Here is a 72,089-nt window from a genome sequence, read left to right as displayed (position 1 = left end):
GATCACGAGCACTTGTTCTAGCAGTTGGGATCACCATCTCTGTTGGGATCACTGCTTCTGCCCCAAATACTAAAGAGAAGGGTGTTTGACCGGTGGCATTCTTGGGAGTTGTCCTATCAGCCCATAGGACATAAGGTAACTCTTCTGCCCATTTCCCTTTCTTGGATCCTAGCTTCTTCTTCAGATTGTTGATGATGATCTTGTTGGATGATTCTGCTTGACCATTGGCTTGTGGGTGAACTGGTGTTGATGTGATCATCTTGATTCCCCAACTGTCACAAAAGTTAGTGGTTCTGCTTCCAATGAATTGGGAGCCATTATCACATACAATTTCAGAGGGAATGCCAAATCTAGTTATAATGTTTCTTTTAATGAAGGATATGACTTCCTTTTCTCTGACTTGAGCGAAGGCTTCAGCTTCTATCCACTTGGAAAAATAGTCAGTCATGGCAAGCATAAATACTTTTCCACCAGGTGCTTTAGGGAGCTTGCCAACTATATCCATTCCCCATCTCATGAATGGCCAAGAGGATGGTATGGGGTGTAGTAATTCAGCTGGTTGGTGAAGGATATTGCTATGTCTTTGGCAAGGATCACATTTCTTAGCATACTCTATAGCATCCCTTTTCATGGTTGGCCAGTAGTATCCTGTTCTAAGGATCCTTGAGAATAATGCCCTGCCCCCAGTGTGGTTTCCACAATCTCCTTCGTGGAAGTCTCTCAACACTTCTTCAATTTCAGGATCTTCAATACATCTTAAATATGGTCCTGCAAGGGATCGTTTATATAGCACATTATTTAAGATTGCAAATTGAGATACCTTAATCCTGAAAGCTCTAGGATTTTCTCCCGTTGGAATCTCCCCATGTTGCAAGTATCTCATGATTGGTGAGATCCATGATCCTGAATAAGATTGGGCTTCTTCACTAGGGATCATTGCAGTATCCTCTTCTATTTCCATGGCCACCTGATTTTCAATAGCAGGAGCCAGGATATGGATGATAGGGATACTTATATCTTCTGGAATCTTCAAGGATGATCCTAGGTTGGCCAATGCATCAGCTTCCGTGTTATCCTCCCTTGGTACCTGTGTTAAGCTAAAAGAAACAAAAGAGAGTGCCAATTCTTTGACTATCTCTAAATATTTTGTTAGTTTTTCACCTTTAACAGCATAGGATCCGTTAAAGTGATTAGTGATCAATAATGAATCTACATATACTTTGAGATACTTTACCCCCATATCCTTAGCAATTTGTAAGCCAGCAATTAAGGCTTCATACTCAGCCTCATTGTTAGTTGTTTGGAACTCACAGGCTATGGAGTGGGGTATTATGTCCCCCTGTGGCGATTTTAGTAGGATCCCTAGCCCTGTGCCTTTGATATTTGAGGATCCGTCAGTGTGTAGTATCCAAGGATCCTTGGTCTCATCCAGCTGTTGAACCTCCAATTCTGCTTCTATTTGTAGATCACTACTGAAATCAGCCACAAAGTCAGCTAGTGCTTGAGATTTAATAGCTGTTCTTGGTTCGTATCTTATATCATGGGCACTAAGCTTTACTGCCCACTTAGCCATTCTCCCTGACATATCTGGTTTCCTGAGGACATTCTTAATTGGAAAATTAGTTTTAACAATAATAGTATGGGTTTCAAAATAATGTCTTAACTTAGTGGATGCCATGATTAATGCAAGGATAAGTTTTTCGAGGTGTGAGTACCTGGATTCGGCATCAAGTAAACTTTTACTTACATAGTAGATAGGATATTGTGTACCTTCATGATCCTTGACAAGGACTGCACTTACAGCGGTTGAGGATACCGCCAGGTACAAGGATAACACATCTCCTTTTTCCGGTTTTGCTAGTGCTGGTGCTGAGGACATATATTCTTTGAGGGCTTGTAGAGCGTTTTCATGTTTCTCAGTCCATTCAAACTTCTTATTCTTCCTTAGGATATCGTAGAATTCTTTACATTTTTCTGAGGATTTCGATATGAACCTGTTCAAAGCTGCTATCCTGCCTGTCAGTCTTTGGACATCCTTGGCATTGGCAGGAGATTTGATATTTATTAATGCTTTGATTTGTTCCGGGCTTGCTTCAATGCCCCTCTGGGTTACCATGTATCCTAAGAACTTTCCTGCCTTAACACCAAAATGGCATTTTGAAGGATTAAGTTTCATGTTGTAACTATCAAGGATATCGAATGCTTCTTCCAAGTCCCTTAGGTGATCCTCAGCTTTCTTCGACTTGACCACCATATCATCTATGTACACCTCCATAGTTTTTCCAATTTGATCTTTGAACATCATATTTACCAGCCTTTGATATGTTGCACCTGCATTTCTTAGTCCAAAAGGCATGGCAATATAACAATATAAACCGGTTGGGGTCATAAAGGCTGTATCCTCTTGGTCAGATGGTTCCATCTGGATTTGTTGGAATCCAGATGATGCATCCATAAAAGTTAACAGTTCATGCCCCGCTGTTGCATCTACCATAGAGTCAATGTGGGGTAATGGGAAAGGATCCTTGGGACATGCCTTATTCAAATCAGTGAAATCGACACATACCCTCCACTTTCCGTTTTTCTTTTGGACAACAACCACATTGGCTAACCATTTTGGATACTTTACCTCTCTGATCATACCTGCTCGAAGTAGTCTCTCTACTTCTTCTTGGATAATGGCATTCCTTTCTGGTGCAAACTTCCTCCTTTTTTGATGGATTGGCTTGATAGACCTGTCAATGCCAAGTTTGTGAGTAATAATATCCTTAGATATACCTGTCATATCTTCATGTTTCCAAGCAAAGGTAGATTTTCTTCTCTTGAGGAAGGATATCATGTCTTCTTTCATCTCGCCAAGGATCCCTGATCCGATATAGATTTTTGATTCAGGATCACTAGGATCCAAGAGGATTTCATCTACATCTTGTTCCCTTGCCTCCAAGACATTCCTTGGAGGATACTGTAATTGCTATTGCTCCCTTGGCTTCGAGGTTGGCTTCATAGATGAGGTATAACAATCCTTAGCCTCCTGCTGGTCACTATCGATCTTGATTATTCCCCATGGGCTAGGGAGCTTCACACATTGATGGTAGGTAGATGGGACTGCTTTCATATCATGTATCCAAGGCCTGCCAAGGATAACGTTGCAACAAGATAAACAGTCAATAACACAAAATTTCTGATAATTATGTAATCCTTCCACGTAGATTGGGAGTTTGATGTCCCCCAGAGTTTTCTTTGTTTCCCCACTGAATCCTACAAGCACGGAGGATCTTGGTGTGATGTCTGATTCTGGGATTCCCATCTTCTTCAAGACATCAAGCTGGATAATGTTCACTGAGCTCCCTCCGTCAATAAGGATCCTGCGGACAAAATGGTTAGAGATAAAGAGAGTGATAACTAAACTATCATGGTGAGGATCCTGAATGTTAATGCGATCGTCCTCATCAAATGTTATCATCTTCCCTTCTGAGACACTTGAGGTTCTAATAGGCCTTTCTCCATTATCCATTTTTGATTCTTTTGCATGTCTTTTGGCCGCTGAAAAGGATGTACCACAAATGTCTGATCCTCCGGATATAAAGTTAATCACTTGTGCGTTTGCTGGAGGTGCCGGAGCTTTTTCAGGGATCCTTTCAGGATCCTGGGTCTTTTGCTTTTTTCTCCCCAACAATTCTTTTAGATGCCCCTTGCTTAGCAGGTATCCAATTTCTTTTCTTAAGGCTATGCAATCTTCAGTTAGATGCCCGAAATCCTCATGGTATGCACACCATTTGGATTTATCCTTAGTCCCGGATGGTTTGTCATTCTTCCTGGGCCATCTAGCTTTTTCACCTAGATTCTGCATTGCAAGGATTAGTTCATGATTATCAACGGAAAAACAATATTCTGAGATTGGAGGATATTCTTCATCATCCTCTTCTTGGTCAACAGCATGCACATTCTTGTTCTCATTTCTATGGTAGGATTTGAACTTGTTGCTTTTGAAGGAGGATCCTTGCTTATCTTGTTTTGAGGATCCTACTTGTCTTTCCTGGATCCTCTTGTCGTCCTCTAACCGGATAAACCTGAGTGCTCGAGTTCTTACTTCATCTAAATTCCTGCATGGTGTCATAACAAGATCATCATAGAATAATGAATCTTTAAGCAGTCCCATCTTGAAGGCTTCAACAGCCGTAGCCATATCCAAGTTGGGAATGTCCAAGGATTCTTTACTAAATTTAGTTATATAATCCCTTAATGATTCGTTATGATTTTGAGTTATCCTGTACAGATCACTAGTTAATTTTTCAAATTTTCTACTACAAGAGAATTGGTTATAGAATAAATTAACTAAATTGGCAAATGAAGTAATAGAGTAAGGGGGAAGACTTAGCAGCCACTTAAGAGCTGATCCAGTAAGAGTGGATCCAAATCCTTTACATAGGCATGCTTCCTTCAATTTTTCTGGGATAGGATTGATCTCCATCCTCTCCCTGTATTGTGCTATATGCTCCTCTGGATCCGTTGTGCCATCATACAGCTTCATGGTAGGGATATGGAACCTTTTGGGTACCTCTGCATCACAAATTGGTGGTGCAAAACGGGATACCTTGTGGCTTCCATCCGCAATCTCTGGGATAGGCTTGACTACCCCTGGAACACTTGAGATCATGTCCTTTAGTTTCTGTAATTCCCTGGCCATAGCATGATTGGTACCTGTATCCTGCATGAATCCAAGGTTAGTAGTAGGATAATTATTTAAAGTGTTACCTCCCATTGGGTTCAAGTTAGGGAATCCATATTGCTGGGATTCTGGAACAACGGAGGGACCAGTGGAAGCAATGGTCTGCATTGGAATGAAGTCCCCTTGATGGACATCTAGACTTCCTGTTTGCAAACTTTTTAGGGATCCTGGCATCTGTAGGGATCCTGGTATCTGGGATGATCCTGGAACGAAGGAGGATCCTTGAACCTGGAATGATCCTGGAACAAAGGAGGATCCTTGAACCTGGGATGATCCTGGAACAAAGGAGGATCCTTGGCCCTGGAATGATCCTGGAATAAAGTAGGATCCTGGAAACTGCTGTGTCTCCGGATAGGCTCCCGGATTCATGAAGGATCCTCTGTATTGAGGATAGGATCCTATTGGCTGAAAATGTGAATCTGATGTCTGAGTCATTGCTGCCGAGTTGAGACGTGATCCTCTTGACTCCCCTATGATTTGCACGTCGGGGATCCCTGATGGCTGGGAAGTGATCATTGGAGTATCGAAGCTCAAGGATTTGGGCATCAGTGGAGAATGATCCTCTGCCGCTTTCTTTTGTCTTTTGAGATCTCCAATTTCCCTGAGGATCCTTTCGTTGGTTTCGTCTTGCCGCTGCATACGATCCTTCATCTGCAAAATTAAAGCAAATACATCACTAGTACTGGGAATAGAAGAATTCATAGCAGAAGAAGATAGAGGTTTAGAGGAAGTGGGAGTTGATCTCTTCTCAGTATTTTTCTGAGATCCTGCCGGTGGAGGAGGCAAGGTGATCTGTGATGAGGTGACTGCAGACATCGCCGTGGACGTGTTCTTCAATGATGAAGCCATGTAACTCTTTGAAATGATTTCGAACAAAAGATTTTCTTATGAATGAAGCACCAATTGCCCCACGGTGGGCGCCAAACTGTTTTGGTCAAAAATCACACAAGGATAATGTAACCAAACTTTATGTAAACGGGGTATGATGCTTGGTTAATTATGAAAATAAAGGATCACTTCTGTGATAAAAGATGCAAAGACACAATGATTTATACGAGGAAAAAGCCCTTGATCAATGAACGATCTCCGGCATAAAAAACCTCGGGTGATGGCAACTACCGATCACCAACTTCAATATAACAAAAATATGATTACAACTTCGGATAGTAATGAGCTGAGTACAAGGATCACTGAGTGTCTAAGTGTTTGAGAGTTGTGTCGTATGTCGCGTGTGTTCTTCCGAATGAGGAAGATGGGTATTTATACATGTGTGGGTGACTTATTTTAGGTAAAATGACTAAATATCAGCTCATTACCCCTTTAGAAATAAAGACAATCTAGCCTAAATTGCTGCCCATAAATCAAGCCTAGTTTCCATATCCTGTGCAACGTCTTTCTTCGATTAAGCTCTTGCCATATTTGTGAAGACGCGTTCCTGGATCATGATGTCTAGAGCATATCCTGCTAGATGTTCCTGCAAAACAATATTGTATTGAGTGGAAGTAGCCGTTAGTATGAGGATCACCATAATGTCCCATGATCCTGATCCTGAAGTTCTGCTGAGGATCACTGTCTGCCAAAGAAACAAGGATCACTGGTTAGGATCATGTGTAAGGATCACCTATAAAAATCCAGCCCTAACACCTGGATACATGATATGAAAGCAGTCCCATCCACCTATCATCAATGTGTGAAACTCCCTAGCCCATGGGGAATAATCAAGATCGACAGTGATCAGCAGGAGGCTAAGGATTGTTATACATCATCCATGAAGCCAACCTCGAAGCCAAGGGAGCAATAGCAATTACAGTATCCTCCGAGGAATGTCTTGGAGGCAAGGGAACAAGATGTGGACGAAATCCTCTTGGATCCTAGTGATCCTGAATCAAAAATCTATATCGGATCAGGGATCCTTGGCAGGATGAAAGAAGACTTAATATCCTTCCTCAAAAGAAGAAAATCTACCTTTGCTTGGAAACATGAAGATATGACAGGTATATCTAAGGATATTATCACTCACAAACTTGGCATTGACAGGTCTATCAAACCAATCCATCAAAAAAGGAGGAAGTTTGCACCAGAAAGGAATGCCATTATCCAAGAAGAAGTAGAGAGGCTACTTCGAGCAGGTATGATCAGAGAGGTAAAGTATCCAAAATGGTTAGCCAATGTGGTCGTTGTCCAAAAGAAAAATGGAAAGTGGAGGGTATGTGTCGATTTCACTGATCTAAATAAGGCATGTCCCAAGGATCCTTTCCCATTACCCCACATTGACTCCATGGTGGATGCAACAGCGGGGCATGAACTGTTGACCTTTATGGATGCATCATCTGGATTCCAACAAATTCAGATGGAACCATCTGACCAAGACGATACAGCCTTTATGACCCCAACAGGTTTGTATTGTTATATTGCCATGCCTTTTGGATTAAGAAATGCAGGTGCAACATATCAAAGGCTGGTGAATATGATGTTCAAAGATCAAATTGGACAAACTATGGAAGTATACATAGATGATATGGTAGTCAAATCAAAGAAAGCTGAGGATCACCTAAGGGATTTGGAAGAAGCATTTGATATCCTTGATAAATATAACATGAAGCTTAATCCTTCAAAGTGCCACTTTGGTGTTAAGGCAGGTAAATTCCTAGGATATATGGTAACTCAGAGAGGCATTGAAGCAAGTCCGGAGCAAATTAAAGCACTAGTAAACATCAAGTCCCCTGCCAATGCTAAGGATGTGCAAAGGCTAACAGGCAGGATAGCAGCTCTGAACAGGTTCATATCAAAATCCTCAGAAAAATGTAAAGAATTTTACGATATCCTAAGGAAGAACAAGAAGTTTGAATGGACTGAGAAACATGAGAATGCTTTACAAGCCCTTAAAGAATATATGTCCTCAGCACCAGCATTATCAAAACCCGAAAAAGGAGATGTGTTATCCTTATATTTGGCGGTATCCTCAACCGCTGTAAGTGCTGTCCTTGTGAAGGATCACGAAGGTACACAATATCCTATCTACTATGTAAGTAAGAGTTTACTTGATGCCGAATCCAGGTACTCACACCTCGAAAAACTTATTCTTGCATTAATCATGGCATCAACTAAGTTAAGGCATTATTTTGAAACCCATACTATTGTTGTTAGAACTAACTTTCCAATTAAGAATGTCCTCAGGAAACCAGAGATGTCAGGAAGAATGGCTAAGTGGGCAGTAAAGCTTAGTGCCCATGATATAAGATATGAGCCAAGAACAGCCATTAAATCCCAAGCACTAGCTGACTTTGTGGCTGATTTCAGTAGTGATCTACAAAAAGAAGCAGAATTGGAAGTCCAACAGCTGGATGAGACCAAGGATCCTTGGATACTACACACTGATGGATCCTCAAATGTCAAGGGCACAGGGCTCGGGATACTACTAAAATCGCCACAGGGGGACATAATACCCCACTCCATAGCCTGTCAGTTCCAAGCAACTAACAACGAGGCTGAATATGAAGCCTTAATTGCTGGCTTGCAAATTGCTAAGGATATGGGGGTAAAATATCTTAAAGTATATGTAGACTCATTATTGATCACCAATCACTTTAATGGATCCTATGCTGTTAAAGGTGAAAAACTAACCAAATATTTAGAGATAGTCAAAGAATTGGCACTCTCTTTTGTTTCTTTCAGCTTAACACAGGTACCAAGGGAGGATAACACGGAAGCTGATGCATTGGCCAACTTAGGATCATCCTTAAAAATTCCAGAAGACATAAGTATCCCTATCATCCATATCCTGGCTCCTGCTATTGAAAATCAAATGGCCATGGAAATAGAAGAGGATACTGCAGTAATCCCTAGTGAAGAAGCTCAATCTTATTCAGGATCATGGGTCTCACCAATCATGAAATACTTGCAAGACGGAGAGATTCCAATGGGAGAAAATCCTAGAGCTTTCAGGATCAAGGTATCTCAATTTACAATCTTAAATAATGTGCTATATAAACGATCCCTTGCAGGACCATATTTAAGATGTATTGAGGATCCTGAAATTGAAGAAGTGTTGAGAGACTTCCATGAAGGAGATTGTGGAAACCACACTGGGGGCAGGGCATTATTCTCAAGGATCCTCAGAACAGGATACTACTGGCCAACCATGAAAAGGGATGCTGTAGAATATGCTAGGAAATGTGATCCTTGTCAAAGACACAGCAATATCCTTCATCAACCAGCTGAATTGCTACACCCCATACCATCCTCTTGGCCATTCATGAGATGGGGGATGGATATAGTTGGCAAGCTCCCTAAAGCACCTGGTGGAAAAGTATTTATGCTTGCCATGACTGACTACTTCTCTAAGTGGATAGAAGATGAAGCTTTTGCTCAAGTCAGAGAAAAAGAAGTTATATCCTTTATCAAAAGAAACATTATAACTAGATTTGGCATTCCCTCTGAAATTGTATGTGATAATGGTTCCCAATTCATTGGAAGCAGAACTACTAACTTTTGTGACAGTTGGGGAATCAAGATGATAACATCAACACCAGTTCATCCACAAGCCAATGGCCAAGCAGAATCATCCAACAAGATCATCATCAACAATCTAAAGAAGAAGCTAGGATCCAAGAAGGGAAAATGGGCAGAGGAGTTACCTTATGTGCTATGGGCTGATAGAACAACTCCCAAGAATGCCACTGGTCAAACACCTTTTTCTTTAGTATTTGGGGCAGAAGCAGTGATCCTAACAGAGATGGTGATCCCAACCGCTAGAACAAGTACTCGTGATCCTGAAGAAAATGCTGCAATCCTGGCTCAAGATTTGGATACTATTGAGGAAATCAGGGATCTGGCTAGGATAAGGATGGCAAGCTACCAACAAAGAATGGCTGGTGCTTACAACAAAAATGTTAGGATAAGGAAGTTCCAAGTCGGAGATATGGTGTTGAGAAAAACATTCCAAAACACTATTAATCCTGCTGACGGGAAGTTAGCACCGAAATGGGAAGGCCCTTACTTAATTGAAGCTGAAGCAGGAAAGGGGGCATACAGGTTGCTAACCATAGAAGGAAATTTGTTACCAAGAGCCTGGAATGCTGTTCACTTGAAGAAATATTTCATGTGAACATGATCCTTCAAGCATGTGATCCTTATATTGAAGTATCCTTGAAGGATCCCGATGATATCAGTGATCCTTACTCTGGTAATGTGCTTATCCTAAAACTATTACATTTCCTTACTTTTTACCAAAGGATAAGGATCCTGCATCCTTCATCCTCTTCTCACGAACCATTTGAGTTATGATAGTTCAGGTATCTACGGCATATCGTCAAGAATCTTCAAAAGCAACGCAGATCCTTGGGCTTGTCCCCAGTTATCCTTGGGATTATCCCCAGTTTCCGCCAGCAGCGCACGATGATCCTGATATAGTTCACGTCTTTGGGACCAGTACCCACTTCCGGGGCTGACAACCTCATCGTACTGGCTATACCCAGGATCCTCCGTATAATGGTAGACGTACCATACATCCGTTCCTAAGGTTTCTAACGTTTTCACGTTAGCTAAGGTTTTGACATTTTCATGTCACTAAGTTTGGATAGTCGCCAGTAAGGGCCATACTCCAGTTTACATACGATCCTTTGGGCTTGTCCCCAGTTATCCTTTGGGCTTGTCCCCAGTGATCCTCCGGGATCATCCTCAGTTATCCTTTGGGCTTGTCCCCAGTGATCCTCCGGGATCATCCTCAGTTATCCTTTGGGCATGTCCCCAGCTACTAATTTATCTTTTACAATGGCTTAGTCCCAAGATATGTTCCATTTTTCAGGTTTTCGAAGATTAAACAATTAAGGATCCTTAATCCTTATTATCCATTAAAGTCTTACTTATGGTTATCCCGATTAAAGGTTAGGATCCTAACTTGGATCCTCAGGTATGATCCTTAACTATTTTTTAATTTCATTATTCATTTGAATAACCTTTAGACCTTGACAACTGAACCTATGATCCTTAAAATAAACTACCTTGAAAATTTTCGATTATAGGATATTTGATCCAGGATCATATCCTAAATTTCCTAAACATAATTTGCTCAACTTTTCTTACTTAAACAAACATGTGTCAAAACAATTGAAAATAAAAAGGATAATAACACAAGATAAGCGACAAAAGTTTAAGATTTTATTTATTAACGAAAGGATTAACCCTTCGAAAGTTGTCAAAATTGCCAACCCACATTTCTACCAGCAAAACGTGGCCCGTCCACATGGGTTGGCAAAGGGTGTCGATTGTCTTTGCGGTCTTAGCAGGTGCAGGAAAGTAAAAGCGGCAGGATCACAAAGGCTTCATCCCCCAAACAGAGGATCCCTCCACCTTTTGCAATCCTACCTATTGTCCAAAGGATCCAGGATCCTTAACCCTAAAAACTATTGTTCGAAAATTACAGACCATCATTGTTTGAAAACACCAACAACCACAAGAACTACTACCAAAATTAAAAAATTGGGCTCCGGCTATGTCTAGAAGTTTCCATCATTGCCCAATCTTGCAGCTCAAACCTTCGCTGCACCATCACCACCAGCTCCACTTGCTTCACCCTGATCCTTACCAGCATTTCCACCTTCAAGCATGGGGATATCCTCAGCATCATCATCATCCTCCAACTCTGCCAGCCTTGCCTTCCAACCTTCCACGTCCCACGTGCCTTTGTCAAAGGAAGGATCCTGAGCCTCTGCAGCCATTTGCAGCTGGATCTTATACATGGTTATCGCAGCAGAGACCTTGGCATCCTGGGTGATATCATGCTTCTCGTAGTCAAACTTGATCAATGCTTTGACAGCTTCATCCCTGGTAGCACGGAGCTCCTTCTCAAGATCGGCTATCTTGAGATCCTTCAGCACACCCATCTGTTGGAGGTCGGCAATTTGGCGATCCTGATCTTCAACGTGGCTAACATAAGTTTCTATTTCAGTAAGTTTCTGCAAAAACAACAAGATACGACGTCAGGCATAGGTGATCCTCAAGAAACCATCAGGATAACCAACAGGGGCAATGATCCTTACCTCATTGACTGAATCAAGAAACTGCTGGCGAATCAGGGGAAATCCTTGGAGACCCTCAGCATCAGAAGTCTTTCTCTTCTTCCCTCCTTTCCCTCTCACAGGTGCCTTGGGGACAGAGGTACTCGGGCTGGCCGGATTCTTCTTCCTCACAGATTTGACGTTAGCAAGATCATCGATACCAAACTTGGAGGCAGACTTAGCAGATTTCCCAGTGCCTACACAACCAAAATAAGATAAGTATTCTGGCTAAATTAAAAATCTTACATAAAACTACTTTTTAAATAAGGATACTTACTTGACATTGTGGCAGATGCAGAGGATACTTCCTGTGAATCTTGGGTGGCAACTTGAAAACTTCTGGTTTCAGGGTCAAGCTTTCTGAAGGCTAGAACTCTCTCTCTTGCAGCAGGGGTCAACTCGAGATGAGCAACGGATATAGCTGCATACAAAAAGCAAAGAAAGTGTTAGTGATCCTCAGTCTAAGGGACAAGTCTGATGGTGATCCTTCAGGATCCTCTATCCTACCATGAGTAGCCCACTTCTTGGGCAGATCCTTCCCATTAGGGATGGTATCCCTCCTAACAAAGAAGAATCGTCGCTTCCAATTCGTGTCATTCTTGGTGACCTTAAGAATAGGGTGATCCTCTCCGGCTTTCCGTTTGAACAGATATCGACAGGATCCAAACGTTGTGAGATCATACATCTCAGCCAGCTCCGTCATTCCTAAATCAATCCCTTCTTGCTCAATGATCCTTTCCAGGGTATACAAAACCCTCCAGATCATCGGCATGGCTTGAATGTAAGATATGCCGGTCAAGGAAAAGAAAGATTGGGTGAAAGCCGGAAAGGGATACGTATAGCCTATGGTGAACGGAGTAACAGGAAAAGCTACCCAGGTGTTAGAGACAAAATCGCTTAAGGCAGTGGGAGTAAAAGATTTGAAGATAGCATCCGCCGGAAAACAATGACGAATTCTATCGATGTGAGCATCGGTGAAACAGCACCTCTCGGTGGAAGAATCTTTAATGATCCCTTGACCTTTCAAGGGGCTGTCCCTCTCGGGATCCTTGTGAGGGGAATTTCGGAGCAACATCCTCACAACAGAATAAAACAGGGGAGCAGAAAAACAGAGCAAGAGAAGGAAAAATGAAAAAGAAAAGAGAATACCTGATCGATCTTCGCTAGAGATTATAAAGGGAAGTTATCTCGAATTTAAATGCAGAATGATCCCAACCCTATCTCCTATTTATAACCATGATTCGCAGGGATGTCACTTCAGTGACGTAATGATCACAACGGCTAGTCCGCTTATAACGGCTAGTTATCCGAGTAGTCCGTTGAAGATAAGATCAGGGCAAAATATAACTCGTTTATTTACAATAAACTCCTTATATTTTGGGGGCAATTGTTAGGGCTGGATTTTTATCATCCGTGATCCTTATACGTGATCCTAACCAGTGATCCTTGTTTCTTTGGCAGACAGTGATCCTCAGCAGGACTTCAGGATCAGGATCATGGACCATTGAAAGGATCCTCATGCTAATAGTTACCTTCGTGTAATACAACATTATTTTGCAGGAACATCTGGCAGGATACGCTCTTAGCATCATAATCAAGGGACGCGTCTTCACAATTATAGCACGAGCTTAATCAAAGATAGACGTTGCAAAGGATATGGAAACTTGGCTTGATTTAAGGGCGGCAATTTAGGCTAGATTGTCTTTTATTTCTAAAGGGGTAATGAGCTGATTATTAGTCTTTTTACCTAAAATAGGTCACCTACACTTGTATAAATACCACTCTTCCTCATTTGGAAGAACACACGACGACACACAACACAACTCCCACACGCTTAGACACTCGAAACTATAGTGATCCTTGTACTCAGCTCATTATCATCCGAAGTTGTAACTATATTTTTCTTATATTGAAGTTGGTGATCGGTAGTTGCCATCACCCGATGTTCTTTATGCCGGAGATCATACATTGATCAAGGGCTTTTTCCTCGTATAAATCATTGTGTCTTTGCATATTTCTAATAGAAGTGATCCTTTACTTTTATAACTGACCAAGCATCATACCCCGTTTACATAAAGTTTGGTTACATTATCCTTGTGTGATTTTTGACCAAAACATGTGGTACATCCTTCTCGGCAGCTAAAAGGCATGCAAAGGAAGCTAAAATGGATAACGGAGAAAGACCTATTCGAACATCAAGTGTCTCGGAAGGAAAAGTTATAACCTTTGATGAGGATGATAGAATTAACATCCAGGATCCTCATCATGATAGTCTAGTCATCACTCTCTTTATCTCTAATCATTTTGTCCGCAGGATCCTTATTGACGGAGGAAGCTCAGTAAATATTATCCAGCTTGATGTTCTGAAGAAGATGGGTATCCCTGAATCAGATATCACACCAAGATCCTCCGTACTTGTGGGATTCAGTGGCGAAACTAAGAAAACCCTGGGGGACATCAAACTCCCAATTTATGTGGAAGGATTACATAATTATCAAAAATTTTGTGTTATTGACTATTTGTCTTGTTGTAATGTTATCCTTGGCAGACCCTGGATACATGATATGAAGGTAGTCCCATCCACCTACCATCAATGTGTGAAGCTCCCTAGCCCATGGGGAATAATCAAGATCGACAGTGATCAGCAGGAGGCTAAGGACTGTTACACCTCGTCAATGAAACCAGCCTCGAAGCCAAGGGAGCAATAGCAATTACAGTATCCTCCAAGGGATGTCTTGGAGGCAAGAGAACAGGATGTGGATGAAATCCTTTTGGATCCTAATGATCCTGAATCAAAAATCTATATAGGATCAGGGATCCTTGGCAAGATGAAAGAAGACCTAGTATCCTTCCTCAAAAGAAGAAAGTCTACCTTTGCATGGAAACATGAGGATATGACAGGTATATCTAAGGATATTATAACTCATAAACTTGGCATTGACAGGTCAATCAAACCAATCCATCAAAAAAGGAGGAAGTTTGCACCGGAAAAAATGCCATTATCCAGGAAGAAGTAGAAAGATTACTTCGAGCAGGTATGATTAGAGAGGTAAAATATCCAAAATGGCTAGCCAATGTGGTTGTTGTTCAAAAGAAAAACGGAAAGTGGAGGGTATGTGTCGATTTCACTGATCTAAATAAGGCATGTCCCAAGGATCCTTTCCCATTACCCCACATTGACTCCATGGTGGATGCAACGGCGGGTCACGAACTGTTAACCTTTATGGATGCATCATCTGGATTCCAACAAATTCAGATGGAACCATCTGACCAGGAGGATACGGCTTTTATGACCCCAACCGGTTTATATTGTTATATTGCTATGCCCTTTGGATTAAGAAATGCAGGTGCAACATATCAAAGGCTGGTGAACATGATGTTCAAAGATCAAATTGGACAAACTATGGAAGTATACATAGACGATATGGTTGTGAAATCCAAGAAGGCTGAGGATCACCTAAGGGACTTGGAGGAAGCGTTTGATATCCTTGATAATTATAACATGAAGCTTAATCCTTCAAAATGTCACTTCGGTGTTAAAGCAGGCAAATTCTTAGGATATATGGTAACTCAGAGGGGCATTGAAGCAAGCCCAGAACAAATCAAAGCATTGGTGAATATCAAATCCCCTGCCAACGCTAAGGATGTGCAAAGGCTAACAGGCAGGATAGCAGCTCTAAACAGATTTATATCCAAATCCTCAGAAAGGTGTAAAGAATTCTATGATATCCTAAGAAAGAACAAGAAATTTGAGTGGACTGAAAAGCATGAGAATGCTTTACAAGCCCTCAAAGAATACATGTCCTCAGCTCCAGCATTGATGAAACCCGGAAAAAGGAGATGTGTTATCCTTATACCTGGCGGTATCCTCAACAGCTGTAAGTGCAGTCCTTGTTAAGGATCATGAAGGTACACAATATCCTGTCTATTATGTAAGTAAGAGTTTACTTGATGCTGAATCCAGGTACTCACACCTTGAAAAACTTATTCTTGCATTAATTATGGCATCTACTAAGCTAAGACATTATTTTGAAACCCATGCTATTGTTGTTAGAACTAATTTTCCAATCAAGAATGTCCTCAGGAAACCAGAGATGTCCGGAAGGATGGCTAAGTGGGCAGTAAAGCTTAGTGCCCATGATATAAGATATGAGCCTAGAACAGCCATCAAATCTCAAGCATTAGCAGACTTTGTGGCTGATTTCAGTAGTGATCTACAAAAGGAAGCCGAATTGGAGGTCCAGCAGCTGGATGAGACCAAGGATCCTTGGATACTACATACTGATGGATCCTCAAATGTCAAAGGCACAGGGCTTGGCATACTACTAAAATCGCCACAGGGGGACATAATACCCCATTCCGTAGCTTGTGAGTTCCAAGCCACTAATAATGAGGCTGAATATGAAGCCTTAATCGCTGGCTTACAAATTGCTAAGCATATGGGGATCAGGTATCTTGAGGTATATGTAGATTCATTGTTAATTACTAACCACTTTAATGGATCCTATGCTGTGAAAGGTGAAAAACTAACCAAATATCTAGAGATAGTCAAAGAATTGGCACTCTCCTTTGTTTCTTTCAGTTTGTCACAGGTACCAAGGGAGGAAAATACAGAAGCTGATGCATTGGCCAACCTAGGATCATTTTTGAAGATCCCAGAGAATATAAGTATCCCCATCATCCATATCCTGGCTCCTGCTATTGAAAAACAGGTGGCCATGGAAATAGAAGAGGATACTGCAATGATACCTAGTGAGGAAACTCAATCTTATTCAGGATCATGGATCTCACCAATCATGAGATACTTACAACACGGGGAGATTCCTATGGGAGAAAATCCTAGGGCTTTCAGGATTAAGGTATCTCAATTCACAATCTTAAATAATGTGTTATATAAGCGATCTCTTGCAGGACCATATTTAAGATGTATTGAGGATCCTGAAATTCAAGAAGTGTTAAAAGACTTCCATGAAGGAGATTGCGGAAACCACACTGGGGGCAGGGCATTGTTCTCAAGGATCCTTAGGACAGGATACTACTGGCCAACTATGAAGAGGGATGCTGTGGAGTATACTAAGAAGTGTGATCCTTGTCAAAGACACAGCAATATCCTTCATCAGCCGGCTGAATTTCTACATCCTATACCATCCTCTTGGCCATTCATGAGATGGGGGATGGATATAGTTGGCAAGCTCCCTAAGGCACCTGGTGGAAAAGTATTCATGCTTGCCATGACTGACTACTTCTCCAAGTGGATAGAGGCCGAAGCCTTTGCCCAAGTCAGAGAAAAGGAAGTGATATCCTTTATTAAAAGAAACATTATAACTAGATTTGGCATTCCTTCTGAAATTGTATGTGATAATGGTTCCCAATTTATTGGGAGCAGGACTACTAACTTTTGTGACAGTTGGGGGATTAAGATGATAACATCAACACCAGTCCACCCACAAGCCAATGGCCAAGCATAATCATCCAACAAGATCATCATCAACAATCTGAAGAAGAAACTTGGATCCAAGAAGGGGAAATGGGCAGAGGAATTGCCTTATGTGCTTTGGGCTGACAGGACAACTCCCAAGAATGCTACTGGTCAAACACCCTTCTCTTTGGTGTTTGGGGCAGAAGCAGTGATCCCAACAGAAATGGTGGTTCCAGCTGCTAGAACAAGTACCCGTGATCCTGAAGAAAATGCTGCGAACTTGGCTCAGGATTTGGATACTATTGAAGAAATCAGGGATCTGGCTAGGATAAGGATGGCTAGCTACCAACAAAGAATGGCTGGTGCTTACAACAAAAATGTCAGAATAAGGAAATTCCAAGTGGGGGATATGGTATTGAGAAAAGCATTCCAAAATACCATCAACCCTGCTGACGGGAAGTTAGCACCAAAGTGGGAAGGCCCTTACTTGATTGAAGCTGAAGCAGGAAAAGTGGCATATAGATTGCTAACCATGGAAGGAAATTTGTTACCTAGAGCCTGGAATGCTGTTCACTTAAAGAAATATTTCATGTGAACAGGATCATCCTGGCACATATGATCCTTACATCGAAAGCATCCTCGAAGGATCCCGATAATGTCAATGATCCTTACTCTGGTAATATCCTAATCCTAAACTATTCCATTTTCTTATTTTTACCAAAGGATAAGGATCATGTATCCTTCATCCTCCTCTCACGAGAATTTGAGTTTTGATAGTCCAGGTATCCTCAGCATATTATTGATAGTCTTCAAAAGCATCTCAGATCCTTGGGTTCAACCCCAGTTATCCTTGGGCTTGTCCCCAGTTTTCGCCTGTAGCGCACGATGATCCTGGTATAGTTCATGTCTTTGGGACCAGTACCCACTCCAGGGGCTGATAACCTCATCGTACTGGCTATACCTAGGATCCTACGTATAATGGTAGACGTACCATACATCCGTTCCTAAGGTTTCTAACGTTTTCACGTTAGCTAAGGTTTTGGCATTTTCATGTCACTAAGTTTGGATAGTCGCCAGTAAGGGCCATACTCCAGTTTACATACGATCCTTGGGCTTGTCCCCAGTTATCCTTTGGGCTTGTCCCCAGTTATCCTTTGGGCTTGTCCCCAGTGATCCTATGGGCTTGTCCCCAGTTATCCTTTGGGCTTGTCCCCAGTTACTAACTTGTCTTTTATATTGGCTTAGTCCCAAGTTATGTTCTATTTTTCAGGTTTTCGAAGTTAAAACAATTAAGGATCCTTAATCCTTATTATCCATTAAAATTTCATTTACGGTTATCCTGATTAAGGGTTAGGATCCTAACTTGGATTCTCAGGTATGATCCTTAACTGTTTTTAATCCTATTTATTGTTTCTTTATGCTAACCCTTGCAATTTGACAACTAAACCTGTGACCCTTAAAATATGTACTACTTTTTGGGATTTTTTCAACTATAGGATATTTGATCAAGGATCATATCCTAAATGTTTTCAATCTGACTTATTCAAAATTACTTATTCAATAAATGTACACCAAAACAATGGGGAATTAAAGGAACAAAAAGGATAATAACACAAGATAAGCGACAAAAGTTTAAGATTTTATTTATAAACGAAAGGAGTAACCCTTCAAAGGTTGTCAAAATTACCTACCCCGAGCATCTACCAGCAATACGTGGCCCGTCCGCTGGGGTAGGTAAAGGGTGTCCATGATAATAGGTTCAAAAGTTATGCAGGGATATAAAGGCGGCAGGATCACAATGGCTTCATCCCCCAAACAGAGGATCCCTCCACCATTTGCAATCCTACCTATTGTCTGAAGGATCCTGGATCCCTAGTCCTAAAACTATTGTTCAAAGTTACAGACCATCATTGTTTAAAACATCACAACCACAAAAGAAACCACTACCAAAATTAAAAAATTGGGCTCCGGCTATGTCTAGAAGTTTCCTTCATCGCCCAATTCTGCAGCTCAAACCTTCGCTGCACCATCACCACCAGCTCCACTTGCTTCCCCCTGATCCTTGCCTGTTAGGGCTGGATTTTTATTATACATGATCCTTACACGTGATCCTAACCAGTGATCCTTGTTTCTTTGGCAGATAGTGATCCTCAGCAGACTTCCAGGATCAGGATCACGGACCATCATAGGATCCTCATGCTAACAGTTGCTTTCGTTGAATTTAATGTTGTTTTGCAGGAATGACTAGCAGGATCCGCTCTTAGCATCATAACCAAGGGACGCGTCTTCACAATTATGGCATTAGCTTAATCGGAGATAGACGTTGCAAAGGATATGGAAACTTAGCTTGATTTAAGGACGGCAATTTAGGCTAGATTGTCTATTATTTCTAAAGGGGTAATGAGCTGATTATTAGTCTTTTTACCTAAAATAGGTCACCTACACTTGTATAAATACCACTCTTCCTCATTTGGAAGAACAGACGACGACGACACACAACACAACTCCCACACGCTTAGACACTCGAAACTATAGTGATCCTTGTACTCAGCTCATTATCATCCGAAGTTGTAACTATATTTTTCTTATATTGAAGTTGGTGATCGGTAGTTGCCATCACCCGAGGTTTTTTATGCCGGAGATCATACATTGATCAAAGGCTTTTTCCTCGTATAAATCATTGTGTCTTTGCATATTTCTAATAGAAGTGATCCTTTACTTTTATAACTGACCAAGCATCATACCCCGTTTACATAAAGTTTGGTTACATTATCCTTGTGTGATTTTTGACCAAAACAGTTTGGCGCCCACCGTGGGGCAATTGGTGCTTCATTCATAAGAAAACCTTTTGTTCGAAATCATTTCATAGAATTACATGGCTTCATCATTGAAAAACATGTCCACAGCAATGTCTACAGTCACCTCGTCCCAGAACATTCTGCCTCCACCACCGGCAGGATCCCAGAAGAATGCTGAGAAGAGACAAACTCCTACTAATTCTAAAACTCCATCTCCTTCTGCTATGAATTCTTATATTCCCAGTACTAGTGATGTATTTACTTTGATTTTGCAGATGAAGGATCGTATGCAGCGGCAGGATGAAACTAATGAAAGGATCCTCAGGGAAATTGGAGATCTCAAGAGACAAAAGAAAACGGCGGAGGATCATTCCCCACTGATGCCCAAATCCTTGAGCTTTGATACTCCAATGATTACTTCTCAGCCATCGGGAATTCCAGACGTGCAAATTATGGGAGAATCAAGAGGATTGCACCTCGGATCGACAGCAATGACTCAGGCATCTGGCTCACACTTTCAGCCGGCAGGATCCTATCCCCAGCATATGGGATCCTTCATGAATTCAGGAGCCTATCCGGGTGCACAGCAGGGTCAAGGATCCTACTTTGTTCCAGGATCATTCCAGGGTCAAGGATCCTCCTTCGTTTCAGGATCATCCCAGATACCAGGATCCTTCCAGATACCAGGATCCTTCCAGGTGCCAGGATCCCTAAAAAGTTTGCAAACAGGAAGTCTAGATGTCCATCAAGGGGACTTCATTCCAATGCAGACCATTGCTTCCACTGGTCCCTCCGTTGTTCCAGAATCCCAGCAATATGGATTCCCTAACTTGAACCCAATGGGAGGTAACACTTTAAATAATTATCCTACCACTAACCATGGATTCATGCAGGATACAGGTGTCAATCATGCTATGGCCAGGGAATTGCAGAAACTAAAAGATATGATCTCAAGCGTTCCAGGGGTAGTCAAGCCTATCCCACAGATTGCAGATGGAAGCCATAAGGTATCTCGCTTTGCACCACCAATTTGTGATGCAGAGGTACCCAAAAGGTTCCATATCCCTACTATGAAGCTGTATGATGGTACAACGGATCCAGAAGAGCACATAGCACAATACAGGGAGAGGATGGAGATCAATCCTATCCCAGAAAAACTGAAAGAAGCATGCCTATGTAAAGGATTTGGATCCACTCTTACTGGATCAGCTCTTAAGTGGCTGCTAAGTCTTCGCCCCTACTCTATTACTTCATTTGCTAATTTAGTTAATTTATTCAATAACCAATTCTCTTGTAGTAGAAAATTCGAAAGATTAACTAGTGATTTGTACAGGATAACTCAAAATCATAATGAATCATTAAGGGATTATATAACTAAATTTAGTAAAGAATCCTTGGACATTCCCAACTTGGATATGGCTACGGCTGTTGAAGCCTTCAAAATGGGACTGCTTAAGGATTCATTATTCTATGATGATCTTGTTATGACACCATGCAGGAATCTAGATGAAGTAAGAACTCGAGCACTCAGGTTCATCCGGCTAGAGGATGACAAGAGGATCCAGGAGAGACAAGTAGGATCCTCAAAACAGGAGAAGCAAGGATCCTCCTTCAAGAACAACAAATTCAAATCCTACCATAGAAATGAGAACAAGAATGTGCATGCTGTTGACCAAGAAGAGGATGATGAAGATTATCCTCCAATCTCAGAATATTGTTTTTCCGTTGATAATCATGAACTGATCCTTGCAATGCAGAATCTAGGTGAAAAAGCTAGGTGGCCTAGGAAGAATGATAAACCATCCGGGACTAAAGACAAGTCAAAATGGTGTGCATACCATGAGGATTTCGGGCATCTGACTGAAGAATGCATAGCTTTAAGAAAAGCGATTGGATATCTATTAAGCAAGGGGCACCTGAAAGAATTGTTAGGAAGAAAAAAGCAAAGGACTCAGGATCCTGAAAGGATCCCTGAAAAGGCTCCAGCACCTCCGGCAAATGCACAAGTGATCAACTTTATTTCCGGAGGATCAGACATCTGTGGTACATCCTTCTCGGCGGCCAAAAGACATGCAAAGGAGTCAAAAATGGATAATGGAGAAAGGCCTATTAAAACATCAAGTCCCCTGCCAATGCTAAGGATGTGCAAAGGCTAACAGGCAGGATAGCAGCTCTGAACAGGTTCATATCAAAATCCTCAGAAAAATGTAAAGAATTTTACGATATCCTAAGGAAGAACAAGAAGTTTGAATGGACTGAGAAACATGAGAATGCTTTACAAGCCCTTAAAGAATATATGTCCTCAGCACCAGCATTATCAAAACCCGAAAAAGGAGATGTGTTATCCTTATATTTGGCGGTATCCTCAACCGCTGTAAGTGCTGTCCTTGTGAAGGATCACGAAGGTACACAATATCCTATCTACTATGTAAGTAAGAGTTTACTTGATGCCGAATCCAGGTACTCACACCTCGAAAAACTTATTCTTGCATTAATCATGGCATCAACTAAGTTAAGGCATTATTTTGAAACCCATACTATTGTTGTTAGAACTAACTTTCCAATTAAGAATGTCCTCAGGAAACCAGAGATGTCAGGAAGAATGGCTAAGTGGGCAGTAAAGCTTAGTGCCCATGATATAAGATATGAGCCAAGAACAGCCATTAAATCCCAAGCACTAGCTGACTTTGTGGCTGATTTCAGTAGTGATCTACAAAAAGAAGCAGAATTGGAAGTCCAACAGCTGGATGAGACCAAGGATCCTTGGATACTACACACTGATGGATCCTCAAATGTCAAGGGCACAGGGCTCGGGATACTACTAAAATCGCCACAGGGGGACATAATACCCCACTCCATAGCCTGTGAGTTCCAAGCAACTAACAACAAAGCTGAATATGAAGCCTTAATTGCTGGCTTGCAAATTGCTAAGGATATGGGGGTAAAATATCTTAAAGTATATGTAGACTCATTATTGATCACCAATCACTTTAATGGATCCTATGCTGTTAAAGGTGAAAAACTAACCAAATATTTAGAGATAGTCAAAGAATTGGCACTCTCTTTTGTTTCTTTCAGCTTAACGCAGGTACCAAGGGAGGATAACACGGAAGCTGATGCATTGGCCAACTTAGGATCATCCTTAAAAATTCCAGAAGACATAAGTATCCCTATCATCCATATCCTGGCTCCTGCTATTGAAAATCAAATGGCCATGGAAATAGAAGAGGATACTGCAGTAATCCCTAGTGAAGAAGCTCAATCTTATGCAGGATCATGGGTCTCACCAATCATGAAATACTTGCAACACGGGGAGATTCCAATGGGAGAAAATCCTAGAGCTTTCAGGATCAAGGTATCTCAATTTACAATCTTAAACAATGTGCTATATAAACGATCCCTTGTAGGACCATATTTAAGATGTATTGAGGATCCTGAAATTGAAGAAGTGTTGAGAGACTTCCATGAAGGAGATTGTGGAAACCACACTGGGGGCAGGGCATTATTCTCAAGGATCCTTAGAACAGGATACTACTGGCCAACCATGAAAAGGGATGCTGTAGAATATGCTAGGAAATGTGATCCTTGTCAAAGACACAACAATATCCTTCATCAACCAGCTGAATTGCTACACCCCATACCATCCTCTTGGCCATTCATGAGATGGGGGATGGATATAAGTTGGCAAGCTCCCTAAAGCACCTGGTGGAAAAGTATTTATGCTTGCCATGACTGACTACTTCTCTAAGTGGATAGAAGCTGAAGCTTTTGCTCAAGTCAGAGAAAAAGAAGTTTACTAACTTTTGTGACAGTTGGGGAATCAAGATGATAACATCAACACCAGTTCATCCACAAGCCAATGGCCAAGCAGAATCATCCAACAAGATCATCATCAACAATCTAAAGAAGAAGCTAGGATCCAAGAAGGGAAAATGGGCAGAGGAGTTACCTTATGTGCTATGGGCTGATAGAACAACTCCCAAGAATGCCACTGGTCAAACACCTTTTTCTTTAGTATTTGGGGCAGAAGCAGTGATCCCAACAGAGATGGTGATCCCAACCACTAGAACAAGTACTCGTGATCCTGAAGAAAATGCTGCAATCCTGGCTCAAGATTTGGATACTATTGAGGAAATCAGGGATCTGGCTAGGATAAGGATGGCAAGCTACAAACAAAGAATGGCTGGTGCTTACAACAAAAATGTTAGGATAAGGAAGTTCCAAGTCGGAGATATGGTGTTGAGAAAAACATTTCAAAACACTATTAATCCTGCTGACGGGAAGTTAGCACCGAAATGGGAAGGCCCTTACTTAATTGAAGCTGAAGCAGGAAAGGGGGCATACAGGTTGCTAACCATAGAAGGAAATTTGTTACCAAGAGCCTGGAATGCTGTTCACTTGAAGAAATATTTCATGTGAACATGATCCTTCAAGCATGTGATCCTTATATTGAAGTATCCTTGAAGGATCCCGATGATATCAGTGATCCTTACTCTGGTAATGTGCTTATCCTAAAACTATTACATTTCCTTACTTTTTACCAAAGGATAAGGATCCTGCATCCTTCATCCTCTTCTCACGAACCATTTGAGTTATGATAGTTCAGGTATCTACGGCATATCGTCAAGAATCTTCAAAAGCAACGCAGATCCTTGGGCTTGTCCCCAGTTATCCTTGGGATTATCCCCAGTTTCCGCCAGCAGCGCACGATGATCCTGATATAGTTCACGTCTTTGGGACCAGTACCCACTTCCGGGGCTGACAACCTCATCGTACTGGCTATACCCAGGATCCTCCGTATAATGGTAGACGTACCATACATCCGTTCCTAAGGTTTCTAACGTTTTCACGTTAGCTAAGGTTTTGACATTTTCATGTCACTAAGTTTGGATAGTCGCCAGTAAGGGCCATACTCCAGTTTACATACGATCCTTTGGGCTTGTCCCCAGTTATCCTTTGGGCTTGTCCCCAGCGATCCTTTGGGATCATCCTCAGTGATCCTATGGGCTTGTCCCCAGTTACTAACTTATCTTTTATATTGGCTTAGTCCCAAGTTATATTCCATTTTTCAGGTTCTCGAAGTTAAACATTTAAGGATCCTTAATCCTTATTATCCATTAAAGTTTTACTTATGGTTATCCCGATTAAAGGTTAGGATCCTAACTTGGATCCTCAGGTATGATCCTTAACTATTTTCAATTTCATTATTCATTTGAATACCCTTTAGACCTTGACAACTGAACCTATGATCCTTAAAATAAACTACCTTGAAAATTTTCGATTATAGGATATTTGATCCAGGATCATATCCTAAATTTCCTAAACATAATTTGCTCAACTTTTCTTACTTAAACAAACATGTGTCAAAACAATTGAAAATAAAAAGGATAATAACACAAGATAAGCGACAAAAGTTTAAGATTTTATTTATTAACGAAAGGATTAACCCTTCGAAAGTTGTCAAAATTGCCAACCCACGTTTCTACCAGCAAAACGTGGCCCGTCCACATGGGTTGGCAAAGGGTGTCCATTGTCTTTGCGGTCTTAGCAGGTGCAGGAAAGTAAAAGCGGCAGGATCACAAAGGCTTCATCCCCCAAACAGAGGATCCCTCCACCTTTTGCAATCCTACCTATTGTCCAAAGGATCCAGGATCCTTAACCCTAAGAGCTATTGTTCAAATTACAGACCATAATTGTTCCAAATACCACTACCACAAACCACTACCATACTAAAAAAAAAAAAAAAATTGGGCTCCGGCCTAGTCACAAATATCCATCATCGCCCAATCATGCAGCTTACACCTTTGCTGCTCCATCACCACCAGCTTCTCCACCCTGATCCTTGTCAGCATCACCACCCTCCAGCATTGGGATATCCTCAGCTTCATCCTCGTCTTCCAGTTCCGCCAGCCTTGCCTTCCAATCTTCAACATCCCATGTGCTCTTGTCGAAGGAAGGATCCTGAGCCTCCGCAGCCATCTGAAGTTGTATCTTGTACATGGCAATTGCCGCAGAGACCTTGGCATCCTGGATGATCTCCTGCTTCTCGCTATCCATATCAATCAATCTTTGAGCAGCCTCATCCTTCGTAGCCCGGAGTTCCTTCTCAAGATCTGCTATCTTGAGATCCTTCAATACGCCCATTTGTTGAAGATCGGCAATTTGGCTTTCTTGATCCTCGACATGGCCAAGATAGGTCTCGATCTCAGCAAGTTTCTGCAGAGGAGGTATAAGGAAGATTCAGGATCAGGCGATCCAAAAGGAAGCAGGATATTCAAGCAGGATACTTAAGAAGGATAACCAACAGGGGCAGTGATCCTTACCTCATTAACATAGTCGAGAAACTGTTGGCGAAGCAGAGGAAATCCCTGGAGATCTTCAGAAGTCTTTCTCTTTTTTCCCTTACCCCGAATGGGTGCTTTAAGGGCTGAAGTAGAGGGACTGGCAGCAGAAGTCTTCCTCCTCGAAGACTTGACGTTGGCAAGATCACTTATCCCAAACTTGGAAGCAGACTTGGCAGATTTGGCAGACTTTCCAGCGCCTACACAATCAGAAACAAGATAAGTTCCCTTATTAATCAAACAATCTCACATATAACTTACTTTTTACAAGGATACTTACTTGACATAGTGGCAGATGCGGAGGATACTTCTTGTGAATCTTGGACGATGACTTGGAAACTTCTGACCTCAGGATTGAGCTTTTTAAAAGCTAAGACTCTTTCTCTTGCAGCAGGGGTTAACTTAAGATAAGCAATGGATATAGCTGCACAAAAAAATAAAAAAGACGTTAGTGATCCTCATCGTATGAGACAAGTCTGATAGTGATCCTTCCAGGATCCTCTACCCTACCATGAGTGGCCCATTCCTTGGGCAGATCCTTCCCATCTGGGATGGTATCCCTTCTAACAAAGAAAAAGCGACGCTTCCAGTTTGTGTCATTCTTAGTAACCTTGAAGACAGGGTGATCCTCCCCAGCTTTCCGTTTTAGCAGATATCGACGGGATCCAAACGTGGTAAGATCATAAAGTGCGGCCAACTCTGCCATCCCCAAATCAATTCCCTTCTGCTCGATGATCCTCTCGAAGGTATACAGGACCCTCCAGATCATCGGCATAGCTTGGATATAAGATATGCCGGTTAAAGAAAAGAAGGATTGGGTGAAGGCTGGAAAAGGATACGAATACCCTATGGTGAACGGAGTAGCAGGAAAAGCCACCCAGACGTCTGAAACAAAGTCGCTCAAAGCAGCAGGTGTGAAGGATTTGAAAACAGCATTCGCCGGAAAGCAATGACGAATCCTGTCTACATGAGCATCAGTAAAGCAACATCTCTCCGTAGGAGAGTCCTTGATGATCCCTTGGCTTTTTAGGGGACTGCTCTTCTTGGAATCCTTATGTGGAGAATTTCGAAGCAACATACTCGTGGTGGAACAGAAACAGAGTAAAAGCAGAAAAAACAGAGCAAGAAAAGGAAGAAAGGAAAGAGAGAAGAAGAGAATACCTGGTCAATCTTTGGTAGCGATTATAAAGGGAAGATATCTCGAATTTAAATGCAGAGTGATCCTAACCCTATCTCCTATTTATAATCATGATTTGCAGGGATTGTCACATCTATGACGTAAGGGTTGCAACGGCTAGTTCGATATTAACGGCTAGTTATCCGAGTCATTCGTTGCAGATAAGATCAAAGAAAAATATAACTCATTTATTTACAATAAACTCCTTATATTTTGGGGGCAATTGTTAGGGCTGGATTTTTATTATACATGATCCTTACACGTGATCCTAACCAGTGATCCTTGTTTCTTTGGCAGATAGTGATCCTCAGCAGACTTCCAGGATCAGGATCACGGACCATCATAGGATCCTCATGCTAACAGTTGCTTTCGTTGAATTTAATGTTGTTTTGCAGGAATGACTAGCAGGATCCGCTCTTAGCATCATAACCAAGGGACGCGTCTTCACAATTATGGCATTAGCTTAATCGGAGATAGACGTTGCAAAGGATATGGAAACTTAGCTTGATTTAAGGACGGCAATTTAGGCTAGATTGTCTATTATTTCTAAAGGGGTAATGAGCTGATTATTAGTCTTTTTACCTAAAATAGGTCACCTACACTTGTATAAATACCACTCTTCCTCATTTGGAAGAACAGACGACGACGGCACACAACACAACTCCCACACGCTTAGACACTCGAAACTATAGTGATCCTTGTACTCAGCTCATTATCATCCGAAGTTGTAACTATATTTTTCTTATATTGAAGTTGGTGATTGGTAGTTGCCATCACCCAAGGTTTTTTATGCCGGAGATCATACATTGATCAAAGGCTTTTTCCTCGTATAAATCATTGTGTCTTTGCATATTTCTAATAGAAGTGATCCTTTACTTTTATAACTGACCAAGCATCATACCCCGTTTACATAAAGTTTGGTTACATTATCCTTGTGTGATTTTTGACCAAAACATTGCCAGCATCACCACCTTCAAGCATTGGGATCTCCTCAGCCTCCTCATCATCCTCCAACTCTGCCAGCCTCGCCTTCCAGCCCTCCACGTCCCATGTGCTCTTGTCGAAGGAAGGATCCTGAGCCTCCGCAGCCATCTACAGCTGGATCTTATACATGGTTATCGCAGCAGAGACCTTGGCATCCTGGGTAATGTCATGCTTCTCATAATCAAAATTGATCAGCATCCTGGCAGCTTTATCCTTGGTGGCCCGGAGATCCTTCTCAATATCAGCAATCTTGAGATCCTTCAGCACACCCATCTGTTGGAGGTCAGCAATTTGGCGATCTTGATCCTCGACGTGGCCAACATAAGTTTCTATTTCAGCAAATTTCTGCAAGGAAAACAAGGCATAACGTCAGAAACAAGTGATCCTCAAAATTGTCAGGATAACGAACAGGGGCAGTGATCCTTACCTCGTTGAAGTAGTCCAGAAACTGTTGGCGAAGCAGGGGCAGGCCTTGTAGATCCTCAGAGGCCTTTCTCTTCTTTCCTTTACCCCTAATAGGTGCTTTAGGGGCTGAAGCAGTTGGGCTGGCAGCAGGAGTCTTCTTCCTTGCAGATTTGACATTAGCAAGATCATCAATGCCAAACTTTGAGGCAGACTTAGAAGATTTTCCAGCACCTACACAACCAAAATAAGATAAGTTTTCTAATTAAACTTGAAAATCCTACATAGAATTACTTTCTAAATAAGGATACTTACTTGACATTGTGACAGAGGCAGAGGATACTTCTTGGGAATCTTGAGTAGCAACCTGGAAAGTTCTTGTCTTCGGATCAAGCTTCTTGAAGGCCAGAAGTCTCTCTTTTGCAGCAGGTGTCAACTTCAGACGAGAGATGGAGATAGTTGCACAATAAACAAGAAAATATTAGTGATCCTCATCCTAGGGAACAAATCTTATGGTGATCCTTCCAGGATCCTCTATCCTACCATGAGTAGCCCACTCTTTGGGCAGATCCTTCCCATCTGGGATGGTATCCCTCCTAACAAAGAAGAACCGACGCTTCCAGTTTGTGTCGTTCTTGGTGACCTTGAAGACAGGATGATCCTCTCCAGCTTTTCGCTTAAACAGATAACGATGGGGTCCGAAAGTGGTAAGATCATACATCTCAGCCAGCTCCGCCATACCGAGGTCAATCCCCTCTTGCTCAATGATCCTCTCAAGGGTATACAACACCCTCCAGATCATGGGCATAGCCTGGATATAGCAGATGCCGGTGAGAGAGAAGAAGGATTGAGTGAACTGTGGGAAATGATACGAATATCCTATCAAGAACGGAGTAACAGGAAAGGCTACCCAAGTATCAGAGATGAAGTCACTTAAAGCGGTAGGATCAAAAGATTTAAAGAGGGTGCTCGCCGGAAAGCAATGACGAATTTTATCAATCTGAGAGTCGGTAAAACAACACCTCTCAGTTGAAGAATCCTTGATGATCCCTTGACCCTTCAAGGGACTGCTCTTCTTAGGATCCTTGTGCGGGGAGTTCCGGAGCAACATCTTTGCAGAATAATGGAAAGAAATAGAAAAACAGAGTAAGAGAAGGAAGAAAGAAGAAAAGAGATACCTGATTGATCTTCGGACGAGAATATAAAGGGAGTCTCTCTTGAATTTAAATGCAAATTGATCCTATCTCTAACACCTATTTATAATGATGATTTGCAGGGCTGTCACTTCTGTGACGTAAGGTTCGCAACGGCTAGTCCATCTCTAACGGCTAGTTATTCGATTAACTTGTTGAGGATAAGATCAAACAAAATACAACTCGTTTATTTACAATATTACTCCTTATATTTTGGGGGCAATTGTTAGGGCTGGATTTTTATGACTTATGATCCTTACATATGATCCTAACCAGTGATCCTTATTTCTTTGGCAGATAGTGATCCTCAGAAGAGTTCCAGGATCAGGATCACGGACCATCACAGGGATCCTCATACTAACAGTTGTTTTCATTGGATTTAATGTTATCTTGCAGGAATGTCTGGCAGGATCCGCTCTTAGCAACGTAAACAAGGGACTCGTCTTTACAACTTTGGCATATGCTTAATCAGAGATGAACGTTGTGGACGATATGGAAACTCGGCATAATTTAAGGGCGATAATTTAGGCTAGATTTACTTTTATTCCTAAAGGGGTAACGAGCTAATAGTTAGTCTATTTACCTAAAATAGGGCCACTCACACTTGTATAAATAGCTCTCTTCCACATTCGGAAGACACAACACACTTCCCTCACGCTTTGACACACGATACTATAGTGATCCTTGTACTTAGCTCGTTACCATCCGAAGTTGTAACCTTTATTTGTTATATGGAAGTTTGGTGATCGGTAGTTTCCATCACCCGAGGTTTTTTATGCCGGAGATCATTCATTGATCAAGGGCTTTTTCCTCGTATAAATCCTTGTGTCACTTGTGCATTTTATATTTAAGTGATCCTTCACTTTGTTCATCATACCAAGCATCATTCCCCGTTTACATAAAGTTTGGTTGCATTATCCTTGTGTGATTTTTGACCAAAACAGCAATGATGCCTAGATACACATATAGACGTTTAGGTTTAAATGTTGTATCAATTTTGATTATGTTGTCATGTATTTCTTTTGAACTTGTTATTTGAATTTCCTTGTATTGTTGACAAATTAAATTCTGAAATGAAATCGGTTTATTAAATATTGACACAAATAGTGTTATGAAGTCTCTAGCAATCTTCACACTTCGTCTCATCCCGATGTTTCCGCCATTGGTTGGGGTGTGACAGTTATGACTTTTCCCTCAGAGACACTTATTGTTCGAACAGGTCTTTCTCCATTATCCATTTTAGCTTCCTTTGCATGCCTTTTAGCTGCTGAGAAGGATGTACCACAGATGTCTGATCCTCCAGAAATAAAGTTTATCACTTGTGCATCTGCCGGAGGGGCTGGAGCTTTCTCAGGGATCCTTTCAGGATCCTGAGTCCTTGACTTTTTTCTACCCAGCAATTCTTTTAAATGCCCCTTGCTCAATAGATATCCAATTTCCTTTCTCAATGCGATGCATTCTTCTGTTAAATGCCCAAAATCCTCATGGTATGCACACCACTTTGATTTGTCTTTGGTTGCGGCCGGTCTGTCATTTTTTCTAGGCCATCTGGCTTTTTCTCCTAGATTCTGCATCGCAAGGATTAGTTCATTATTATCAACGGAAAAACAATATTCAGAAATTGGAGGATAATCCTCATCATCATCTTCTTGATCAACAGCATGCACGTTCTGGTTGTCAGATCTGTTATAGGATTTGAATTTGTTGTTCTTGTACGAGGATCCTTGCTTTTCTTGTTTTGAGGATCCTGCTAATCTCTCCTAGATCCTCTTGTCATCCTCTAGTCGGATGAACCTGAGTGCCCGGGTTCTTACCTCATCTAGGTTCCTGCATGGTGTCATAACAAGATCATCATAGAACAATGAATCCCTAAGCAATCCCATTTTGAAGGCCTCAACAGCCGTGGCTATATCCAAGCTGGGAATGTCTAAGGATTCTTTACTAAATTTGGTTATGTAATCCCTTAATGATTCATTATGACCCTGAGTTATCCTATATAAATCACTAGTTAATCGTTCAAATTTTCTACTACAAGAAAACTGATTATTGAATAAATTAACTAGATTAGCAAATGAGGTAATAGAGTAAGGGGGAAGACTTAGCAGCCATTTGAGAGCCGATCTTGTAAGAGTGGATCCAAATCCCTTGCATAGGCATGCTTCCTTTAACCTTTCTGGAATTGGATTGATCTCCATCCTCTCCCTGTATTGTGCTATGTGTTCCTCAGGATCCGTCGAACCATCATACAGCTTCATAGTTGGAACATGGAACCTTTTGGGTATCTCAGCATCACAAATTGGTGGTGCAAAACGAGATATCTTATGGCTTCCATCTGCAATCTCCGGGATAGGTTTGACCACTCCTGGAACACTTGATATCATATCCTTCAATTTTTACAACTCTCTGGCCATAGCATGGTTGATACCCACATCCTGCATGAATCCATGGTTAGTGGTAAGAGAATTACTAAAAGTGTTACCTCCCGTTGGGTTCAAGTTAGGAACACTGGATGTGAATCCGTATTGCTGGGACTCTGGGATGATGGAGGGACCAGTGGAAGCAATGGTCTGCATTGGAATAAAATCTCCCTGATGGACATCTGAACTTCCTGTTTGCAAACTCCTCAAGGATCCTGGCATCTGGAAGGATCCCTGAAACTGGGATGATCCTGGAACAAAGGAGGGTCCTTGAACCTGGGATGATCCTGGAACAAAGGAGGGTCCTTGAACCTGGGATGATCCTGGAACAAAGGAGGATCCTTGAACCTGGGATGATCCTGGAACAAAGGAGGATCCTTGAACCTGGGATGATCCTGGAACAAAGGAGGATCCTTGAACCTGGGATGATCCTGGAACAAAGGAGGATCCTTGAACCTGGGGTGATCTTGGAACAAAGGAGGATCCTTGAACCTGCTGCGCTCCTGAGTAGGCTCCTGAACTCATGAAGGATCCCATATGCTGAGGATAGGATCCTGCTGGCTGGAAATATGAACCTGATGCCTGAGTCATTATTGTCGATCCGTAGTGCACTCCTTTTGGTCCACCCACATACTGAACATCTGGAATCACCGAAGGCTGAGAAGTAATCACCGGAGTATCAAAATTCAAAGATCTGGGCACCAGTGGGGAATGATCCTCTGCCACTTTCTTTTGTTTCTTAAGATCTCCGATTTCTTTGAGGATCCTGTCATTGGTCTCATCCTGTTGCTGTATATGTTCCTTCATCTGCAAAATCAAAGTAAACATGTCACTAGTAGTGGGAGTGTAAGGAGCAGAAGAAGTTAGAGGTTTAGGGAATATGGGAGTTGGTTTCTTCTCAACATTTTTCTGAGATCCAGCAGGTGGTGGAGGCAAAGGTGGAATGCCCTGGGACGAATTGACCGCAGACATTGCCGTAGAGGTATTCTTCACTGATGAAGCCATGTATTCGTATGCAACGAACTGGAATGATCACCAACAGAAAATTTTCTTATGAATGAAGCACCAATTGCCCCACGGTGGGCGCCAAACTGTTTTGGTTAAAAATCACGCTAGGATAATGCAACCAAACTCCAATTTACGGGGAATGATGCTTGAAGTGAAGAATTATGATAAGGATCACTATGAAATAAATTGCACAAACAACACAAGGATTTATACGAGGAAAAAGCCCTTGATCAATGAATGATCTCCGGCATAAAAAACCTCGGGTGATGGAAACTACCGATCACCAAGCTCAAATAAATCAATTAGAGTTTACAACTTCGGATAATGACGAGCTAAGTACAAGGATCACTATGCTTAAACGTGTAAAAGTGTGAGAAATGCTAAGTGTTTGCTGAGAGCTTTGTGACTGCAATTGTACGAGAGTGTGTGTAAGCAAAAATGGCTAAGTGTTCTAATTTTAGCTCGTCACCCCATTTAAATATGAAAGCTAAACTAAGCTAACTAACTGCCCGACTTTCGTGCCATTCTCCCACGTTCTCCACAACGTCCATTTTCGTTCAAATGAGTGCGAAATACTTGGGGAATATTCCATAGTAACGTTGCCAAGACCAAGTCAAGTTCAATACCCCTGCAAAATAATACGAAATACAAACAGCCGATCGTTAGTATGAGGATCCTTGAGGTGATCCATGATCCTGATCCTGAAGCTCTTCTGAGGATCACTATCTGTCACAGAAGCAAGGATCACTTGTTAGGATAATAAGCAAGGATCACTAATTGTTAGAAAATCCTCCCCTAACAGCTAGTTAGATTGTAACGGCTATATATCCGTTAGTTAGTTGCAGATAAGATCAAGAAAATATATATAACAACCCTCGGTAAAACCGACACCCTCATAATAGTTCCGACACCCTAATATATCTTTAAATGTCTCAACATGTCTTTATATGCATCCCGTATGTGAAACCGAGCCCAAAGTACAAATATAACATATAAAATAAATTAAAAACAATAATTATTAAGTTGAGGCGGGCCGCATTGACCTCACCTCAACTTAACGCGGGCCGCATTAGAATGCAACCAGACTCCGCTAAAATCATAAGTTCATGCGGGCCGCGTATAAGATAGCCTAAGTTTATGCGGGCCGCGAGTGTCCTGAATTGTGGCACGACCCGGAGCTGACACGTGTCAACATCGTGTCAAGCCTAGTGGTGACCGGACCAAGCTACGCCCTTGACCCATGTTGACGCGGGCCGCGTAAGGGTTGGCCTTACTTAACGCGGGTCACGTGAAGACGCGATTACAGCCCTATAAATAGAGGCCATCAGCCTTCAGTCCGTCTCGCTCATTTCTTTCTGTCTTTCTCAAATTTTCTGTAGTGGCGTTATTATACCCGGGCATTATACCCCCTAAAATAGCGAGGTTCTGCTACGATGTAAGTATTGTAACCCCTGGAGACGTATTAGATACGATGCCCGATTGATCTAGGGTTCCGTAACGGCTGTCGTGGTTCTACCCGACGTAGTCGTTGGAATGCCGTCTCGGGGAGGGTATTACTAATGTTAAAATGGGTTATTATACTAACACACGTGCATTTGTGTAATTTATAGATATTCACCAGGAAACCCTAAAGAATAACCTAAGACAACAATGTGAGTTAATCCTCTTTTTATATACTCATTTTTGTGAGTTGATTCACTTTTTGTAAACCTTTTTGTTTACTGTTTTTACAAAACCTCACTAAATTAAATATATACAAAGCAGTTATTGAGTATTTGTAAAGAATACAGTTATAGTGGGTATGTTGGGGTTTTGTATACAAAATTGGTTACTGGCGTGGTAACATCCCATAAGTTGGGTATGACCGTACCACTGATGTTAATTGTGATGTCTTGGAAACAAATGTAATTGCGGATGTGCCCTCAGTACTGCAAATTGGTTTTTACTTAAACTTGATTAAACTGGGATTCACTCACCAGTATTTCCACTGACAAAATGTTTTTAAAACGCGTTTCAGGTAATAAAATGTGAAAGCCAAATAGAAGCCAGCTGGACAGCACTGAAGGCTTGGAAAAGTGGCAATAAAGTTACCTAAGAATAAAATGGATGTTTTTATTAAATAAATAGGATTTATTCCTATAAAATGTGTGTACTGGAAACTTGGGTTTTACCCATATGTTTAATATTATTAAACGAGGTGGTTTACTCTGATTTAACATTTCCGAACTACGGTCCTGATGAAAATTTCCGCTGCCAAATTGAATAAATAAACGTGATACCACCGAAACTGGCTCGCGGCCGCCCGTTCCCGAGGTTTTGGGATCGAGGGCTGTGACAGAAGGTGGTATCAGAGCTATGCCACTGATTCAGCCACAGAAGTGTTCTGCTGACATCAAAATTCAAAGTGTTAGGAAATAAATAACAGAAATACGTGTATAATTGTATTTTCTTGTTATGTGTTATCTGACTATCTGTTAGTTTACAGTATGAGCGACCAAGGACCATCTGACACGTATCGTCAATTGTCTGGTTCGCCTAGGAGCGAAGGCACCTCCTCTTCTCAACCTGCCCTCTCAGGGTACTCTGCTGATACGGAAGAAGGAATCTTTGTGTTTAAGGCTCAATCTGAAGAGCCATTTCCTCAGAAAAAGGGGGGATGGTTCAGTAGGGGAGCACATGAGCGTAGAAAGCGTATGAAAAAGTTGCAGGAACAGCGAGTGTTAGCCGCAGCTAAAAGAGAGACTGATGCTTATAATCAGAATATGCTCAATAGGGGTATCGCTAATATCCATATTTTAGCAACCACTGCTTCTGACCCAAAACTGGAACAAATGCTAGCACCTCAACCACAAAATCCTGACCAACCCATGGAAGTAGAAAACCAGATAGAAATGCCTGATTACAACCCGGAGGAGATACCTAGGGTACCTGCACCAGATCCCCTAGACCCAAACAACTACGACCCCTGGTGGGACGATGTTAGGGACTACGTGCAACAGAACCCAATACAGGAAAATGTGCCAATCCCAACTTAGGAGCTTACCCAGGGTTAGATCCTCAAGATCCCTACAACATTAGTGATACATATGTTAGGGAAATGTTAGAGAATCTATACCCGTACCAGGCCCCTATGCCTCCGTATCAGGAACCTGTACCCCAGTTCCCAAACCCAGTCCTAGAACCTGCACCCCCAATGAGTGCAGAAAATGTCCAAGAACTTAGGACTTTTGGGGAGGAAATTTTAGAAAGCAGTGAGAGGATGCGACAGGTGGGAGAACGCCTCGTATGGAAATACGATGAGCGTAATATGGATTTTTGGATGAATCCATATCAGTGAATGTGATGACAGGAACGGTAGTAGTAATAATAATAAAATATATGTGTGTATGTGCTAAAAAAAACAACACTACGGATGCCTGCTATTAGTATTGTAGCTTTACATTTCAGTCGGTATTGTAATTTAAATTTCAGTACTAGTGTGTAATGATGCATACTATATAAATAGAGTAAAAGTCGCAATGCTCGACGCTTTTGGTTAAAAGTGCGTGTCATGTGATTGGCTATATTCAAATATTAATTGTGATATTAATATTTGGTAATTGTTTAAAATTCAGATGGCCGACGAGGAAAATCAGGATAATCTGAATAACGATAACCAGAGTAACATTAACGTGGTTAATGAGAATCCGGACAACAATAACAATGGAAACCAAATGGATAATAGTGTCGTTCAACACATAGTGGCACAAGGAATTATAGATGCAATGCCATTTATTATTCAAACGGTTCAAGAAGCGAATAATAAAAGTAAGCATAGTAGTAAACGACCAAGTGAACTGGAAAACAGCGTGAACAATGGACCCGTACTTCAAGCGCCCATTCCCAAAAGAAGAAGAGCCATGCCATATGGTTGTTCTTACAAGGAATTCTGGTCCTGTAAGCCAATAGAATTCTCGGGCAATGAAGGACCCATTGCAGCCCTACGCTGGATAGAGAAGACTGAGGCCGTTCTGAAAATAAGCAAGTGTGCTGAAGAAGATAAGATAATGTTTGCTTCAAATCTGTTTAAAAACGCAGCCTTAGAATGGTGGAACACTATCCTCCAATCAAGAGGAAGTGATAGAATTTATAACATGGAATGGGAGGAATTCAAAAATATGGTAGAAAGGAAATTCTGCCCTCCTAATGAAAAGGAACAAATAGCAAATAAATTTCTGAATCTTAGAATGGTCGGAGTAAACAGTAAGGGTTACACTACCACATTCTTTGAATATGCTAGGATAGTACCAACCCTTGCATCACCTGAACCAGTGTTAATCTCCCGTTACATCTGGGGATTAATTGGAGAGATTAGACATGTAGTCAAGGCAGCTAGACCCCAAACTATAGAAGAAACTGTAGAACTAGCCAATACCTTGACTGATGAACTAGTGAGAACTAGAGAAGAAGACCAGAGGAGAAACCTAACCCAAAAGCTTACTCAAGAATTCCGTTCTGGGAATTCCAATCGTAGGAATGTAGGTTCTACCTCTGCACCATACTGCAAAGCCTGCAGAAAGAAGCATTCCGGAAGATGCTCTACTTACTGTAATTTTTGCAAGGCCCCAGGACACAAGGAAGAGAATTGCAAGAAGAAATCCAGTAATGGAATGTGTTTCAATTGTGGAGAAAAAGGTCACATCAGGAAAAACTGTCCGAAATTGGCTCCAGCTGCAAACAACAAAAATCCTAAAAATGCTAGAGCATTCGTTCTAACTACAGACGAAGCTAGACTAATTCCGGACGTCATTGCTGGTACGTTTTTAGTTAATGATATATTTGCTAAAGTATTATTTGACTCTGGTGCAAACCAAAGTTTTATTAATACTTCACTTTGCAAACTCCTAAATCAATCATTAACTAAACTACCACAAGAATGTCTAGTAGAGACAGCAAATGGAGAAACCGTTAAGATTTCTGAAATCTTGCAAGGAGCAAGAATAGAAATTTTTAATCAAAAATTTATTGCAAACCTTTACCCAATGAATCTGGTAGGATTTGATGTCGTGTTAGGAATGGATTGGTTAATAGTCAATAAAGTCAATATCTTATGTGATCAAAAGTCAATTCAAGTAAAATCACCAAGAGGTGAAAAGATCACAATTAAAGGAGATAAACCATCTAGATCCACTAAATTCATCTCTGTGATGAAAACTGCAAGTTATATAAGGAAAGGATCTATAGTATATATGATTTCTATAATCACTAACACTAAAGGAAAAGAGTTAAAAGACATTCCAGTAGTGTCCCAGTTTTCAGATGTCTTTCCTGAAGAATTGCCAGGGCTACCGCCAGACAGGGAAGTTGAATTCAGAATTCACCTGTTACCAGGGACAGCACCGATTGCCAAAGCACCGTACCGTTTGGCACCCGCGGAAATGCAAGAACTGAAGAACCAGCTAGATGAATTGTTGGAGAAAGGATTCATACAGCCAAGCTCATCGCCATGGGGAGCGCCGATTTAATTCGTTAAAAAGAAGGACGGATCAATGCGTATGTGCATTGACTACCGTGAATTAAACAAAGTCACGATTAAGAATCGGTATCCATTACCGAGGATCGATGACTTGTTCGATCAACTTCAGGGAGCTCGATTTTTCTCTAAAATCGATTTAAGATCAGGGGATCATCAATTAAAGGTACAGGAAGAGGACATTCCTAAAACCGCATTCAGAACGAGGTATGGTCATTATGAATTTACTGTCATGCCATTTGGTTTAACCAATGCCCCAGCCGCATTTATGGACATGATGAACCGAATATGTAAGCCATATTTGGATAAATTCATAATTGTCTTCATAGATGATATTCTAATTTACTCTAAAAGTAAAGAGGAGCATGCAAAGCATTTGCAATTACTTTTAAGTTTATTGAGAAAAGAAAAACTTTATGCTAAGTTTTCAAAGTGCGAATTTTGGTTAGAACAGGTGCAATTCCTCGGACATTTAGTTAACCATGAAGGAATTCATGTAGATCCAACAAAGATCGAGGCAATTACCCAATGGAAAACCCTAGAGTCACCAACTGAGGTTAGAAGTTTCTTAGGATTGGCCGGTTATTATAGAAGATTTATTTGAGATTTCTCTAGAATAGCCATTCCTTTAACAAAGTTAACCTGTAAATCTGTTAAGTTTAAATGGGGACCAAAACAAGAAGAAGCCTTTAGAATACTTAAGCAAAGATTAACCCATACACCCATACTAGCATTAACAGAAGGAACTGAAGACTTTGTAGTCTTTTGTGACGCTTCTAAGTTAGGATATGGATGTGTATTAATGCAACGTCAAAAGGTTATAGCTTATGCCTCCAGACAACTTAAGAGTCATGAAGAAAATTATTCAACCCATGATTTGGAATTAGGAGCTATAATTTTTGCCCTTAAAATTTGGAGACATTATCTTTATGGTAGTAAGTTTACCATATTCACAGATCATAAGAGTTTAAGGTATGTTTTTGGGCAAAAAGAGTTGAATATGAGACAAAGACGCTGGATGGAATTACTTAGTGATTATGATTGTGATATCCAGTATCATGCAGGAAAAGCAAATGTAGTGGCAGATGCTTTAAGTCGAAAGTATCATGAAAAGCCAAAAAGGGTACGTTCTCTTAAATTAAATCTTCAAGTAGATTTAAATGACCAGATTAGGAAAGTTCAAGAATCAGTAATCAAGGAAGATACTGAAAAATTAAAAGGAATGATTAAAGAATTAGAACAAGGAACAGATGGAATTTGGAGGTTCCATAAAAAGAGAATGTGGATACCTAAATTAGGAAATTTACGTCACCGTATATTAGAAGAAGCCCATAAATCTAAATATACGATGCATCCAGGAAATGATAAAATGTACCAGGATTTAAGGAAAAATTTCTGGTGGACAGGAATGAAAAAAGACATAGCAGCTTATGTTTCTAAATGTTTAACTTGCTCACAAGTTAAAGCTGAACATCAGAAACCCTCAGGATTGTTACAACAATTAGAAATGCCAGTCTGGAAATGGGAATTGATAACAATGGATTTTGTTACCAAATTACCCAAAACAAGAAAAGGTAATGATACAATCTGGGTGATTGTAGATAGGCTAACCAAATCAGCTCATTTCTTACCAATGAAGGAAACCTTTAGAATGGAACAATTAGCCAAATTGTATGTAAAAGAAATCGTTTCTTTACATGGCATTCCTTTATCAATTGTTTCTGATAGAGATAGCTGATTTACCTCTCATTTTTGGTCAAGTTTCCAAAAAGCAATGGGAACCAGGTTAAATCTAAGCACAGCTTATCATCCTCAAACGGACGCACAAAGCGAAAGAACCATTCAAACAATGGAAGACATGCTTAGAGCTTGTGTAATTGATTTCGGAGGTAATTGGGACGAACACTTACCTTTAATAGAATTTTCTTATAATAACAGTTATCACACAAGTATCAATGCTGCCCCATTCGAAGCACTTTATGGACGAAAGTGCAGAACCCCAGTCTGTTGGGCAGAAATTGGGGAAAAACAATTATCTGGACCTGAGATAGTACAAGAAACAACTGACAAAATCATTCAAGTCAAGGAACGACTGAAAGCAGCGCGTGATCGACAAAAGAGCTACGCTGATAACAGACGCAAACCATTAGAATTTCAAGTAGGAGATAAAGTATTATTAAAAGTCTCTCCTTGGAAAGGAGTGGTAAGATTCATCAAGAGAGGAAAGCTTAGTCCCAGGTATATTGGACCTTTCAAAATTCTTAAAAGAATAGGACCTGTAGCCTATCAGCTACAACTGCCAGAGGAAAGGGCAGGAATACATGATGTATTTCATGTATCTAATCTCAAAAAGTGTCTAGCTGATGAATCACTCGTAGTACCTCTCAAGGATATAGAGGTTAATGAACAACTCAAATTTGTAAAGAGGCCTCTACAAATTGAAGATAGGAAAATTAAGAATCTCAAACATAAGAGATTAGTTCTGGTCAAAGTAAAGTGGGACTCCAAAAGAGGACCTGAATACACATGGGAGCTTGAATCAGAAATGCAAAAGAAATATCCGCACTTGTTCCAGTAGATCTCGAGGACGAGCTCTAAAACAAGGTGGGGAGGATATAACAACCCTCGGTAAAACCGACACCCTCATAATAGTTCCGACACCCTAATATATCTTTAAATGTCTCAACATGTCTTTATATGCATCCCGTATGTGAAAACCGAGCCCAAAGTAGAAATATAACATATAAAATAAATTAAAAACAATAATTATTAAGTTGAGGCGGGCCGCATTGACCTCACCTCAACTTAACGCGGGCCGCATTAGAATGCAACCAGACTCCGCTAAAATCATAAGTTCATGCGGGCCGCGTATAAGATAGCCTAAGTTCATGCGGGCCGCGAGTGTCCTGAATTGTGGCATGACCCGGAGCTGACACGTGTCAACATCGTGTCAAGCCTAGTGGTGACCGGACCAAGCTACGCCGTTGACCCATGTTGACGCGGGCCGCGTAAGGGTTAGCCATACTTAACGCGGGCCGCGTGAAGATGCGATTACAGCCCTATAAATAGAGGCCATCAGCCTTCAGTCCGTCTCGCTCATTTCTTTCTTTCTTTCTCAAATTTTCTGTAGTGGCGTTATTATACCCGGGCATTATACCCCCTAAAATAGCGAGGTTCTGCTACGATGTAAGTATTGTAACCCCTGGAGATGTATTAGATACGCTGCCCGATTGATCTAGGGTTCCGTAACGGCTGTCGTGGTTCTGCCCGACGTAGTCGTTGGAATGCCGTCTCGGGGAGGGTATTACTAATGTTAAAATGGGTTATTATACTAACACACGTGCATTTGTGTAATTTATAGATATTCACCAGAAAACCCTAAAGAATAACCTAAGACAGCAATGTGAGTTAATCCTCTTTTTATATACTCATTTTTGTGAGTTGATTCACTTTTTGTAAACCTTTTTGTTTACTGTTTTTACAAAACCTCAATAAATTAAATATATACAAAGCAGTTAGTGAGTATTTGTAAAGAATACAATTATAGTGGGTATGTTGGGGTTTTGTATACAAAATTGGTTACTGACGTGGTAACATCCCATAAGTTGAGTATGACTGTACCACTGATGTTAATTGTGATGTCTTGGAAACAAATGTAATTGCGGATGTGCCCTCAGTACTGGAAATTGGTTTTTACTTAAACTTGATTAAACTGGGATTCACTCACCAGTATTTCCACTGACAAAATGTTTTTAAAACGCGTTTCAGGTAACAAAATGTGAAAGCCAAATAGAAGCCAGCTGGACAGCACTGAAGGCTTGGAAAAGTGGCAATAAAGTTACCTAAGAATAAAATGGATGTTTTTATTAAATAAATAGGATTTATTCCTATAAAATGTGTGTACTGAAACTTGGGTTTTACCCATATGTTTAATATTATTAAACGAGGTGGTTTTCTCTGATTTAACATTTCCTAACTACGGTCCTGATGAAAATTTCCGCTGCCAAATTGAATAAATAAATGTGATACCACCGAAACTGGCTCACGGCCGCCCGTTCCCGGGAACTAGGGATCGGGGGCTGTGACAATATAACTCGCTAATTTACACTTTACTCCTTATATTTTGGGGAGAATTTTCCAATCCTAAGGATCACGAATCCTCAAATACTGCTAGGATCATGGATCCTCAATTCTGTTTGAATTAAGGATCCTCAGTAGGTGTTGCAGGATCAGGATTCAGGATCCTTATTGTTATCCTTATACTAACGATTGTCTTCATTATATGTGAGCTTGTTTTGCAGGAGTATGGGCATGGACTAACTCTTACCGATATTCTTGGGGAATATGCTCTCAATATTCCGCACGTGCATGGCTTTGTGAACGTTATGGAGATCGTGGGGAGCTTGCACAATTAGCGGATAGTTAGTTATGTTGGTTATTTCTAATTTTAAAAAGGGGATAACAAGCTTGAGTTAGAACACTTGGCTAATTTTAGCAAACACATACTCTCGAACAGCTCTCGGCAGTTTACTTGGCGATTTCATACACTTTTGCACTTTTGCACACTAATGTTCCTTGTAACAAGCTTGTTATCATCCCGAATTGTAACATCTTTCTGTATAATATTAGTTGGTGATCAGTAGTTTCCATCACCCGAGGTTTTTTATGCCGGAGATCAACTCTTGATCAAGGGTTTTTTCCTCGTACAAATCCTTGTGTCACCTCTCTATTTGATTTGCAAGTTGTTCACACAATTGTTCATAGATTCAAGAATCATACCTCACAACAAAAGATTTGGTTGCATTATCCTTGCTTGATTTTTGACCAAAACAGTTACGTATTAGATACGCTGCCCGATTGATCTAGGGTTCCGTAACAGCTGTGGTGGTTCTGCCTGACGTAGTTGTTGGAATGCCGTCTCGGGGACGGTATTACAAATGTAAATATTGGGTTATTATACTAACGCGTGTGCATTTGTGTAATTAATAGATAATCACCAGGAAATCCTTAAGGAAAACCCTAAGACAACAATGTGAGTAATCTCCTTTTTGTAAACTGTTTTTACAAAACCTCATATAATTAACATTACATTAAATAGTGATTGAGTATTTGTATTCTACAATTATCATCGGTATCTTGGGGTTTTGTATACAAAATTTGTTACTACATTGTGAGTAGTAACATGACCACAAGTCGGGTTGACAGTACCGTGGGTGGTAACTAAAGTATATGGAAACAAATGTAATTGCGCGACCGCCCTCAATACTGTACAACGGTTTTTACGTGTCTTGATTAAACTGGGATTCACTCACCAGTATTTTCCACTAACAAAATGTTTTTAAACGCGTTTCAGGTAACAAAATGTGAAAGCCAAATAGAAGCCAGCTGGACAGCACTGAAGGCTTGGAAAAGTGACTATAAAGTTACCTAAAATAAAGAGATGTTTTTATTTAAATAAATTAGGGTTTATCCCTATGAAAATGTGTATAATTGAAACTTGGGATTTTCCCATGTGTTTAATATTATAAAAGTGTGGTATTTTACTCTGATAAAATATTTCCTAACTACGGTCCTGATGTAATTTTCGCTGCCAAAATGGTAAACACTGATACCACCGAAAATGGCCGCGGCCTCCCGTTCCCGGGTAATTAGGGGACAGGGGTTGCGACAGTTTGTGAGAGGTTGATGGATTGTTTTGCTGCAAACAGATAGGAATGCTAGAAACCCACCTAAAAAACTAAGTTGTCGGATTTGTTTTGTTTAAGAGACTTGAATCTGTTATGACTTTGGTTGGAATATTTGTTTAATAGTATGGGATATTGAACTTGTTAAATATTGCCGCTAAATTAGTCGTTATGGATTCTCTTGAACAATCTGATTCGCTTAGTGTCGTGCCCCGATGATTCCGCTATCGGTTGGGGTGTGACACACTTAATCCTCTACAATGCATCCATTTAACCGAAACTACGATCCAACCAACCCATTTGGTTACCAAGAGAACCTGAACCCTAGCCCACCACAAAACCGTCAACCAACAAACCGCGACCATCCTCAAGGTTTAGTCTACTCACCGTGTCCTGAACTAGCAGGATTCGCGTCGTATTTAGAAAACTGTGTATTCACGAACTTTCCATACGACAATTCATTTATTCCCGTTAACCTTTCCCAACCCGATTCCGTACCCGAAACACAACCGCAAGACGTTGGTGGTTCATCATCCAAACCTGCCAAAAAAAGAAGTCACAAGAAAAAAAACAGATGAAGAGAAACCACTAGCGGCCGCTCAACGAACACAAATAAAGTGGACGCCTCAAGAAGAAACCACTTTGGCAAGATGTTATATCGACGAATCGCAAAATCCGATTCAAATTTTTTATATAACAATATTATTTTTTCAGTTTTAATATAATTTTTTTATAATTGTCACACCCCAACCAATGGCGGAAACATCGGGATGAGACGAAGTGTGAAGATTGCTAGAGACATCATAACGCTATTTGTGACAATATTTAATAAACCGATTTCATTTCATAGATAGATTGTCAAACATACAAGGAAATTCAAATAACAACATGTTCAAAGGAAATACGTAACAACATAATCAAAATTGATTCAACATATTAAACCTAAATGTCTATATGTGTTTCTAGGCATCAACGCTACTTCTTTTCATAGCATCGTCATCATCAACCTGTAACATGTTTAAAATACAATTCAATGCAAAAGCAAAGGCGAGTATACAAGTTTAAGCATAAGTATAAGTATAAGTGTAAAAGTTTAAAAACGAATCCACATGGCAACTTAGTTTATACGAGATCAACCTAACATGGCATGCAATATTTCTAGCCAATCCTCTGTTCACGCAAGAAAGTTTAGTTAATTCAACATGACCCAAGTTTAAGGGGGGCGGTGCGTTACTCCTATAGCGCTATACATGTCGAAGGGAGGCTCGTGAAAGCTAATGACTAAAACATATCACATAAGTATGGTCCACGTAAGCATCAAGTATCATAACATAGTATTCATGTATAAGGATTGTTTTGTGCATTGCATAAAGAATAAGTTTATGTGTAGTTTAATAGTTAAACATGTTACACCCCAAAAAGTGGTAAACATAAAAAGGGGGTTGCGAGTGTACTCACGGTTTTGCAAGTCTTCTACTTGAATCCGCGAGTGAGTTGGTTGATTAGGAGGTTGGAACACCAAGTCCTTCTACACAAGGAAACATAGGTGCGTGAGTTTGGGCATTCGGAGGATTTAGAGATTTTAGGAAGTTAAAACACAAGAATATATATATTCGAAAGTAATCATCCTTCAACATTAAGTACTTGTTCTTGACACTATGAAACCTCAAGGGTTAATGTTTTCATGAGTAGTATACTCATTAGAATCGTAACAAGTCTTGTGTTTTAGATGATGTATTCTAATACCTTGACGAATGAACACAAGTCCATCATCAAGAGTTCGAATAGTAAATATATGTATAAGTATTATATGGATCATTTAGTCTAATATTCAAGCATGAGGTAGAAGATAAATCTTCATTTAGGTACCTCTATTGTGTCATAGAATTCATGTAGGAGGTAGGAAGAACAAGCTTCCATTTAGGTACCTCTTATGGTTCACCACTACACTTGATGTAAAAACATACAAGGAGGGTCATGAACTAATATCAATACAAGAATAATAAACATCTACACTATGAGAAATCATCAAGTAATGTGGGGATTTTACGTTGGACAACCCAAGTTAGTCCACAATCACACCTTTATCAAGCTTGAAGCTTGAACACCACTTGTGGGTCAAAAACCCTAAACAAAACATAATTTATTTGAGGTTTAACCTCTGATTTTGTATGTCTCAACCTTGTTTTTAAGCCTAACTAACCATAGAAGTGGTTATAAGCATAAGGACATAGGTTTGAGATGAGTTAGACTCAAGTTGAACAAGTTTAGTGAAGAATAGATGAAATCATAAATGAACAGTGAACTTTGGAGCCTTTTTGCCAGAGTTGCAGGGACTTATTTACTGTGAAAAACCCATGGAATCGAAGGTAAGGTCGATCCAAGCACATAGGAAAAAGAATGGACTAAATCGGACAAGTATTGAGTGAGTTATGCTCACTTTAGTGAAGCTTGCTGAATCTGTCCGAAATTCTGATTATAGCTGCGAATTTTAGGGAGTTTGAGAGAGTTTTGAGAGTGAGATTTGAGTTTGTAAAGTGGTAAGGAGGCTGAGATTAAGTTGTATTTATAGGGAAGGATTAGGGTTAAAGTTGGTTGTAATTAATAGGATTAGTTGGGTGGTAAACTAATAAAAATAATAGAGGAAAAAAAAAGAATATTGTTGCTGTTGTGACACTTGCGGCCGGAATGGCTTCTAACAGCCATTTGGTTTTCCCCTTTTTGTTTATTTGTTGTGACAACTTAGGTTTATTATTTTATGATAAATTATTAAATCAAATGTGACATTATATTTAAGTGGGAGTTTAGTAAATAGAGGAAAAATGAAAGACTTAACTGGCAGCCTTATTCTAATCGAGCTACTGACTTCTTTCATTTTATTTTTATATTTTTTTAATTTTGCAAGATAACATTTGAAACAATAATCATCAACTTTACGTTGAAATAATATACTATTATTTTATTATTATTATTAGGATAGAATTATTATTATAATTATATTATTATTAGGATTTCTATTATTATTATTTCTATATTATTAGAATTAACCACATATTTAATAGTTAACTAGCTTGTATAAGTTATGAGTACCAGTAGGTCGGGTATCGGTTAAGCGTATGTGTTAAAGATTGGTAACGTATAACCCAAGTATTGCGACACGTATAAGCATGTATAAAAAAAAATTTAGATTTTCATTACGATCGAAGTCTCGAGTTTACAGCGATTACAAGAAGGAACGAGTACAATGATACAAAGCTTCCAAAATTAGAAACACGAGCAAGACAAGCTATAAATGGAAAGTACAAATAAGCAGGGCGTTACAGTCTCCCCTCCTTCAGGGAATTTCGTCCCGAAATTTAGGAAGAAGTAGGGAAAAGATGTGGATACTTCGCCTTCATATCACTCTCGAGTTCCCAAGTAAATTCAGCGCCACGTTTTCCCTCCCATCGAACCTTGACGATAGGAATTCGACTGCGCCTCAATTGCTTGGCTCCTCGGTCCATGATTTCGACCGGTTTTTCCACAAAGTGAAGTGTTTCGTTAACTTGTAAGTCTTCGAGAGGAACGTGGAGTCCTTCGTCAGCTAGACATTTCTTTAAGTTGGACACGTGGAAGACAGGGTGTACATTGCTGAGTTCCTCGGGCAGGTCCAGTCTATACGCAACCTCGCCAATCCTCTCGAGAATTTTGAAAGGACCAACGTAGCGAGGTGCGAGTTTCCCTTTCTTGCCAAATCGAACCACGCCCTTCCAAGGGGATACCTTGAGAAGCACGAAGTTACCTGTCTCGAATTCCATAGGTTTGCGTCCTTTGTCAGCGTAACTCTTTTGTCGGCTCCTGGCTTTCAATAAGTTGTCTCGAACCTGTAAAATCTTGTCCGTCGTCTCTTGTATAAGCTCGGGACCGGTGATTTGGGCTTGACCAATCTCGTGCCAGCAAATAGGCGAACGGCACTTGCGACCATACAATGCTTCGAAAGGTGCCATTTGAATACTCGCGTGATAACTGTTATTGTACGAGAATTCGACCAAGGGCAAGTGTGAATCCCAGTTGCCACCAAAATCTATTACGCATGAACGAAGCATATCCTCTAAGGTCTGGATAGTACGCTCGGTTTGACTGTCAGTCTGAGGATGGAAGGCAGTGCTAAGGTTGAGTTTAGTACCCATAGCAGATTGAAAAGTTTGCCAGAGACGAGACGTAAAACGAGCATCACGATCAGAAATGATGTCGATGGGAATACCATGACGACAGATTATCTCCTTCATGTAGACCTTAGCCAATTTCTCGACTTTGAAATCTTCACGAATAGGGAGGAAGTGAGCTGACTTGGTCAATCGATCAACGATTACCCAAATGCTGTCATGACCAGCAGTAGTGCGAGGAAGCTTAGTGATAAAATCCATGGCAATGCTCTCCCATTTCCAGATAGGAATTCTTGGTTGTTTGAGTAAGCCAGAGGGACGTTGATGTTCAGCTTTCACTTTGGAACATGTGAGACATTTTGAGACGAAGGTGGCTATATCCTTCTTCATTCCAGGCCACCAATAGGATGTACGCATATCATGGTACATCTTGTCGGCACCAGGGTGAATAGAATACTTCGTGTTATGGGCCTCCTTCATCAGGAATTTGCGAAGATCATCACGGTTGGGAATCCAGATGCGATTGAGATAGTATAAAATGCCATCAGATTTGGACACGAGACTATTTTCAGCACCACATTGCATCTCGTTGTAGAGGTTACCCTCATTAACGGATGTGTACTGAGCGTTACGTATGCAATTTTGAAGATCGTGGACGAGTTGGAAACAACGGATACTTTTGACATGAGTTTTATGACTAAGAGCGTCAGCTACTACATTCGCTTTTCCTGGGTGGTATTTGATTTCGCAATCGTAGTCGTTTAACAATTCCACCCAACGACGTTGACGCATGTTTAGTTCCTTTTGGTTGAAGATGTGTTGAAGGCTCTTATGGTCGGTGAAGACCACACATTTAGTACCATAAAGGTAGTGTCGCCAAATCTTCAACGCAAAAACGACTGCACCAAGTTCAAGGTCGTGGGTAGTATAGTTTTTCTCATGAATTTTGAGTTGTCTCGATGCGTAAGCGATAACCTTGTCACGTTGCATAAGGACACAACCAAGGCCAAGGTTTGAAGCGTCGCAATACACGACAAAATCATCGTTACCATCAGGAAGCGTTAGGATAGGAGCATTGCAAAGCATGTCCTTGAGCGTTTGAAAAGATTCCTCTTGTTCGGGACCCCAAACAAAAGGTCTCTCTTTTTGAGTCAAGGAGGTCAAAGGAACAGCGATTTTTGAAAAGTTGGAGATGAAACGACGATAGTAACCAGCAAGACCAAGAAACGAGCGAATTTTAGACGGAGATTTAGGTGTGATCCAATTTTTCACAGCTTCGATTTTTGTGGGGTCAACGTGAATTCCAAGTTCGTTGACAGTATGACCAAGGAATTGAACCTCTTTTAGCCAAAATTCACACTTGGAGAATTTGGCATATAGACGTTCAGCACGAAGGAGTTCAAGGATAAGGTGCAAGTGTCGCTTATGCTCTTCTTGCGTCTTGGAATAGATGAGAATATCGTCGATGAAGACGATCACAAAACGGTCCAAGTATGCTTAGCACACGCGGTTCATTAAATCCATGAAAACAGCAAGTGCGTTGGTTAAACCAAAGGGCATGACCACGAACTCGTAATGACCATAACGTGTACGGAAAGCGGTTTTAGGTACATCTTCTTCGAGTACTCGAAGTTGATGATACCCAGAACGAAGATCGATCTTTGAAAAGCAGGTCGCGCCTTGCAATTGATCGAAGAGGTCATCAATGCGAGGAAGAGGGTATCGGTTTTTGATAGTAAGCTTGTTGAGCTCACGATAGTCAATACACATACGAAATGATCCATCTTTCTTTTTGACAAACAAAACGGGAGCGCCCCAAGGAGAAGTACTAGGGCGTATAAAGCCTTTGTCAAGAAGCTCTTGAAGTTGACTCGAGAGCTCTTGCATCTCAGAGGGTGCTAGACGATAGGGGGATTTAGCGACGGGCGTAGCGCCAGGCACTAAATCGATTCGAAAGTCGACCGAACGAGCAGGAGGCGGACCAGGAAGATCATCGGGAAATACATCAGGAAAATCACGTACGACAGGGACATCGCTTATACTTGGGCCTTTGTCCTTCTTTTCCACAATGTGGGCAAGAAAAGCGAAGGTACCCTTGCGTAAGCATTTGTTCGCTTGGATACACGACATAAGCTTGAGACCTTGAGAAGGTTTCTCACCATAGACGTGTAGAGAATCACCGTTTGGAAGAGGAAGGCGGATAAACTTTTCAGAACAAACAACTTCAGCACGAACTCGCCTAAGCCAGTCCATGCCTACTATGATGTCAAAGCTACCCATTTGCATAGGTATAAGGTTGATCGAAAACGTATGATCGTTGAGAATCAAGGAACAATTGGGAAGAACGGAATCAACAGTGACGGATTTACCATTAGCGACTTCGACAGCGAAAGATTTTGGCAACTTAGAGCGTTTACACTTAAGCAATTGCTCGAATTCTAGCGACACAAAACTCTTATCGGCGCCAGTATCAAATAGACAAGAAGCGTAAATATGGTTCACAAGAAATGTACCGGTAATGACGTCGTTTGCGTTTTGAGCCTGAGCAGCGGTGATGACAAAAGCTCGGCCTCTAGCAGGTTGCTGAGCTTGTTGTTGCTGATGTGGTGGTTGTTGCGGTTGCTGTAGTTGCTGCTGTTGTTGAGGTTGATAGCATTGGGGACAAACATTGGCGAGATGATTGAGGTCGCCGCACTTGTAGCATGCTCGCACAGGGGCATTTGAAGCTTGCGGGAAGTTTCGGCATCGGTTAGCAAAATGACCATACCTCTGACAGTTGGCACATTTGCGACAGGGTACGTTGGCAGGATGATGGAACAGACAGGTGGTGCATTTGGGATGAGTTCCAACATAACCTTGTTTTGGTGGTTCGGTGTTTGCGGGTGCAACGGCGGCTAAGGCTTGTAAGGGTTGAGGGTTTGGCGGAGTGACGACCGCACAATTTTGGCTCGAAGCCTTCCGCTTCTTGCCTTGGTTTTTCTTGGACGATTGGGAGGGTGAGGGCTCAACAGTGGTAGTTTCAGTTGTAGCTTGGCGTGCATTCTTCGTTGAAACTTTATCATAGGTTCCATGGATAACGCAGTTGTTGTTAAGTTCCGTGGCTATACGAAAAGCATCTTCAATGGTTTGGGGATTGGCAGAGGCAAGGTGGTTTGTCAGGGGAGGTGCAACACAACGAACGAATTTGGCTATGGTCTTAGGAACGGTCTCAACCTGTCCAGGGCAAAGAACACTGAGTTGTTTAAAGCGCGTAATCAGGCCATCCATGTCACTCCCCTTTTGAGTAAGGTTCCAAAATTCGTTCTCCAATTTTTGGAGTTCATGAGGGGGACAGAAGTGGTCTTTCATGAGCTGTTTGAGATCGTCCCAAGGCATAGCATGTGCGACCTCGTTTCCTCTTTTGTTACGTTCAGTCGTCCACCACTCAAGTGCCTTTTCACGAAACACCCCAGTTGCATTCAAGGTTCTTAGTTCGTCAGGGCAACCACTTTGCAAGAAGGTAAGCTCGATGGCATCAAACCAGTTCATCATGGCGGTAGCGCCATTCTTGCCAGTAAATTCTAAGGGTTTACAAGCCATGAATTGCTTAAACTGGAAGGTCGGTTTGGGTTTGTCTGCCTTTGAGTCAACAGAGCCATGCGGTGAATCGGTTTGAATCTTGCTAACGATGTCGGGTAGGACTTTAGCAAATTGCTTGGCCATAAATTTCATGCAATCTTTTTGAGACATGGCGGTGGAAGTCGAACCCTTCTTTGACTTGCGTCTCTTGGAGGAACTAGACGACATCTAAAAGATTGAAAAAGAGAAGGAAAGGATGAGACTTGATCATTAGTTGAAAATAAGGTTTGTGTATGTAAAAGCAAGTAAATGTTCATGTATCAAGTAAAGTTCACATAGAGCATAAGTTTCCACATGCATTCAACAAGTATAACACATAAGTTGCGTAAAGAGGGTATAAATTTAGTTTGTTCACGAGAATTATTATTGTTTGTGATTGCGGTAACGTGCGAAATGATTAAAACGACATTTCGAAATGAATGAACGTTCAAGTATAAAATCACATATAAATTGAGATACATAAAGAGAGGCTCAATAAAACATAGGATTGTTTCGGGTAGAGAAACGTCGACAATTCCAAAGTAGGTCGAAAGTCCTTTCGATTTAGAGATATTGTGCTTTGGCCTATAAGTAAGATACTCTCGTCGAGAAGCGATTAACGGTATCTTACCCTTCCGGTTACTACACATCTCTAAATGATTGGAACATTCGGGACTTTGGCGAGAATAAAAATCAAGGAATGGGACTTAATCGACAAGATGCGGGTTTCACCCCTAACTTGACGATTTCGTACCCTAAATGTGGTTGGTACTTGTCGGCCAAAATAAAATTTTGACACTTTGACAAGGGTCCACTAGAGTTGAAATGGAAATTACCATTAAGTTGTGGATGTCACTCCTAGCTTAATGGTGAAATTTCGTGCAAAAAATAGATTAAAGGTAGAGTGAGAGTCGTTTACCAAATTGTGGGTTTCACGCCTATTTTGGTAAAGTTGTCTCGTTGATGTTACAAGAGTATAAAATAGCATAAGTGTATTCGTGTTAGCCTTAGGAAAGGCGCATAAATTTAATAACAAGAAGTGTACCTAGGAAGCATGCATGGTAGAGTACAAAAGTTTTAAACAACAAATAAGAGACAAAGTTCCTAAAACTATAGACTAGGGCAAAAGCATAGCAATTTTCCTAATTCCCTATAGTTATGGCTCTGATACCAATCTGTCACACCCCAACCAATGGCGGAAACATCGGGATGAGACGAAGTGTGAAGATTGCTAGAGACATCATAACGCTATTTGTGACAATATTTAATAAACCGATTTCATTTCATAGATAGATTGTCAAACATACAAGGAAATTCAAATAACAACATGTTCAAAGGAAATACGTAACAACATAATCAAAATTGATTCAACCTATTAAACCTAAATGTCTATATGTGTATCTAGGCATCAACGCTACTTCTTTTCATAGCATCGTCATCATCAACCTGTAACATGTTTAAAATACAATTCAATGCAAAAGCAAAGGCGAGTATACAAGTTTAAGCATAAGTATAAGTATAAGTGTAAAAGTTTAAAAACGAATCCACATGGCAACTTAGTTTATACGAGATCAACCTAACATGGCATGCAATATTTCTAGCCAATCCTCTGTTCACGCAAGAAAGTTTAGTTAATTCAACATGACCCAAGTTTAAGGGGGGCGGTGCGTTACTCCTATAGCGCTATACATGTCGAAGGGAGGCTCGTGAAAGCTAATGACTAAAACATATCACATAAGTATGGTCCACGTAAGCATCAAGTATCATAACATAGTATTCATGTATAAGGATTGTTTTGTGCATTGCATAAAGAATAAGTTTATGTGTAGTTTAATAGTTAAACATGTTACACCCCAAAAAGTGGTAAACATAAAAAGGGGGTTGCGAGTGTACTCACGGTTTTGCAAGTCTTCTACTTGAATCCGCGAGTGAGTTGGTTGATTAGGAGGTTGGAACACCAAGTCCTTCTACACAAGGAAACATAGGTGCGTGAGTTTGGGCATTCGGAGGATTTAGAGATTTTAGGAAGTTAAAACACAAGAATATATATATTCGAAAGTAATCATCCTTCAACATTAAGTACTTGTTCTTGACACTATGAAACCTCAAGGGTTAATGTTTTCATGAGTAGTATACTCATTAGAATCGTAACAAGTCTTGTGTTTTAGATGATGTATTCTAATACCTTGACGAATGAACACAAGTCCATCATCAAGAGTTCGAATAGTAAATATATGTATAAGTATTATATGGATCATTTAGTCTAATATTCAAGCATGAGGTAGAAGATAAATCTTCATTTAGGTACCTCTATTGTGTCATAGAATTCATATAGGAGGTAGGAAGAACAAGCTTCCATTTAGGTACCTCTTATGGTTCACCACTACACTTGATGTAAAAACATACAAGGAGGGTCATGAACTAATATCAATACAAGAATAATAAACATCTACACTATGAGAAATCATCAAGTAATGTGGGGATTTTACGTTGGACAACCCAAGTTAGTCCACAATCACACCTTTATCAAGCTTGAAGCTTGAACACCACTTGTGGGTCAAAAACCCTAAACAAAACATAATTTATTTGAGGTTTAACCTCTGATTTTGTATGTCTCAACCTTGTTTTTAAGCCTAACTAACCATAGAAGTGGTTATAAGCATAAGGACATAGGTTTGAGATGAGTTAGACTCAAGTTGAACAAGTTTAGTGAAGAATAGATGAAATCATAAATGAACAGTGAACTTTGGAGCCTTTTTGCCAGAGTTCCAGGGACTTATTTACTGTGAAAAACCCATGGAATCGAAGATAAGGTCGATCCAAGCACATAGGAAAAAGAATGGACTAAATCGGACAAGTATTGAGTGAGTTATGCTCACTTTAGTGAAGCTTGCTGAATCTGTCCGAAATTCTGATTATAGCTGCGAATTTTAGGGAGTTTGAGAGAGTTTTGAGAGTGAGATTTGAGTTTGTAAAGTGGTAAGGAGGCTGAGATTAAGTTGTATTTATAGGGAAGGATTAGGGTTAAAGTTGGTTGTAATTAATAGGATTAGTTGGGTGGTAAACTAATAAAAATAATAGAGGAAAAAAAAAAGAATATTGTTGCTGTTGTGACACTTGCGGCCGGAATGGCTTCTAACAGCCATTTGGTTTTCCCCTTTTTGTTTATTTGTTGTGACAACTTAGGTTTATTATGTTATGATAAATTATTAAATCAAATATGACATTATATTTAAGTGGGAGTTTAGTAAACAGAGGAAAAATGAAAGACTTAACTGGCAGCCTTATTCTAATCGAGCTACTGACTTCTTTCATTTTATTTTTATATTTTTTTAATTTTGCAAGATAACATTTGAAACAATAATCATCAACTTTACGTTGAAATAATATACTATTATTTTATTATTATTATTAGGATAGAATTATTATTATTATTATTATATTATTATTAGGATTACTATTATTATTATTTCTATATTATTAGAATTAACCACATATTTAATAGTTAACTAGCTTGTATAAGTTATGAGTACCAGTAGGTCGGGTATCGGTTAAGCATATGTGTTAAAGATTGGTAACGTATAACCCAAGTATTGCGACACGTATAAGCATGTATAAAAAAAATTTAGATTTTCATTACGATCGAAGTCTCGAGTTTACAGCGATTACAAGAAGGAACGAGTACAATGATACAAAGCTTCCAAAATTAGAAACACGAGCAAGACAAGCTATAAATGGAAAGTACAAATAAGCAGGGCGTTACAATAATGCCTAAACTTTTTGGAATAGAGAATTCACAACACCGCAAAGATTTTTGGGATTGCAAAACGCGGAGGTGTATCGTGAAAATGATAGCCTCTCGTCCAAGTGGAGTGACATAAATACACAAGTCACGGCGTTTGACGGTTTTTCCATAAGGTGAAGAACTCGCTAAGGAGCGGTGAATCGGAGGCCGACTTTATCAAGAATGTCATGGCATCATACCGAGAAAACAAGAAGCACGAGTTCAAGTACATGCATTGTTGGGTTGTATGTAGGTACGCTTCTAAATGGTGAGAGTTCCTACTGCTAGCAAATCAACTTCATCCGAAAGGGCACGAATACCCTCGTCCCAAGCTCAGTCCTATACTCGTGATCAAGAGCTTGATCTAAATTTGGATGATTTTGATGATTCTCCTCGCCCACCAGGTAGAGTTACGTCAAAAAAGCGGCTTCAAAGAGGGAGATCGAGTTCGGCATTGGGTTCGGCCCATAACTCGGCCTTGGGTAAAGGGTTGTACACCGACTAGTTGGAAGAAATTGAGACGAAAATCGACACATTCAATTTCATCCAACAACAAAGGATCGAGATGAGGAAAAATATCCAAACCTAGTACGATAAAAAAAACATCTCTAAAAGAAAAACGCGAAAATGTGAAATTTCTCGCCATGCCCGTCGATCACCTTAGCGGCCCAGAATTGGTATTGATGTTGCAAATGAAATAAGAAATCTTGAAAAAATATACAATGGATAAAATCATGAACTTTTTCATCTTTTTTTATTTATTTTATGTAGCTTTTTTTAATTTTATGTAGTTTTTAAAAAAATTATATGTAATCTTCAATTTTAGTTAAATGAAATTTTTTTAAATAGTTAAAAAAACTAATAAATTACACATGGCTGGCCACGCCGTCTGAAGTCACGCCAAATCACACCCAACCCAAGCCCCGTCACGCCACACCACACCTTATGAATCATACAGCTGCCACTTGTCGAGCAATGCCCACAATCCAAGCCCCTCACAATCTAACCAGTTATACCAATCGTTGGTAATTCGTCTTTAAATTCCCATTTTTTTATTTTATTTTATAGTTATTTCCCTATATATTAAAAACAAGAATGAATGAATAGTAAACAAAATTTAATGAATATATATATATATATATATATATATAGTAATAAAAATAAAATTAAATGAATAGTAATATTACTAAGGAATGAGCTGGTATCGTGTATCGGTATTCATCGGTTCTTATCCTCAAAAATACCGTATCGTATTGTATCGAATATTTTCGGTGTCGGTACCTAATTTCGCTGATGTTCCGGATCGGTACTTTCGGTACCGTTACCGGTACCGAGCTCATCCATATTTTAACGTGTTAGCACCGTAATAACTGAACTAAAAACAACCAAATTTCCAACGTGTAGGACGTGTAGGTCCTATTATTATATATTAGGTTATTTAAAATCGTTTTTTTTTAAGACAGGGTGACTATCCTTTTCACGACATTTTTATTTATGTTTTGATATTCGGTATCTACTTGCCGTTACTGACACGCGTTTTGCAGTCATTGTGTCCCCGCCGCAATGTAGGATGTGTGGGGTCCTATTATTACATATTAGGTTATTTAAAATCGTTTTTTTAGGACGGAGTGACTATCCTTTTCACGACATTTTTATTTATGTTTTGATATTCGGTATTTGCTTACCGTTACTGACACGCATTTTGCAGTCGTTGAGTCCCCGCCGGAATGCGCGACCGGAAAATCAACTAGTTTTGATAAAAACACACCGATTTTTGCCAACGTTTTTTTCATTGGTTACCCATTGCAAATCATGATTAGCGACGTTTCAGCTGTCGGTGATCCTTCTTTTATCTACTAGCTAGTAGCCTAGTACCACTACCCCATGTTCAATATTTTTATCTATATATTTTTTATTGAGAACAAATCAAATAGATAGTGATGGGGTGCTTGGTGGTGTGGTAGAAGGTGATAGGTGATTAGTGTTGTCACTTGAATATCTTGAAGAAACATATACTGAATAACATATGGACAAATATTGATTTTATTAATTAATGCATATACATAAATAATGAGGAAAAATTGCTAAAGTAGCATTTAACAAAATATATTTATCAAAATAGACAAAAGCGTCGAGTTTAGTTGACGGTTTTGCCCATAAACCGTTTGCTAAATTATTTAGCTGACGTTTTTGTTTATTTTAGTAATTTCTTGGTCAACAATGATGATTTTGGTAGATTTTCTAACGTAGTAGGGCCGTATGGATGGGCATAGCGCCCCATCGCGCTACCGAACACCGCCACAAGAGGCGGTATGAAGGAGAAAATGGGATGGGGCGCGACCTACATAGCGGCGCCATGTGTGTGTTTGTTTGAATTTTTTTTTATTTTTTTATTTTCTAGTTTTCCCCTCACTCACAAATATATATACATACATATGTTTTGCTCTGTTTCTCTTTTGTTGCAGGTATAGAAGAAGGAAGAACATCTGGAAACGGCTGGAAAAAAAATATGTTTTCAGTTTGTATTGGGCTGGGCTTAAAAGGTTTTGTGGTTTTATTGAGCCAAGAAGCCCGGTTATTATAATTTGAGTTAATTAATGTAAAGTTTTTTTATTTATTTTATTTTAACGCTTTTTTTATTTTATTGTAATGTCTTTTTTTATTTAATGAAATGGTTTTTAATTTTATAAAGTTAGAAATTAATTAAAAAAACAAAAATTAATTAATTGAGTAATGATGAGGTAGGGGTTTTATGATTACGGGCTCTAGTGACATAACGCCCCATAAAGCCCCTGTGTGACGTGGCACGACACATGTCGCATAACGCCCACAAAGGAGCTTTATGACTACACATGGACTAAAGAAAAAATCATTTGAAAAAAACTATTAACCAAATTATTCCACGTGAACCACATAGTGTGGGTGTGATGTGGCGGTGACGTAAACCTTATTGTTTCTTTCTATATCTTTCATATACCAAATTGAATTAACATGAACCAGTTTTCCAAATAGATAAAATCCACTTGTTTGTCGTTTTGGGTTTTAGATGTTCAAAAAAATCTTGTATTCAAAAAAACAACCACAACCAGCAACATGAATGGTCCTGGTGCATAATTGACCCAAATTGAATGTTGTACGGTTGAGGAAGTAATGAAGTACTCGGTGAGCTTCTTAGCCACGGCATCGACCAAAATATTGATACAAAAACGTGTTCTTCACAACCTTATGGTTTATATGGAGAGCACGCAACAATTTGGTATTCAACAGCAACTTATACTGAAAGCTAAAACGTTCGAACCTTTTATATGGACACATAATAGGGCGAGGATACGAACTCTATAGTGGCTTAATTAGTATAACTTTAATTTAATTTTACAAATTTTCTTTTGTAAATTGATCCACTTTTCTTGTTTGCTTCTAGCTTCTTGCTAGTGGCTTATTTTGTCTAATAAAATTGTCGTTCAAAAATATGAACCAAAGTGATAATTTTTTAAAATGAATTTTCTATTTTAAAGAGAACTAATCTTTTATTGTTATCATTTAAAATAGAGACGATTAGAGACTAATGGCAGGTAGACGGGCAACAAGTTGCGCCGCTACCCCTTTCTGAATAGCAAACCCTACCCAGCTAAACACAAAATTCTACCCCTTAACATGCATGGTGTTACTGCTTACCACCTGCTGAACCCGCTTGAAGAACCGCACCGCGTCAGAGGTGAGAGCGCCAAAGGTATCGAAAGCAACATGAATCCAAAATCATTTTGACCCGACACTGATATTGACCCAACCAGGCTATACTGTTGTAAGGCTTTATTCTTATGAATAACTAATAATTAAGTAACTGTAGTCAAGAAGTTTAGGAGTCTTGTAAGCCCACACAATTAAAATTTAGGTGTGGTTAGGTTAGGTTCAACAATCGGACCCATTCACACCTACATTCATTTAGAGGACCTCTCAAATTATGTATTCAAATGATGTGATATTTTTTATTTGTGTAGGTGGGATACGTGGCATTCAAATTAAATTAAATGTTTATATGTTATATTATTTGGAATTCAAGTCGTAGGAGGCCTTAAAAAAAATTCAACAAACTATAAAATTAGGAAAATAGTTTTTAATTACATGCAATATCTCGGTTTTGATAATTTTGGTCAGTGCTTACTATGTGTTAACTCGCAACATGTAGGGCTGTAAACGAACCGAACGAACACGAATAAGACTGTGTTTGTGTTCGTTCGTTAAGGAAATGAATGGGTTCACGAACGGTTCATGAACACTTACCGAATGAGATTTTATGTTCGTGTTCGTTCATTAAGGAAATGAGTGTGTTCGCGAACGGTTCACGAACACAAATAAATTTGGCGAACTCGACGAAGGATAAAGATAGATGGCCTAGAGAGTAGCACTCGAACTTGAATCCCTTATTATGGAACGGAGGTCGATCGTATTCGCGGATGTAAATAATGAAAATGAAAGGGAAATGATGCATAAACAAGGTGAAAGTGGGTTTCCTAGTTTAATTGTTAGGGAAATAAAATAAATAAAAGTTTAATAATATAAAAAGTACAAATAAAATATAAGAAAGTACAAAGATCTTCAATTAAAACACAAACATACGAACATAAACGAACGTAAATCAACGAATGTTCACAAACACGCTCACGAACACCTTACCGAACGTTCACGAACACAATCGAACGAACGAGACCTCTGTTCATGTTCGTTCATTTAACTAATCGAACGAAATTTCTTGTTCTTATTCGTTCGTTTGTTAAACGAACGAACATAAACGAACTTCCCGCCTAACGGTTCACAAACTGTTCGCTGAACGTTCGGTTCGTTTACAGCCCTAGTAACATGTTTAATCGTTTTTAGTGTAAAAACTAATTAAAAAATATGTTAAATCACGTGAAACGATTAATATATCATTTTTATCTAAAAGATATAACAAAAGTAAAATACCCTCCCTTAGATCAATCATCTTTTTCTTCTTCGTCTCCCGGTTCCTTATTGATGCAACTGTTGCGATGCAACCGCACAATCTCAAACCTACCACTTCCACATCTTCTTCTGGATCGCTCACGCCTCACCGGTTTCTCTTGTTTCCTCACCACTGCTCATTCTCTCCCTTGACTCTCTGCCACTGGTGGAGGGACTTGAAGCCCGGGAGTGCTACGCACCCTACTGAAGCTTTTAAACATTTGTAATTTTTGTTCTAAACTAAGTCACAAATGTAATAGGCACCCATCTAATTTTTACAAGGCCCCAAGTCACCAACCTTAGGCCTGATTCACTGTTAAATAAGTTGATATATATTTCCATAGTTCAAAATCCAAATTCCAAACCAAGTAATCAACAAAAAATTCGGGCAAGCAAGAAACCAGTTGAAATATTTACAACTGAGGTTTGGTTGCCTATACATTGTAACTTTTTACCCGACCCGTTTCAGAGCCGACAAAGCGTAACATGTTCTAACTTAACCCATTTTTTGCCCCCACTAACGAAAAATCTAGGATTTGTTGGAAGTTTTGGTGTTAATGGAAAGTCTCAAGTGGTAAAACCACTTTGTCCCACATTGGAGTGGGAACAAAAGGATAGGCTATTTATAAGGTGAAACCTTAACCAAGCCTTTGAAGTTTTATGACATATTTTACCACAAGTCCTACCCGCGCGCGCACAGGTGGGGGTGCGAAAAATGGAACCGAAATTAGTTGAACTCGCGTGTGCCCGCACGAATGCAGCTTCGAAAACCTGGGCCAGCGTGAGGCAGTTTTGCACTCAAGACTCATAACCGTTTTGCTAGAATTCGGCTATGCTTTTGTGACTATAAAACCAAATAATCCAAGGATGGGCCGCCACGTAGGAGTGGCTTGGAGGGGATGGACCTAGGGGGGTGGGGGATGAACCCCTTTGTGTATATATATGTATGTATGTATAGGTATATGTGAGAGAAGGAAGGAGAAGGAGGGCCGGCGAGAACGGCCGGGGGTTGCTGGTCAAGCCGGGACGGGTCGGGAGGGGCGGTGTGGGGGACCGGCGCCGGGCCTCGCCGGGCCTAAGCCGGCCCCCATACCTTCTAGTCTTAGGGTGTACTAGGGAGTGGTTAGACATTTGAAAGTGGTAAATTTTAAAATCAACCAATGAGAGTGTGTCATTATACTCAAAAGTGTTGGTAATGGTTAAACACTTGATGAATTGGTAAACTATTTAAAAAAAAAGAAAAATGTGTGATTGGTTGAGATGGCATGGACCCCACCCCACACACCCCCTCTCTCTCTCCTCCCCTCCCTCTCCCCGCATCGGCAACCCCTCACCGATTTCTTCCCCAAAATCGGTAACACTTGTGCGGCAAAGGGGTTGGCATTGGTTGCCGCTCGGTGCCGAACTATTTTTCCAACTCCACTCCGGATCCCCTTAGATCTAAACAAATTAGAGCATACGATAATTTAATTTTTTTTATCTAAATTAATTTATATTTATGATTGATATCTATAATCATAGATATCATATGGGTTACGTTATTATTTCATAAAAATTTTTATTTGGTTCATTGTCTATTTAAGACAAAGTTAATTAATCTGATGATAACATTTTTAACACTGAATTTTGGAATATACATTTGAGAAATGAATACTCATGATTATCTATATAAGACCACACAGTGTGGGAGGGTATGAAGTATGGGCGTGAAACGTCATATAGCAACCACGTTAACATTGTGGCGTAAAGAAAAAAGCACGGGGTGGGAAATGACGTGGAAGAGAAAAAAATTAAAAAAACAAACATCAACCCATCAAACAAACTTAAATTACATCCCACCAATTAAGAGCCTCCACCTCACCCACACAATTGCCCCAACGTCAATGGAATTCCTCCACGCCAACCACAACGCCGTCTACGGGGTGTTCTTCCGGCGTGCTTGTGGTTTCCACATCACTTTTCCACGCCCACACTGTATGGTCTAATGACAACGATGTAACTCAATTAATAGATATATATCAATTGAAGGATTGTTCAAAAATATTCTGTAAGATAATAAGATGCATAATTTCTTATCAGAGTTTAGGATACAGGGTATGGGGTGCATGGTGGTAGGGTTCTTCATGAGTCGTGTTGAACTGAGTGGACCTTTGCTCGTACTTGGCTCGTTTACAACCGAGCGAAATCCGAACGAGCATATTTGAGCGCGCAATTTTCCGAATGAGCGGAAGCGAGTGACAAGTGATTTGGACAACCATATATTTAGAATGTTTCCTTCGATGTCTTCGCTATTGGGTCACGACTAAGGTCTAACTGTCCGAGGATGAAACTAAGACTGAGGTCGGACTATCTGAGGAAGAGGCTCATGTTGAGGCATGTGAGGCGATGGATATACTGTCACACCCCAACCGATGGCGGAAACATCGGGATGAGACAAACAAATTGCTCAAAACATCATAACACTATGTGACAATATAAATTAAATTGAATTTCATAAATTGTTAAAATATAATACAAGGAATCAACATAAACAACATTGTTTCGAATATACAACAACAAAATAGTTTAATCTAAGTGTGTTTCTAAGTTCACTTAAATCTTGTTTCTTCACTTAGCATCATCTTGTCTATCATCCTGCAACATGTATTAAAATATATCAACAAAAAGTTGGCGAGTATACAAGTTTGATACATAGTATAACATAAAATAAAATTGTTTAACGTGCTCGTATCCAACATGAACAACAATATGCAATTTACTGTACGCTGAGATTGTGTAACAATATGTTCAAACCCAAGAATCCAATGCGTTAAAATAGCCTATCCCAAAGTATCGTGGGAGGTAACATGTTTAACTTAACAATACCCCAAGTCTCATGGGCGGTACATTACTCCTATAGCGCTATAATTGTTAAGGTGGCTAGCAAAGTTAATGAGCATATATAACCACAAATAGTTTACGTAGCATACGAGATTAATAAGCATCAAATTGTTCAAAGTTTCACTCCCAATAGTCTAGTGGGAGATTAACATGTTTCAATATGGATAGAGTGTGATTCAAATAGTTTCAAGTGTTTTCGTGTTTTACATAGAATACATGTTGCACCCAAAAGTGTTTAAAAGTAAAATGGGTTCGAGTATACTCACAAAATTGCATGTGCTTCCCGATTATCCAAGTGTTGACGAGTAATGGAATTAGGGGGTTGAATGTATACGGATTGGAGTTCAAGGTATGCTTAAGGTCGGAATTCGGAATTTAAAAGTACATGGAAAATAAATATATGAGAAAATAACCATCTAGCTCATAATACTCATTCTTGACACTATGAAACCCATAGGGTTTGAATGTTTTCATGGGTTAAAGTACCCATTAGAATCGTGACGAGTATTATGTTCTTAGGTGGTGTAGCCTACTATTTGGACAAATAACCATTAGGTTATCATCAAAAGTTTGGTTATTATAAGTACTATATATCTTTATAGTATATATTTATAGGTTATAGTCTACAAGAATGTCATATAAGTCAAGCATGAGGTAGGAAGATAAATCTTCCATTCTTGTGTTTCATACAAGTCATGCATGAGGTAGGAGATGAATATTCCATTTAGGAACCTCTTTAGTTGTCACCAATACACAAGTTGCCATAAGACAACAAGGATGGTCATGAACATACATTAAAGAATTGAAATCAACTAACTAACTAACTAAGAAGAAAACATCAAGTGATGTGTGGATTTGTAAGTAGGATAGCCCAAGCTATCCAAATAATCACACATATTCAAGTTCAAGACTTGTTCATCACTTGTGGGTTAAAATCCTTTTAAAACAGAAAGTTTTGAGGCTTAAAACCTCTGGATTTGTATGTTACAACCTTGTTTTTAAGCACTGATATTCGCTAATTTACACATATTTTAGTCCCCCGTTTTACCCCTATTTTATGCGTTTTCGGCCGTAAAACCGTCATTCGGATACTTAATTATCTACATTTTTGTTTACAGGCCTAAAACAGCATACCAGACAAGATGATAGCGAAAACGAGGACTTTCCGGACAAAACGACGAAGCTGCGAAACTTCTGTTAGAAAACTGACCTGGGCGTTTGGAACGGTCGTGCGACCTCATGCACGACCGTGCGTCACCGATGATCAATGAATGACCCGGCAAAGAACGAGGCGTGCAACTCCGCGTGCAAGGCACTGAAGGCCAACCCAGAACGGCACGGTCGTGCCGTGTGCGGAACGGACGTGCGCATCCGACGACCAAACAAGACCTCGGAACTGAACGACCAAAGGACCAGGCGTGCAACTAGACTTCGGTGGGGAACGACCGTGCCAAGTGAAGAACGCCCGTGCGTGTCCGAAGACCAGTCAACGATCTGTGACGTCACTCAGTATGGTGGACCACCACCAATAATTGCTTAAAGTGCACGGTCGTGCGATCGGAAGAACGACCGTGCAACTTCGAAAAAGCATAAAAACAGAACAAAACTATTCTATTGGTAACTCTGGAATTTTGGAGAGCGTATGCAGGCGATTTTGAGGCTCCGAAGGCTTCTGCTTTCACTTGGATTCAAGCCACATTGCCCGGTTTTGCTCATTTACTATCCGGATTCTTAATCTTGTGCTTGTTTATGGTTGGGTTTTCTAATCTTTCCATGTTTTTGTTAATCTTTCAAGCATTCAGATTAATATTTATGTATTATTGTAGCCTTTGGGCAAAAACACAACAATCCCTTGCTTGATTATAACCATTAGTATGTTAATCTTTGTTTGTAATGACACTTTGAAGTATTTTCTATGATTATCTTTGATGATTAGTTTGCAACCTTGTTATTGATATTGATTTCTTGATTATAAGTAATTGTGTTGGATGATTGGTGCTTGGTTAGGTAAGATAGTTGAAAAATAAAGCTTATTCAATCATGTATTAGTAAACTTTTAATTTGGTTAACTAGTTTAACTTGGTTAAAATGTGGGCACCATGATACTCTAACGGGTTAGTGGTTTAATAAAATGTAATTATTGTTAATCAAGAAAGCTTGCCTTCATGGAAGGACTCTAACAGGTTAGATGGTGTTGTTATGAATTCTTGCCATGATTTGTTAGCTTAGTTAGTAGTTTCGGCCAAAATTGCTATCTTGGTGAATTTATGCGTAAGATTTGTAAAATGAACTCGGTTGCGATTTAATCTAGTTTATGCGTGTCTCGGTGGTTGCATTGTGTTTATCGGTGTTGCTTTCCTTGATTAAGTGAGGTTAGAAAACTCCTAACGGATGACTAACTTATTTTTAGGAGATTTTTGTAGACATTAATCAATTGCACGTTAAAGAACAATTTTAGGTGGTTAAAGTGTGTTTATCGTTTTAACTTTCCGAATGATTGTCATGTTAGGATTCCCGAAAGGGATACTAATTGTCTCGAAATGGAAAATTGACCGAATGCTTCTAGTGCCAAAACTGACTTAGTTGGCATGTTGTGGTTGTGTATTAAGCAAGGCTATTTATATACTATCTTTTATAAGTTTTTATCTATGCTTACTTTAGTTTAATTAAAACAAAGACAAATTATGTTTTTACCGGTAATTTAGTGGCAAAGGTCTAGTATTATTTCTCCGCCCATTTCCGTGGATCGATACTTGGTTCTTACCGATACTTTACTACATATATGACGGGGTACACTTGCCCTTTCGTGTGTGTTTTGATGTAAAAGTAATAATCACTTTTATAAATTTAAAACCAATTCGTGTGTAATTTCATTGTAAAAATATGTGTAGTCGCGCACGTACCAAGCAAACATAATCATAGTCTTGATTAGTGGCATAAGGACATAGGAATGTATAAGTAAAACATAAGATTAAAGCATGTTTAACAAAGTTTTCTTCCAAAACAGAAAGTTGGTCCTAAAAAATGGGATGTTTCACCTTGTATTTCCATGGAAAACCTTGTGAGAACAATCCTAGAGGTGTTCCACACTTTGTAGAGGAAGAAGAAGTGAAAAAGGATGAAAGAAAGGTGAGTTTTAACTCACTTTTGCACTTGAAAGTTCCCGCCTTGAATTTGATCTTAAAATAAGATTTAGCTACTGATTTGGAGTGTTTAGAGTGAGGATTAGTGAGTTTGAAAAGGAGAAATGAGGGTTAGGAGTCTTGTATTTATGGTGGGTGAGGTTAGGTGAATGTTTAATGAGGTTTAGAAGCCCATTGGTGGAGAATGGAGGTCGAGGTTGGAGCCATAAATACAAGATTCAAAATTTATATTTTAGGGTGGAGGTTGAAGCCAAAAATTCAGATTCAAAACTGGGTTTTAGGAGGGGTTTGGCTTTTTGCCACAAATGGTCCCTCAAGTTTGATAAGTATGCAATTAGGGCCCCAAAGTTAGGTTTTAGGGTGTTTTGGAGTGATTTTCGCTTATTTTCAAGCGTGTAACAAGCATACAAGTATCTTAAACTTAATAGTGATGTAAAGTATGTCCATATATGTGAAATTATGTAAAACAAGTATCGATAATGCCGGTTGTAACACATAGTTGTCGGTTATCGCACAAAATGCAAGTATAGGCGATTTACGATCTATAACACATAATTGCAAGTATAACTAATATGTCGAAGGTGGTTACAAGTATAATATGATGTATTATGATGTATAATAAGTATTGGAATCATTTGTTGGTTAATCACAAGTATTGCACGTAAACGTGTTGAAAGACGGTTATTTGCATGTATCGTCACATAGTTTCGAATTAGGGTTCGTTGCATGCGATTACAAGTATAAATTGAACATAACAAGTATAAATGGAACATAATTGATTTAAATATGACTTTCATTATGATCGGTGTCTCGGATTACAAGGTTTCAAAATGAAATACGATTATAAGGAATACAAGTTTCCAAAAATAGAATTACATGACAACTTTCTAATTAAGGAAAGTTACAAAAAATCAGAGCGTTACATATACATCAAAGAACAATTGTCGCATTGCGGCGTATGGTGAAAGGAGAGACGATTGGCGACTGATGAGAGAAAGAAGTAAAAAACTATCACTTCACAACTTAGAATTTAATTCTAAATTTAGTGTTAATTTTTTATTGGTCTGGTTAGATTAGTATGCATAAATACAGTTGTATATTTGCATACCGCGGGTCAAATCTAATAGAGTGGTATGTATAAAATATGAAGAAACATTTAATTTATGTGTGCATATATAAATATATATAATCTTTCTATACTAATAAACAAAAATCCTTTTTAGACACGTGTCACTCTCTGGCAATTTCTCATTCTTATTTTTCTATTTATCTCTTTTATGAAATATTAAATAATAATAATAATAATAATAATAATAATAATATTAAACATCAATTTAACTAAGGGGCTGTTTGGTAGCCTCTTAATGACCATTCAGATGCTACCTCTTAATGGTTTAAAACCTCTGAATGAATAAGAGGTAACCTCAAGTCTGAATGGTTAAGAGGTAAACTCTGAATGGTAAATCATCACATGTCACATTATTCTACATTATCATTGGTAAAATTCTTAATGGCTCCATTAAGAAGTAGCCTCTTAATGACCATTCAGAGGCTACCAAACAGCCCTTAAATCTATTTATCTCTTTTGTTTTCATAATTGAAATTGATTTCTTTTTTAACCCTAAAGTTGCAATCTTTGGCAACTTAAGTCTAAAGTTTCAATCTTTGGTATTTTAACCCTTTTGATAAATTTTATTTTTCACTTTTAATTCAAAAGTTTTCATCTTTTGCAATTTAACCCTTTAAATTTTTTTTTACTTTCAACCCTAAGCTTTTGATCTTTTACAATTTAATCTCAACACTTTTTTTTTACTTTCAACTTTGGTCCCTTATATACTTTTCATCTTTCACAAGTTCTTCGTTTAACGTGTCACTCTAAATTTCCGAGTTAACACACCGCAACGTGCGTGTGAGGTTCAACGTTTTTTCATCTATTGTGTGCCTATTGGTCTGTCGCAACGTGCGAGTCAGAGATCGACTTAGTTATTTTATTCTCGATTTTACACACAGGCTCGTGGTCATGTGAGAAACATTTGCCTTTCATCTAACATGATATATAACTAATGAATCCGCCGCCGCATTGCGGCGGGTACGTGTCATTCTCTGGTAATTTCTCATCATTATTTTTCTATTTATCTCTTTTATTAAATAATAATAATAATATTAAACATCAATTTAACTAAATCTATTTATCTCTTTTGTTTTCATAATCTGAAATTGAATTCTTTTTTAACTCTAAAGTTTCAATCTTTTGGCAACTTAAGTCTAAAGTTTCAATCTTTGGTATTTTAACACCTTTGATAAATTTTATTTTTCACTTCTAATTCAAAAGTTTTCATCTTTTGCAATTTAACCCCTTTAATTTTTATTACTTTCAACCCTAAGCTTTTCATCTTTTACAATTTAATCTCAACACTTTTTTTTACTTTCAACTTTGGTCCCTTATATACCTTTTTTTTTCTTTCATAAGTTCTCCGTTTAACGTGTCACTCTAAATTTCCGAGTTAATACACCGCAACGTGCGTGTGGGGTTCAACGTTTTTTCATCTATTGTGTGTCTATTGGTCTGTCACAACGTGCGAGTCAGAGATCGACTTAGTTATTTTTTTCTCCATTTTACACATAGCCTCGTGATCATGTGAGAAACATTTGTCTTTCATCTAACATGATATATAACTAATGAATCCCCGCCGCATTGCGGCGGGTGGTAAATCTAGTAAATTAATATAAACTAATTCGAGTCGAATCGAGCCGAGCGGACCTTTGCTCGTGCTTGGCTCAATTGAAAACCGAACCAAACCGAGCGAGCGGCTAGCGAGTGACGAACGATTTAGACAACCCTACATGGTGGGGGTCATGGACTCATGAGGATGCCACGAGGGACGTGGCCATGGTGGTACACCACCCACACCTCCTCTGCCATGCGTAGAGTTCGTGGATATATCCACGCTTAGAGCATTCACATCCTTTCATCATTTCTACCCTATAATTATAATAAAAATATCTGCATTTTCTCTTTCCTTAATACTTTTTTATACCTTTATCATTAACTTTTCTTTCTTCTCCACTCACAACCACTTTCAAAATATTTAATTAAATTATAGAGATTGAAGAATATCTCCTCAAATAATCAAATATATAGATGAGCAGTAACATATTATCTCTTATCCACTCAAAACCACTTTTTATAATATTAAGAAACAAATATTTGGTGGAAGAGATGCGAATGCTCTTACCACACTCCACTTACCTCAAATTTGAGAATCATTTGATGGATGGGGAGAATCATCACCACACCATATAGGGTGGTGATGAAGGATGGTGGTGAAGGATGGAGTGATGAGACGATGACGTGGAGGGTGGTGATGGTGATTAGAATCATCACCACACCTTATAGCCTTATAACAAAATAATACGTTGATGTGTATATTGTATAGTCTATTTCTCATGCAAATCATTTGTAATGTGGTTCATATATTCATATATATTCAACTTCTTACCACTTTTATGTCTAGGTATCCGACTCTGACATGGTATTAAGCCTAACTTTAATCCTAGAATTTCCCTTATTGGAGGCATATGGTCCCAAATGTCACGCAAACTGTGCGCACACAAGACCATACCCACAATTAATCTCCAAAACATTCAGCTGTTTTCAAGGTTTTTGTGCTGGTCGTTCACGCGAGCGCACAACCATCACAACACACAAAAGTACAACCAGTACAAATGGCGGTAGCCTACAGGCAATCAGCATGCACCAGGCTCTGTCCCAGATAATCCCCACGATGATCAATTGTGCAAGAGACAAACAATAAAAAGGATAGTGATCTGCAACCAATCAACATGCATCGTTCACTTTTCCATGATCTCCACTAACGGCTGATGACAGACGCGAAAACAAGTTTATTTGGCAGGTGACGTGTAACTAATCAACGATGCGCCACCATGCTCCCACCTCTGCAGTACTACTTGTCGTGTTAGAGAGTACCAAATGAATATTCCTTGAAAGTGACGTCCGACCCATGAGCTTATCAGCCCATCTCCTTATCTAACCCTTTGCCTATAAATACCAATCTCTAGCAAAGTTTTAGACATTCTAACTTCTGCCCTCTCACTCTAAACACAAACATTGTTTCTCTCTATAAAGAACCGTTATTTATTCTCACGTCAGAGCTGGTTAAGAGAAGAACCTCTGTCTTCTCTTAATGAGCTAACGATGTTATTTGTTTTTGTAGATCCTCCATAGTTATTTGTTCTACCACTAATCGGATTTCTTTTTTTGATTTCTCTCTCGCAGGCGTAGGTTAGGTCTTCCACTGAATTTGTGGGTTTTTTTTTTTTTTTGCCTCATCATCTTTGCATTTTGTGGCCAACACAATCATGAGAGCAAACTTCTTGTGGATTGAGACTTACCTACTATTTAAATGGCGGCTAGTTTCATGAAGTGGTACATGTTTGTTTTTTTTATATTAGTTCACTTAACAACGAAACTAATATGTCATGATGAGGTGGCAATTGTATGACGAAAATAACGGTGCGTTACTTCAAACAATCTAATCAATATTCTCAAGTCTAACTCAAACCATATGCATACACCAGATCAAACATTCCCAACACATACTATACTAATATAAGATTATGTTTCGTATCTATCTGGGAAAGTTCACCTAAGAACTACATTTTGCCTAAGTAGCTCAAAAGTGATTTTTGTTTTGGATCGTAACCGGTTTAACGAACTTTGTTTGAACTCATTCTAGTGGTGTTGAAACTGGTTCGTCAAACCCTAAAATCTAGACTCTAAAGTGAAACCCTAAGGTTGTGTTCTCAAGTTTCATTTA

At 39.7% G+C, this 72,089-nt stretch overlaps 1 protein-coding gene across 1 annotated transcript; it reads right to left on the bottom strand.

The window, feature by feature from the left end:
• Positions 1–45,101: 45,101 nt before the first annotated feature.
• Positions 45,102–52,653, bottom strand: LOC118488257. Its single transcript, XM_035985525.1, has 3 exons — positions 52,440–52,653; positions 51,144–51,593; positions 45,102–45,262 (listed from the first exon to the last, which is right to left on the bottom strand). Exons 1-3 carry the CDS (start codon positions 52,651–52,653, stop codon positions 45,102–45,104), a joined length of 825 nt encoding a protein of 274 aa, XP_035841418.1.
• Between the last annotated feature and the right edge of the window lie 19,436 nt (positions 52,654–72,089).

Source organism: Helianthus annuus, chromosome 16 (genome assembly GCF_002127325.2).
Source record: "Helianthus annuus cultivar XRQ/B chromosome 16, HanXRQr2.0-SUNRISE, whole genome shotgun sequence".
Lineage (NCBI taxonomy): Eukaryota > Viridiplantae > Streptophyta > Magnoliopsida > Asterales > Asteraceae > Helianthus > Helianthus annuus.
The sequence above is the reverse complement of the archived record's forward strand: the minus strand, read 5'-3'. Positions and strand labels throughout refer to the sequence as shown.

Excerpts from the sequence above, each read along its gene's own strand:
- LOC118488257 (XM_035985525.1), bottom strand. The coding sequence starts at position 52,653 with ATGTCGTCTAGTTCCTCCAAGAGACGCAAGTCAAAGAAGGGTTCGACT. Across the intron at positions 51,594-52,439 it reads GTTTAAGCAATTCATGGCTT|CTTCAAATGCCCCTGTGCGA; the intron begins GTAAACCCTTAG and ends ACTTCCCGCAAG. Across the intron at positions 45,263-51,143 it reads CCTTATACCTATGCAAATGG|GTTTGGATGATGAACCACCA; the intron begins GTAGCTTTGACA and ends TTTTTTTGGCAG.